The sequence below is a fragment of the Entelurus aequoreus genome, linkage group LG02, assembly GCF_033978785.1.
Source record: "Entelurus aequoreus isolate RoL-2023_Sb linkage group LG02, RoL_Eaeq_v1.1, whole genome shotgun sequence".
Lineage (NCBI taxonomy): Eukaryota > Metazoa > Chordata > Actinopteri > Syngnathiformes > Syngnathidae > Entelurus > Entelurus aequoreus.
The window spans coordinates 60,113,094-60,177,515 of record NC_084732.1 but is presented as its reverse complement, the minus strand read 5'-3'; the positions used below and the strand labels follow the sequence as shown (position 1 = coordinate 60,177,515).

Sequence of the window (64,422 nt, the reverse complement as noted above, 5' to 3'; positions counted from 1 at the left end):
TAAAGATTTTAAGTGTGCCTTACAGTCCGAAAAATACGGTAGCAACACTGTTAGCAGGCTCCAGCTGGATTCACCAAAAAGCACTTTCTGTGAGAGGCGGTGTACACCCTGCACAGGTCATCAGTCAATCACAGGTACACAATACTGTATATACAAACAACCATTCACATATGAGAACATTCTGCTTATTATTGGACTGTGGGTGCAAACCTGGATTATACCCACGCAAGCATGTGCTGACCACATAAAACCTAAAGAATGAGACAACGATCTGGAAAAGAATAATTGGGGCGGTATAGCTCGGTTGGTAGAGCAGCCGTGCCAGCAACTTGAGGGTTTGCAGGTTCGATCCCCGCTTCCGCCATCCTAGTCACTGCCATTGTGTCCTTGGGCAAGACACTTTACCCACCTGCTCCCAGTGCCACCCACACTGGTTTAAATGCAACTTAGATATTGGGTTTCACAATGTAAAGTGCTTTGAGTCACTTGAGAAAAAGCGCTATATAAATGTAATTCACAATAACATGTATGGTATTGTTGTATGTACTGTATTTGTGATGGTTGGTTTCGACATACAAAATATCTCATACAGTGAAACCATTTATGTGACGCCCTTTGGACTGGCTAACTGACGTTGACATAAGCAGTTGTCGACATAATTGCTTGCACATTCCCTTGTGACTTTGGCTAGAGACATCTGGAAAATGGGCAATAAAGGACTGTTGAGCATATGGCAGCTTGATGACATGGTTTTTGTCCATGTGGGCTTACAAAGGTACTTTAGGTGTACAAGTTAAATTGGCTCTGTGACGCAGCTCGTACCTCATAAAAGTTGTATTGCAAAGGAGCGATGGCCATGTAACATGCTTTTTTAAAAGAAAAACAATTCAATACAATGTAATAAAAACAACTACAGTAGTTTTTTTAATTAATATAATATTAATCCACAGCATTTATCTAAGAAAGCAGACTTCTACGGTGTCTCGTTCGAGCTGCTTCTCTGTCAAACACGCCATATCTTCACTATATTTTCATGGATAAATGTCTGCTTTTATATTATACATATCTTTATATATTAGACATTATTTTAACGTTCTTGGCTTACATTATGGACTCACTCTGCTTCTATGCAGTCTAGCAGTGCTAATCTTGAAACCGCTTCACAAGTCAACTACACACACGGTCATGTTTTTTGATGATTTATTTATTTCATTTAATGTATATCATCAACTTCTTCTTCTCAGCATTGTTCATTACTTTCTTCGTTACCCTGGTCGGAAAGACAGAGTTACTCTGCAGTGGGGAGGCTACCCAATTTGTTATTGTATGTCTTGAGTATGATCACAGTAAATCTTTCCTACATGTCTTGCTTCTAATAGATGAATGGTATTCTGTGTTTTAGTTTTAAAAAAAATTGTCCGCGGCCAATATACAGTGCATCCAGAAAGTATTCACAACGCTTCACTTTTCCACGTTTTATTATTTTACAGTCTTATTCCAAAATGGAATTACTTCATTTTTGTCGTTAAAATTCTACAGACAATACCCCATAATGACAATATGAAAAGTTATATTTTTATTTAGCAAATGTATTCAAAATAAAAAATATCACATGTACATAAGTATTTATAGCTTTTGCTCAATACTTTGTTGATGAACAACCTTTGGCAGCAATTACAGTCTCATGTCTTTTTGAATACAATGCCACAAACTTGGCACACATATCTTTGGGCAGTTTTGCACATTGCTCTTTGCAGCACCTCTCAAACTCCATCATGTTGAATGAGAAGTGTTGGTTTTCATCAAGGATGTCTCTGTACATTGCTGCATTCATCTTTCCCTCTATCGTGACCAGTCTCCCAGTTCCTGCCACTGTGAAACATCTCCACAGCATGATGCTGCCACCACCATGCTTCAGTGTAGGGATGGTATTGGCCTGGTGATGAACAGTGCCTGGTTTCCCCCAAACATGACGCCTGGCATTCACACCAAATAGTTCAATCTTTGTCTCTTTAGACCAGAGAATGTTGGTTCTCATGGTCTGAGGGTCTTCAGGTGCATGTTGGCAAACTTTTTACTGAGAAATGGCTTCCGTCTGGCTACCATACCATACGGGCCGGATTAGTGGTTTGCTGCAGAGATGGTTGTTCTTCTAAAAGGTTCTCCACAGAGGAATGCTGACAAAGTGACCATCGGGTTCTTGGTCACATCCCTGACTAGACTAAGCTGAATGCAGCAATGTACAATCCAATCCAATCCAATCCACTTTATTTATATAACACATTTAAACAACAAAATGTTTCCAAAGTGCTGCACAACAAAAATAAATACATATAAAACCAATGTAAAAACAATATAAAATAAATATGATTAAAAACAATTACAGAGACATCCTTGATGAAAATCAACACTTCCCATCAAACCTGATGGAGCTTGAGAGGTGCTGCAAAGAGGAATGGGCGAAACTGCCCAAAGATAGGTGTGCCAAGCTTGTGGCATCGTATTCAAAAAGATTTGAAGGTGTGACTGCTGACAAAGTTGCATCAACAGAGTACTGAGCAAAAGCTTTGAATACTTATGCACATGTTTTTCTTTATCTTTTAAAATTTTTAATACATTTGCAAAATAAAATAAAAAAACGTTTCATATTGTTATTGTGGGGTATTGTCTGTAGAATTTTGAGGACAGAAATGAATTTATTCCATTTTGGAATAAGGCGGTAACATAACAATATGTGGAAAAAGTGAAGCTCTGTGAACACTTTCTGGATGCACTGTATGTATGTATTATTTTCATACAGTGATTAGAAACAAATGTAACATACATTTAAAGTCCCAGGAACCTACAGTAATGACAGCAAAAATATGTTTTAACCCCTACAGTATTGTAAAGTTAATATTTTTTTCCTGCCAAAATAATGTTTGCAGTGCTTTTTATTGGTTCATGGTTTTTGCATTATTCCTGTTTGTGTGGCCTATTTGAAAAGGAATACACAATATACTGTAATTGGGACACAGAAAGTGTCCCAATTACATACTACATACTAATTATACACAGATCCAACCCAGCAGTGATCCTCTGGGAAAACGAGATACGGACCCTCCTTGTTCTTCCATCTCTGCATGTGCAATCAATGCAACATGTTGCCTTTTAGTGCCTGTTAACTGTCGCACATAAGCAGCAATAGCTTCATGATATTTAGCCTGCAGCCACAGAAAACAGCAGCAGTCCTCTCCTAATAGTATATCCTTTTTAATCCTTACAAGCCAGCCAGATTCATTTGGCTGTGTCGTGTTGTGTTATGCAACGATATCAACTTGCCTGAACCTGGGAAACGTGTGCACTGTGGAACTGGCACAAGGGCTTTGACCAAAAATAAATAAAAAGTGTTGCAAAGACTTCTTTCAGAGTTAATGGTTTGGGATCACACGAGCAAACTCTGAAAGGTAATAATGCATAAACAATGTGTTTAAAGTGGATTCATGCCACTTTAAAGCAGTGCAGTAATGCCAGGCGAGTACAACGTGACCTAGATCAGAATTTCATATTTGGCTGATTTTACATCTTTGGGTTAACATCTTTCGTCTATTAGGTCAGAGGCATGCATTATTAATGGAGATTCATAAGTCACCTCTTAGGCTAAGCGCTCCTGTAGATTAATTTCATGAGACGTAAAGCAGAATAGATACTTCATAAGTAGACATACACCCTGCAGTGTAAACATGGCCATATTTGGCATTCGAGTGGCAACCAATCCACCAAGTGCGTGTAATGTTTATGTGTTTCTGCCCATGTCTGAATTTGGCTTGATTGTAAAAGCTAATTTACATAAGTCCGCCCCACAGTTTCCCCACTCACAACTGAAAGCTTCCTAGGCGAAGACATTGTCTTGTCATTGTCTTCACCTGCGATCAACTACACAAAACCACTCTAATTTCAAAGCCCAACGCTAAACACCCTTCAGTGTTGTTAAAGTTAAAAAGTTAAAGTACCAATGATTGTCACACACACACTAGGTGTTGTGAGATTATCCTCTGCATTTGACCCATCACCCTCACCCCCTGGGAGGTGAGGGGAGCAGTGAGCAGCAGCAGTGTCTGCGCCCGGGAATCATTTTTGGTGATTTAACCCCCAATTCCAACCCTTGATGCTGAGTGCCAAGCAGGGAGGTAATGGGTCCCATTTTTATAGTCTTTGGTATGACTCGGCCAAGGTTTGCACTCACAACCTCAGGGCGGACACTCTAACCACTAGGCCACTGTTTTTCAATCACTGTGCCGCGACACACTAAAGTACCGTGAGATACAGTGTGGTGTGCCGTGGGAGATGATGACATTTCACCTAATTGTGTTAAAAAAAAATTTTGCAAACCAATAATTATAATCCGCAAATAATGTGCCGTTGTTAAGTGTCTGTGCTGTCTAGAGCGCGGCAGAGTAACAATGTAATACTCTTCCATATCAGTAGGTGGCAGCAGGTAGCTAATTGCTTTGTAGATGTCCGGAACATGGTTTGTCGTGATCACAATATGCGGGAGGCATTTTTTTTTTTTATCCATCCATCTTCTTCCGCTTATCCGAGGTCGAGCCGCGGGGGCAGCAGCATAAGCAGGGAAGCCCAGACTTCCCTCTGCCCAGCCACTTCATCCAGCTCTTCCCGGGGGATCCCGAGGCGTTCCCAGGCCAGCCGGGAGACATAGTCTTCCCAATGTGTCCTGGGTCTTCCCCGTGGCCTCCTACCGGTCGGACGTGCCCTAAACACTTCCCTAGGGAGGCGTTCGGGTGCCATCCTGACTAGATGCCCGAACCACCTCATCTGGCTCCTCTCGATGTGGAGGAGCAGCGGCTTTACTTTGAGCTCCCCCCGGATGACAGAGCTTCTCACCCTAATCTCTAAGGGAGAGCCCCGCCACCCGGCGGAGGAAACTAATTTCGGCCGCTTGTACCCATGATCTTGTCCTTTCGGTCATAACCCAAAGCTCATGACCATAGGTGAGGATGTGAACGTAGATCGACCGGTAAATTGAGAGCTTTGCGGGAGGCAGTGTGTAGGTAAAAAGGTATCTAACGCCTAAACCTAAAATAAACAAAAGGCGAGTGCCGCTAAGAAAAGGCATTGAAGCTTAGGGATGGCTAAGCAAAACGAAACTAAAACTGAACTGGCTGCAAAGTAAACAAAAACAAAATGCTGGACAACAGCAAAATCTTACAGCGTGTGGAGCAGCAGACGGCGTCCACAAAGTACATCCGTACAGGACATGACAATCAACAACAAAATAGGAGCGAAAGACAAGAACTAAAACACGACACACAGGATAACACCAAAAACTAAAAATAAGTCACGGTGTGATGTGACAGGTGGTGACAGTACACCTACTTTGAAACCAGAGCTATAGTGATGCATGCTTGGTTATGGTTTGAATTTATATCCAACAATTGCGAGAACGACTTTTTACCGTCAATACAGAGTTTACTTTTTTTATGTTTTCTGCTGGATTTTTTCAATGAAAAAAATGTGCCTTGGCTCAAAAAAGGGTTGAAAAACACTGCACTAGGCCACTGAGCAGGTACATGTAAATATGAATAATATATCTTATTAATAATATAATATGTTGGATGCAACGTTCCCTCTAAGGTGTGCGCCTGTGCAATTGCACACTGCTCAAGCGTCCTCTGCGCACGGCAAATCTATGCCACGCACAAAATCAAATAAAAAAATAACCGCATAACAATTTTCGACACACGGACACGACGGAGAAAACAGTTTTCGTCATCATTGTTCAAATATTGTAACGTCTGTCGAGACGCTTTGAGGACATGAATTCAATCCATCACTTTACTGAGCAAAACTCTTTATTGTCGGCCATAAACACATCACCAAAACATTAGTAAAAAAAAATATATCTAGCAAAACTGGTCATTTTCTGCAGTACAAACCAGACCAAAAGCAACTTTGTTACAAACCTCGTTTCCATATGAGTTGGGAAATTGTGTTAGATGTAAATATAAACGAAATACAATGATTTGAAAATCATTTTAAACCCATATTCAGTTGAATATGCTACAAAGACAACATATTTGATGTTCAAACTGATAAACTTTTTTTTTTTGTGCAAATAATCATTAACTTTAGAATTTGATGCCAGCAACACGTGACAAAGAAGTTGGGAAAGGTGGCAATAAAAACTGATAAAGTTGAGGAATGCTCATCAAACACTTATTTGGAACATCCCACAGGTGTGCAGGCAAATTGGGAACAGGTGGGTGCCATGATTGGGTATAAAAGTAGATTCCATGAAATGCTCAGTCATTCACAAACAAGGATGGGGCGAGGGTCACCACTTTGTCAACAAATGCGTGAGCAAATTGTTGAACAGTTTAAGAAAAACCTTTCTCAACCAGCTATTGCGAGGAATTTAGGGATTTCACCATCTACGGTCCGTAATATCATCAAAAAGTTCAGAGAATCTGGAGAAATCACTGCACGTAAGCAGCTAAACCCGTGACCTTCGATCCCTCAGGCTGTACTGCATCAACAAGCGACATCAGTGTGTAAAGGATATCACCACATGGGCTCAGGAACACTTCAGAAACCCACTGTCAGTAACTACAGTTGGTCGCTACATCTGTAAGTGCAAGTTAAAACTCTCCTATGCAAGGCAAAAACCGTTTATCAACAACCCCCAGAAACGCCGTCGGCTTCGCTGGGCCTGAGCTCATCTAAGATGGACTGATACAAAGTGGAAAAGTGTTCTGTGGTCTGACGAGTCCACATTTCAAATTGTTTTTGGAAACTGTGGACGTCGTGTCCTCCGGACCAAATAGGAAAAGAACCATCCGGATTGTTATAGGCGCAAAGTTGAAAAGCCAGCATCTGTGATGGTATGGGGGTGTATTAGTGCCCAAGACATGGGTAACTTACACATCTTTGAAGGCGCCATTAATGCTGAAAGGTACATACAGGTTTTGGAGCAACATATGTTGCCATCCAAGCAACGTTACCATGGACGCCCCTGCTTATTTCAGCAAGACAATGCCAAGCCACGTGTTACATCAACGTGGCTTCATAGTAAAAGAGTGCGGGTACTAGACTGGCCTGCCTGTAGTCCAGACCTGTCTCCCATTGAAAATGTGTGGCGCATTATGAAGCCTAAAATACCACAACGGAGACCCCCGGACTGTTGAACAACTTAAGCTGTACATCAAGCAAGAATGGGAAAGAATTCCACCTGAGAAGCTTCAAAAATGTGTCTCCTCAGTTCCCAAACATTTACTGAGTGTTGTTAAAAGGAAAGGCCATGTAACACAGTGGTGAACATGCCCTTTCCCAACAACTTTGGCATGTGTTGCAGCCATGAAATTCTAAGTTAATTATTATTTGCAAAAAAAAAAAAAAGTTTATGAGTTTGAACATCAAATATCTTGTCTTTGTAGTGCATTCAATTGAATATGGGTTGAAAAGGATTTGCAAGTCATTGTATTCCGTTTATATTTACATCTAACACAATTTCCCAACTCATATCTTCAGAAACACAAAAACTTCCAAAATATATTACAGCTGTGTTGCTGCTCGGGACGGTTTTGGCCAAAAGACTCATTCTCAAAGACGAGATATAATGACTCTTGAAAAAATAAGATTTATAAACTGTGCAAGTATGAATAAATGGAACTAACCTGGAAACCTTTACTGACATATATTGAATCATAACTTAGACATTTAAGGAAAAAAGAAAAAAACAAGAAAAAACAAAACTGGCATCTTTTTTTGTAGTTGTATTCCTTTTTTATTATCTTTATTATTTTCTGTATTGATCATACACTATTATTGTTTTTTTTGTTTTTTTGTTACTTCTCATATGGTTTTGCCACGGTTTAATTGCTTAATTTTTTTATTTTTTTTTGGTGACTTTTTATTTGTATTGTTTGCATCTGATCAATTTCTGTGACTTTCCTTTTCTTTTTTAAGTGTGAACGGTGGAGAGGTCATCGGGAGGTGATCGTGGTATCACTTCCTGAGGATCCTTGATGCCGAGGAATGTTCATCCATCTTGCTATGGTCTGGATAGCCTGCTGATCCTGAGCCAGAGCGGGATGGATGGATATACTGTATATATACAATATCTGGGTATTTTTTCTAATAATGTTTATACTGTAAACCTTGAGTTGTTAAAGTTTAAGTGCACCTCTCTCCTCAAGTGTGCATGTGAGTGTGTATGAGTGGATATGTGACTGAATGAAGGCTTTGCATGAGCAAAGTATGACTGTTAAATGTGAAAAAAAAAAAAAAAATTTTAAAATATATATCCATCCATTTTCTACCGCTTATTCCCTTCGGGGTCGCGGGGGGCGCTGGAGCCTATCTCAGCTACAATTGGGCGGAAGGCGGTGTACACCCTGGACATGTATATATATATATATATATATATATATATATATATATATATATATATATATATATATATATATATATATATATATATATATATATATATAATATATATATATATATATATAATATATATATACATATATATATATATATATATAACATATATATACATATATATATATATATATATATATATATATATATATATATATATATATACATATATATATATATATATATATACATATATATATATATATATATATATATATATATATATATATATATAATATATATATATATGTATATATATATATATATATATATATATATATATATATATATATATATATCTTGTCTTTGTAGTGAATTCAATTGCATATGGGTTGAAAAGGATTTGCAAATCATTGTATTCCGTTTATATTTACATCTAACACAATTTCCCAACTCATATGGAAACGGGGTTTGTATATCAACAGCAGCCGCTCGCTCTTTCTCACTTGCGCCAACACATGCACATATGGCACTTAGCCAGTGATGCGTTTACAGCCACACAAAAAGTCGGACAACTCCAACACCACACATAAAGTGTCATTCCAGGTTGTTACACTATGATTTACCAATCAAATGTGTGCTTATTCTAGTGTTATTTATTAGGAATCTTAATTTATAAATATTAATCATGAAATGCTGTTAGTATATTAAATAAATACTATTAAATATATATTTTTTACAAACAGGAAGTTGCAGGAATGTACACATGATCCCCTGCTTACATCTCATTGTGCTACATGTGAATGTTTTAATGGGAACTAAATGCAATGTCAGAAAGGGGTACAAATTATTTCCAAAGCAGGACCTTCACCCAGACAAACAATACAAGTACACAGTCATGAAAAACAATATTTGTTGTTATTGTCATTGTAAGTGGGCCTAAACACTTATATTAGAAAATCATCTCATGGAAATGACTGCTGTCATTTGATTATAATAATAAGAGAATGTAGTCAGTCTATCTGTGTTGGCCCTGCGATGAGGTGGGGACTTGTCCAGGGTGTACCCCGCCTTCCGCCCGAATGCAGCAGAGATAGGCTCCAGCACCCCCCGCGACCCCGAAAGGGACAAGCGGTAGAAAATGGATGGATGGATGGAGATTGAACTTGTTATTTAGTCAGGTTTGGGACAGGTGTGCTGCTGGTGTAGCCACAGTGTGCACGTCTGATGTTGCTCAAATGGGCTCCACTGAATGCTCAGGGAGTTTTTGCGTTTGCTCACACACATGAAGAATTAGAGGGAACATTGGTTGGATGCATAAGTGCAAAATGGCTGCATTGTATTATAATGATCTAATTGTTAACAGTGCCCCTGCTGCCTGAGGTCTGTAACATCATGAGTACAGGGCTCATCCCCTTTCTTCTTTTTTTTTTTTAGAGATTCTGGGGGTTGTTGTTTTTGGGTGAAATGTTTATTTCATCTTGCAACATGCCCAAGCTGCTCACACTCCCTCGCTCACGCTACCCTTTGCTTGCCCTTAAAGGGCCCACACATCTGACACACTTTAGACCAGGGGTGTCCAAAACTCTTCCACTGAGGGCCGCACACTGAAAATCAAAGCATGCGGAGCCCATTTTGGCACGTACACCCGACTCACTATACCTTGCAGTTTTAAAATAAAAAACATAAAACAAATATATTATTGTATTCATGTTAGCATTTAAGATAGCTAGAGATTAGCACTGTAGCACTGTACTTGACTGCAAACAATTAGCGCGGAACTTGCCAGCTAGCAATTAGCTCTGTACTTGACAGCTAATGATTTGCGGACTAGTTGCAAGCACGCAATTTACGCTCCAGTTGCCAGCTAGCAATTTGCGGATGAGTTGCCAGCTACAGCTAGTGATTAAAACTCTAGTTGCCAGCTAGCGATTATCGTTGTACTTGCCATCAAGCAATTAGCGCTGTACTTGCCATTAAGCGATTTGTGGACAAGTTGCCAGCTAGCGATTAGTACTCTAGTTGTCAGCTAGCAATTTGCGAAGGAGTTGCCAGCTAGCCATTAACACCTTAGTTGCCAGCATGCAATTTGCGGAGGAGTTGCCAGCTAGCGGTTGGTGTTCTAGTTGCCAGCTAGCAATTAGTGTGCTAGTTATCAGCTAGTGATTAACGTGCCAGTAGCCACTTAGTGATTTGAAGACCAGTTGCCGCTAGCGATGCCGTACTAGTTTCCAGCTACCAATTAGCGTTCTAATTGCCAGCTGGCGATTAGCGCTCTACTTGCCAGCTAGCGGTTAGGGCACTAGTTGCTAGCTAGCGATTAGCAATCTAGTTGCTAGCTATTGATTAGCATTCTAGTTTTCAGCTAGCGATTAGTGAGCCAGTTGCCAGTTAGTGATTAGCATATCTGCTATTATTGAAATATTTTTGCATTGCACAATAACAAGGTAGCCTACCTTTATAACCAGTTTAATATAAAACTTTTTTTTACTAGATATATAATTGCTCTATCAGTTTGTGGGTCCATGGCCTGGACAAGGACCCATGATATAAATCGATTGAAGGGTGTGAGGGGTCACTTTAATATTCTTTAACCTTCTCAGAACTGATCAAATGCTGTGATGTATATCCATGACAGGAGGCATGGAAATAATCAAAGATAGACAGATAGGTTCCACTCTTCCCTCACTCGTGAACAAGACTCCAAGGTACTTGAACTCCTCCACTTGGGGCAAGATCTCCTCCCCAACCCGGAGATGGCACTCCACCCTTTTCCGAGTGAGGGAAGAGTGGATCGTGAGATCGACAGGCGGATCGGTGCGGCGTCTTCAGTAAGACGGACGCTGTATCGATCCGTTGTGGTGAAGAAGGAGCTGAGCCGTAAGGCAAAGCTCTCAATTTACCGGTCGATCTACGTTCCCATCCTCACCTATGGTCATGAGCTTTGGGTCATGACCGAAAGGACAAGATCACGGGTACAAGCGGCCGAAATTAGTTTCCTCCGCCGGGTGGCGGGGCTCTCCCTTAGAGATAGGGTGAGAAGCTCTGTCATCCGGGGGGAGCTCAAAGTAAAGCCGCTGCTCCTCCACATCGAGAGGAGCCAGATGAGGTGGTTCGGGCATCTGGTCAGGATGCCACCCGAACGCCTCCCTAGGGAGGTGTTTAGGGCACGTCCGACCGGTAGGACGCCACAGGGAAGACCCAGGACACGTTGGGAAGACTATGTCTCCCGGCTGGCCTGGGAACGCCTCGGGATCCCCTGGGAAGAGCTGGACGAAGTGGCTGGGGAGAGGGAAGTCTGGGCTTCCCTGCTTAGGCTGCTTCCCCCGCGACCCGACCTCGGATAAGCGGAAGAAGATGGATGGATGGATGGATGGACAGATAGGTTGTCATTTTGGTTTTAGGTGCCATTTTGTGTGGATTATGGCTATTATCACCATCAATTTTATTTATTTTCTGTGCAGACCTCTCCTTGAACATCATTTGGCATCTGTGTGATGTTTGCATGTTCTCCAGGTAGATGTAGTCCCAAAACATGCACATTAGGATCACTGAAGACTCAAAATAGTCCATAGGAGTGATTGTGAGCATGAATAATTGTTTGTCTGTATGTGCTCTGTGATTGAAATGAATGAATGAATGAATGCATGCTTCTTGTGTTTGTTTCCTTTAGCATGATCATCATTTTTGGCCTGTTGCTACTTTTTTATTGGCCATCAACATGTTCTAAAAAAATAATTAATTCATTATTAATGAGGTATAGTAAATATAACTAACAATTATTTGCTTTGTTTCTCAACTATATGTTGGGCCACAAGCGCCACCTTGAGGGCTGCCAAAAAATATTAATTTCTCAGCTGTGGTCTGTGTGGGCTGTGTCACGCCAAATTTCTTCGCCCCTACAACCCCCCCCCCCCCCCCCCCCCCCCCCCCCCCATTTACTTCCATGGTCATGTTTCCTCTTACGTCATTGACAGCGATCGATAGCACTTCGGCTTTGACTGCCCGTCACTGGAAGGATACTTCGTCTTTGACAGCTGCTGGAATCTGAAGAAATCGATTATTGTTTTTTTTTTGTACAGGCGCAAAACAGTTAAGGACCCCCGGCAACTTTGTGATTTTATTGGACGCAGCCCCGGAAGTAAATGGGGGGGGGGGGGGGGGGGGTTTGTAGGGGGAAGAAATTTGGCGTGACAGCTGCAGCGTTATTCAGTTGTATTACACGTTTCCACCACTTGTGGCAGTAAGACAATTTTAAACAAACAGAAGAAGTCTGGAGCTACTTAGAAGTTTCATAAGTGCAAAAATTATGACTAAAGGTGTGAAGCTGTATTTTCATTTGCATTTGAATTTTATTGAAGGTTTATTTAAGAAACATACCGTACATATTATTAATATACATTCTTTTTTAGAATGCATTTAATTTTTAAATACATTTTGTTGAGGTATTTATGAGTTCCTTCTTTTGCAGAATATTTAATTAGTATTTATTTTTCTAATCAGCCTGACCTAAGCGTAAAGTTTGTGTGTTAAATAAATAATAATATTTGTGATTTACACATGCTTTCATGTCATTTGACAAGGTTGTAAACTCTAAGTAGGTTAGATATAATTATTGATTACCATTAAAGTCAAGAATAAGATTACTAATTCCTTATGATTATTTGAATGGGCTCTGGGCCCATCTGTAGTGAAAGTGTTGGGCGCCGAGGTCAAAAAGGTTAAGAACCCCTGACCTACAGTATAACAAACAACGTTTTTCAAATACACTGAATTGGTTTAAGCATGTTTTATGTACAAAACATACCAAAGTGGCCCCCCTAATTCTTTCATTTTTCAGTATGCGACCCTCAGTGGAAAAAATGTTTAAACAATGCAATGAATGTTGTATTTATACTTTTTATGCCTATGAATTGTCAGTATACACTCCACAGCTTTGCACTCAGCAAACATAGAAAATGATGGTGTAATGAAAACAAGTCATACTTGTTCCCTTCTGAATCTCTTTGTGTCTCTGTGTATGTCAGGAACCTACCATGGCCAGTGGCTGGGTGGGATGCGTCATGGGTACGGTGTGCGACAGAGCGTGCCATACGGCATGGCAGCCGTCATCCTCTTCCCTCTGCGAACATCCATAAACTCTCTCCGTTCCGAGCACAACCACGGCCCCCCTGCTGTGTTCGAGGATGGCACTGCCTCCACGCCCACGGATGGAGTGGTGGCTGGGTTGGCTGGCAGCCCGGTGGGCCGAGGTGGCTTTGCCCTGACCGCCCCAAGTGAAGCTGAACGCCAGAGAAAGAGGAAAGGCCGCTTTCGGCAGTCTATCCTAAGTGGACTGAAACTGCGACGCTCTGAATCCAAAAGCTCACTGGCCAGTCAGCTCAGCAAGCAAAGTTCCTTCTGCAGTGAGGCTGGCATGAGTACAGTCAGCTCAGCCGCCTCCGATATCCACTCCAATGCTAGTGAGAACGAACAGAGTGCCCCCGTGGATGCAACTGTGACAGAAATGTACGCAGGCGAGTGGCGTAGCGACCACAGGGCCGGCTGGGGGGTGAGTCGCCGTTCGGATGGCCTTCAGTACACAGGCGAATGGGCGGCGAACAAAAGGCACGGGTACGGATGCACCACCTTCCCAGACGGCACCAAGGAGGAGGGGAAGTACAAGCAGAACATGTTGGTGAGCGGCAAGCGCAAGAACCTGATCCCACTGAGGGCCAGTAAAATTCGGGAGAAGGTAGACAGAGCTGTGGAGGCTGCTGAAAAGGCTGCAGAAATTGCCAAGCAGAAAGCTGAGATTGCCATGTCAAGGTATTAATTTCAATATTTAACCATGGGTGCAGGGTTGGGCATGCATGGAGTCCTGTTAGGGAGTGTACAAGGTGTACTTAGTAACAGATAGTAACGGAAAGTTTTCTTCCACATTTTGTTATGTTACAGCCTAGTGTTGTCCCCAACATTTTGGTACCGGTACCGGTACCAAAATGTATTTCCATACTTTTCGGTACTTTTCGATACATTTCTAAATGAAGGGGACCACAAAAAATTGCATTATTGGCTTTATTTTAACAAAAACTAATTGTACGGTACATTAAACATGTTTCTTATTGCAATTTTGTCCTTAAATAAAAGAGTGAACATACAAGACAACTTGTCTTTTAGTAGTAAGTAAGCAAACAAAGGCTCCTAATTTAGCTGCTGACGTATGCAGTATCATATTGTGTCATTTTCCATTCTATAATTTTGTCAAAATTATTAAGGACAAGTGGTAGAAAATGAATCATTAATCTACTTGTTCATTTACTATTAATATCTGGTTATTTTCTCTTTTAATATGTTTTATCTACACTTCTGTTAAAATGTAATAATCACTTATTCTTCTGTTGTTTGGATACTTTACATTAGTTTTGGATGATACCACAAATTTAGGCATGCATCCAATACCAAGTAGCTACAGGATCGTACATTGGTCATATTCAAAGTCCTCATGTGTCCAGGGACATATTTCCTGAGTTTATAAACATAATAGAAATTTTTTTTAAACTAAAAAAGATTTTGTGATGCTAAAAAATATCGATGTAATCATAGTAGTATCGACTAGATACGCTCCTGTACTTGGTATCATTACAGTGGATGTCATGGCCTTGGCGTTTGTTTACATTTTGACGCCGGTGAACTACGGTGTGTAGTGAAGCATGTTTAGCTATTCCTCGTCCTGCAGGGATGATACTTGTAAGAAACGTACTTTATTTGTAACCATGGAGACCAGGATTAGTGATTTAGAAGTAGCTAAAACACTGCCGACTGCGGGTGGTCTTTAGCCGCTAGCTAGCTAGCCATGTCTTAAAGCACCTCTTCCTGATGTCGTTTCAGTGTTATAACTTCACCTTTATCGTCAGTTTTTAAGCCAAAATTCGTCCGTTCTCCCTTTTCTGTCTACACACTGTGTCTGTCTGTAAGTACTCAGTGATTGTGCGCTGGCGAACATGCTCCTCTGCTCGTAAACTCAGCAATGTCATGACATGACGACGACGGAGGGGCGTGGAGGTGGGGGACCGGGACTTTTTAGAGGTGGTATAGTACCGAATATAATTCATTAGTATCGCGGTACTATACTAATACCGGTATACCGTACAACCCTATTACAGCCTTATTTCAAAATGGAATATATTCATTTGTGTCCTCAAAATTCTACAGACAATACTCTGTCATTCCAATGTGAAGAGGTTTATTTATTTAAAAAAAAGGATGAGACAGAGATTGAACTCTTTGGCGTGAATGCCAGGTGTCATGTTTTCAGGAAACCAGGCACCGTTCATCATTAAGCCAAAACCATCCAGTGAGGCATGGTGATGGGATGGGATGTTTTTCCAGCGGCAGGAACCGGGAGACTAGTCAGGATAGAGGGAAAGATGAATGCAGAAATGTACAGAGACATTTTGGATGAAAACCAATGTTTCCCATCCAACCTGATGGAGCTGATGAGGTGCTGCAAAGAGGAATGGGTAAAAAGGAATGGGCAAACCTCTCCAAAGCTAGGTGTGCCAAATGTGTGGCATCGTATTCAAAACGACTTAAGGCTGTAATTGCTGCTAAAGGTGCATCAAGAAAAGTTTTAACAAAGGCTGTGAATTACTTACACATCTTTTTTTATTTTTTAATACATTTGCAAAACAAAAAACTGTATTTAAATTGTACTTATGGAGTATTATCTGTAGAATTTTGAGGACAAAAATGTATTTATTCCATTTTGATATAAGGCCGTGACATAACAAAATGTGGAAAAAGTGAAGCGCTGTGAATACTTTCCGGATACACTGTAGACCACCACACTAAAATAAAATCAATCACTATCGGAGGTGTAAACTTTCATTAAAGAGGCTTTTCAAAAATGTCATTCATTGCAGTCCCTCCATTTTTAGAGGCTTTAAAAATCTGGATGGAAAAATACATTGCTGTCAATGACAGGCTGAAGTGTGGAGGCCATCAACATCACCAAGTTCTGAGTATCATCATTAGAGATTCTTTACAGGCCCTTATGGCAGCCAGTTAAGGCATTTTTGTGGATTAAGAGTGATTCCTAACCACTGTGCTGCAGGACATTATTGTTACTATTGTTCGGTCCAACATGCATGGTCAAGGATAGCAAATAGATCCACACTGATGTCCGTGTCTCCTCTACTTAACAGCCATAAAAAAGTTACAAACCTCCCAAATATATTACACTATTTACATCCATGTATACAGTGTATTACTTTAATTTACTTTCACGTAAAAAAAAAAACACTCATTTTTAAAGGTGTTGTGACTTTTATATTATTTTGTAGTGGTAGCGACTTCCTTCCGGGCAACTTCCTTTGTTTTCACTTAATCGAAGTGCGCATTCAAGTGATGTTGAGGCCACATTGGGGCCACATTGGGGCTTGTGTGCGTTTACACTGTAGTGTGACAAACATCACATTTTACTTGCAGTGTAAACAGTCAGATGGAAAAAATCTGATTTTAAAAATATTCGATTTGGGCCACTTTGAAAACGTAGTCTAGAAGAAAAACTTACTTTTCAGTTAAACAGAATTTTTTTTATTTTTTATATCTAAATATTTTTGAAGTACTCTTTTTGTTTGTTATTGCTCTGATTCAACTGCTAATATATAACATGTACTAAAAAACACTGCAGCCACCTTGTGTTCAAATAATTTTAGGGTTCGTGGATGTTTGCTCCTGAAATGATCATTAGGGTTCGCATGTACCCTGTATAAAGGACTCCCACATGGAGTCCTTTGTACAGGTACAAAGGAACCTATTGTTATTGTAATGTTTATTATTATTATTATTAAACCTGTTTTTTTGTGTGTTGGTACACTTTTTTCACTACCTCAAATTCAAACTGCACTTTAATGTAATTTTCATTAAATATTAGGGCTGGGAATCTTTGGGTGTCCCACGATTCTATTCAGAATCGATTCTTGGGATCACAATTCGATTCAAAATCGATTTTTTTTTTTTCAATTCAACACGATTCTCGATTCAAAAACGATTTTTTTTTTTTTTTTTTTAATGAAAACAATACACAACAATACCATAATAATGCAATACAATTTCAAAACCAAACCCAATTTTGGAGTTCTGAACTTGTGATTTCTTGCAGTGTTAAGTGGTAATATTTCACATTTGTCCCAATTGACTTTATACCCTGATAAACAGCCATATTCAGTGATGACATTATTGATATAGTGTAGAGAGAAGTTAACATGTGACAGGTAGAGAATTATGTCGTCACAATACATCGATAGCTTATTATAATGAGAGCCAATTTTTATAACATGAATATTATTTTCACTTCTTATTTTTGCAGCTAAGGGTTCAATAACCAAATTAAATAATAATCCAGATGCAGGACATCCCTGTTTTACTCCTCTTTTTAACGAAAAAGGTTCTGAAATATGATTATTGGTTTTGACTGATGCCATGGGCCTTGTATAAAGCATCTTAATCCATTGTATAAAATTATCTCCAAATCCAAATTTACGTAATGTGCAAAACATAAATGAGCAGTTTATGCGGTCGAATGCCTTCTCCGCATCAACAGTACATACTGCTGTGGGATAAGGGAGACTTCTAGCATAGTAAATAACATTAAACAATTTCCTTGTATTGTCTGAAGATTGTCGACCTTCCATGAAGCCAGTTTGGTCAGTATGAATTAATTTTCCTATTACATTTGATAATCGTGTGGCTAAGATTTTTGCCAAGATTCAAAAGGATTCTCTATTCATTCAATACATAAGATTTCAGCAGGATCTACCCCAGTCTGCTGACATGCAAGCAGAGTAGTAGATTTTTGTAAAAAGTGTTTATAATTGTAAAGGACAATGTTTTATCAACTGATTGCAATAATGTAAATTAGTTTTAACTATTAAATGAACCAAAAATATGACTTATTTTATCTTTGTGAAAATATTGGACACAGTGTGTTGTCAAGCTTATGAGATGCGATGCAAGTGTAAGCCACTGTGACACTATTGTTCTTTTTAAAAAATTTTTTATAAATGTCTAATGATAATGTCAATGAGGGATTTTTAATCACTGCTATGTTGAAATTGTAATTAATATTGATACTGTTGTTGATAATATTCATTTTTGTTTCACTACTTTTGGTTTGTTCTGTGTCGTGTTTGTGTCTCCTCTCAATTGCTCTGTTTATTGCAGTTCTGAGTGTTGCTGGGTCGGGTTTGGTTTTGGAATTGGATTGCATTGTTATGGTATTGCTGTGTATTGTTTTGTTGGATTGATTAATTAAAAAAAAAAAACATTTTATAAACAAAACAAAAAATAAAATAAATTGATATTTTACAAATGAGAATCGATTCTGAATCGCACGTGAGAATCGCGATTCGAATTCAAATCGATGTTTTCCCACACCCCTATTAAATATATATGTATATATTAAATATAAGATAAATATAAGATATTTGAGTTTAAAAAAATGATGCAAACATTTGAAAGTGTTGTTTAAAAAAGTTTTATAATATTCATTAAGCTATTGTTACTTTGTTTACTGCAGAATGCAGTTTTTGCTGACAAGCAAAATAAAAAAATAACTTTGAGAAGAAAAAAAGTTAACACCCAAAAAACGTACCGATACAGAACCAAAAACCATGGCCCAAAAACCGACGTACCATTTGTTATTCATACCATTTGTTATTCATACCGTTGCACCCTTGACGTTCATACAACATAATAAGTCGGTAAATATAGTTTTTTAGTCTCTCCAGGATTTTGCAAGGGTTTTTTTGGTGATAGCTACAGCTGCTTTGATGCTTTTTGATAGCATTGCATCAGCTTGTCATTCGATCAACGTCAATCAAAGTTTATTTATGTAGCCCTTAATCACAAGTGTCTCAAAGGGCTGCACAAGCCACAAGGACATCCTCTGTTCGGATCTCACATCAGGGCAAGAAAAAACTCAACCCAATGGGAACAACGAAAAACCTTAAAAGGGACCGCAGATGACCGGTGTAATGGATGCCGAGTGCATACAGTTAAAAATGTGAGAGTCCGGTCCGTAGTGGGGCCAGCAGGGGATCGTCTTGCATGTAGACACGTCACGGCGCAGAGACGTCACCAACTGATGCAAAGAGGAGTGGTCCATCCTGGGTCCTGACTTTGAACAGCTAGCGTGTCATCCATGGAGGCTGATCCGTGGTCACCTGATAACCTCTCCACGCATGAGAGGGAGGCAGAGCAGGAAAAAGAAGAGAAGCGGCAGATCAACTTGTCCAAAAAGGGGTCTATTTAAATGCAGGAGTATACAAATGAGTTTTAAAGGCCTACTGAAATGATTTTTTTTAATTTAAACGGGGATAGCAGATCTATTCTATGTGTCATACTTGATCATTTCGCGATATTGCCATATTTTTGCTGAAAGGATTTAGTATAGAACAACGATGATAAAGATTGCAACTTTTGGTATCTGATAAAAAAAAGGCTTGCCCCTACCGGAAGTAGCGTGACGTAGTCAGTTGAACATATACGCAAAGTTCCCTATTGTTTACAATGATGGCCGCATGAAGTGAGAGAGATTCGGACCGAGAAAGCGACAATTTCCCCATTAATTTGAGCGAGGATGAAAGATTTGTGGATGAGTAAAGTGCAAGTGAAGGACTAGTGGGGAGTTGAAGCTATTCAGATAGGGAAGATGCTGTGAGAGCCGGGGGTGACCTGATATTCAGCTGGGAATGACTACAACAGTAAATAAACACAAGACATATATATACTCTATTAGCCACAACACAACCAGGCTTATATTTAATATGCCACAAATTAATCCTGCATAAAAACACCTGCGTGTTTGTTACGCTAGCTCCTAGCTCCTCTGCTAGCTCCTAGCTCCATAGAACACGCCAATACAATTCAAACACCTGATCAACACACACAATCACTCAGCCCAAAAGACCGTTCACCTAACCCAAGGTTCATAAAGCTTATATATTTTTAAAAAGTTACGTACGTGACGCGCACATACGGTCAAGCTATCAAATGTTTAGCAGCCAAGGCTGCATACTCACGGTACCTGATATTCAGCTGGGAATGACTACAACAGTAAATAAACACAAGACATATATATACTCTATTAGCCACAACACAACCAGGCTTATATTTAATATGTCACAAATTAATCCTGCATAAAAACACCTGCGTGTTTGTTACGCTAGCTCCTAGCTCCTCTGCTAGCTCCTAGCTCCATAGAACACGCCAATACAATTCAAACACCTGATCAACACACACAATCACTCAGCCCAAAAGACCGTTCACCTAACCCAAGGTTCATAAAGCTTATATATTTTTAAAAAGTTACGTACATACGCAAAAAAAGTTGCGCACATACGGTCAAGCGATCAAATGTTTAGAAGCCAAAGCTGCATACTCACAGTAGCACGTCTGCGTCTTTGTCATCCAAATCAAAGTAATCCTGGTAAGAGTCTGTGTTGTCCCAGTTCTCTACAGGCGTCTGTGTAACGAAGTCAAAAGTCCTCCTGGTTAGAGTCTCTGTTATCCGAGTTCTTCCATCTTGACTGCATCTTTCGGGAATGTAAACAAAGAAGCGCCGGCTGTGTACTGTTGTTGCTGACTACGTTCGAAAAATACGTCCATTTCGCACCGACAACTTTCTTCTTTGCTTGCTCAGCTTCCTTCTCCATAATGCAATGAACATGATTGCAACAGATTCACGAACACAGATGTCCAGAATACTGTGGAATTATGAAATGAAAACAGAGCTTTTTCGTATTGGCTTCAATGTGGAAGGCATACCCGTGTTCGCCGGTCTACGTCACGCGCATACGTCATCCTCAGAGGCGTTTCGAACCGGAAGTTTAGCGGCAAATTTAAAATGTCACTTTATAAGTTAACCCGGCCGTATTGGCATGTGTTATAATGTTAAGATTTCATCATTGATATATAAACTATCAGACTGCGTGGTCGGTAGTAGTGGGTTTCAGTAGGCCTTTAAGATGTGACTTAAATGCTTCTACTGAGGTAGCATCTCCAATGGCATTCCAGAGTACTTGAGCCTGAAAGGAAAACGCTCTAAAGCCTGCAGACTTTTTTGGGGCTTTGGGAATCACTAATAAGCCTGAGTTCTTTGAACACCATTTGTTCTTATTTATTATATTGTTCTTTGTTGGTTTTGAGATGATTCTTGTCAGTCTACTTTCCAAAGACAAATATAAAAAGACAGTCAGCGACATAATACAAAGAGAGTGCAGAATGCCTTTACATTTTCTTGTTCCTAACTGTTGTGATCAGAATGAGCCACGCTCGGGGAAAGGCGGAAGCGGCTGAGGGAGTTGCACAGAAGGCCGTGGAAGAATGCCGACTGGCCAGGATAGTAGCCAAAGAGCTCTCACCCTCCTTCTTCATCTATGGCAATGGTGAGTGACTGACTTAGGGCGAGGGGCGGAGTACAACCTGGAAACAATCAAACTTATTGGGAAATGTAGAGAATTTTGTATTATTATATTGTGTTACTTTCTTTAATATAAATAGATTTTCCAATTTTAGCCAGATGTTTGCATTAACTCACCATGAGTATGAATGCCATATTCATTTTGGATGATTAATTTGAAATGTTCTTTTTTCCAGGGTGGAATGATTCTATAACATAGATGTTCAAAGTGTGTTTTATAAACAAGAGTTGGGTGCACACATTTTACTTTTTCTAATATACACTGGGTTAAAGTTATAAATACAGCCTCATGTATATACTGTACAGTGGAACCTCGATTAAGGAACCTAATTGGTTCTTGAACAGGGTTTGCGGATATACATTTCTCAATAAGAAACAATTTAAATAAAAGGGACAAGCGGTAGAAAATGGATGGACGGATGGTTCCAGCCTTGACAAAAGTCCCTATTTTAATAAAAGTATATACTCTTTGAACACAATATAAAGTGCTATGCAGTTTTCTATACAGAAGGAAGGGGGAAGAGATAGTGTCGAAAACGCTGTGGATACTGTGCTAAGTGCTACTTTGTGTGCTTTTTAAGTGTTGTTTGGCCTTTTTACAGAATGTTTCTAGTTTTGCTAGCTAAATATGAATCGAAAGAAAGCAATGGACAAGGGATGTGTGGTGAAACATTCAGGAAGTATCCACAGCATTGTTGACAGTGTCATGTCTGTTGATCATGTTTTTGTTTGGTCATGTGCTGTTGGTTTTTTGGACTCTTTTTAGTTCCTGGTTGCACTTCCTTGTTTGTTACATTCACAACCATTAGTGTCACCTGTTTCACGTCTTGGACTCACGCACCTGTCGCTAATTATGTTCTCCTGTCTCTGATTAGTGTTCGGCCACTCACCTGCTACCCGAGCACTAATCAGAGGCATTATTTAAGCCTGACTTTGCCTGTCAGTCGGCCCAGCGTCATTATTTGCTTCATGCAACCTGCTACGGAAGTTTTGTTTCATGCCAAAGTTTTGTGAGTATTACTTGTCTCAAGCCCATGCTTAGTGTTAGCTTCTTTGTTTCTTGCGCTAAGTTTTGTGCTTTAGCTCCAAGTGCGATCAGCGTGTTGTGCCTTTGCTTTGTGTTCCTTTTTTGTTTGTACCTCTTTGAGTTTTGGGTGATTAAATCATGTTTTTACCTGCACGCCTTGTCCGGAGTAGTCCATTCTGCATCCTGGGAGAACAACCCGTAGTGAGCTGTAAACTGTGAGTGTTTGTTTGTTTTTGTTTTTTTTAATAGAAAGTTAATCCATCACCACTTTGTTGTTTGATATTCAGTACTGTATTGTATTTTATTTTATTTTGTGTTCAAAGTGTACAAACTTTTACTGAAATTCTAATTGTCGAGGCTGGCACCCATTATTCATGTTTACATTGTTTATAATGGGAAAATTGCTTCAATATACAAACTTTTCTATTTACAAACCCTGTTCAAGAACCAATATCGTTTATAAATGGAGGGTCCATTTGTTTAAAAATTCCTGAAATTTCATCTCAAACAGAAACTTTTTGATGGCTACAACAATCTTGGTAAAAAGGCTTGATAAGAATCCTGGCTGAATATTCGACTTTTCTTCTTGGCAGAATCGGAAGACTTCATTTAAATTGGTATGGTCTCTTGCAAGGCTTTTAGCATAGTCCAATAATGTTATTTGGGGTTGAGCTCAGTCTTTGAGAAGGTCCTTCCTTAAGAACCTACCTTAAGCCATTCCTAAAACAGTTTTTATGTGTTTTGGGGATTAATGTCCTGTTTTGGGTGTTCTCAATCGTTCCTGAGGCTTAGCCATTTAGTGTATCTAAGGATGTTCTCATTATTCCAGGTCATTGTTTTCTCAGGGCAGTCAGCCGATCGCAACTGGACTGTTTGGTTTGACTTAGAAGACTTTTGCCTCTCATCCAAGTAGGCTTCATCAGTTCAATCTAAATATGTCACCATGAACTGATGAGAGGATGAGAGGCTACACATCTTCTAAGACAAACCAAACAGTCCAGTCGTGATGGATTGAATGCTCTGGCCATCTAGTTGTTGATCTAAGGTCAATTTGAAGAAGTTGGAGCTTTTCCTCCTATTTCATTATTCCATCCACATTGCACAGTGCACCAGTATCAATGGCAGCAAAACAACCTCAAAGCTTGATGCTACTTGGCGTTTTCTCCAAATTCTCTACCGTTTGTTAGTGTTACCATATCTGAGTTATTGTGTAGCAATATGGCGAAATACCTACAAATCTCCGCTTCATTCATTAACCTTGTAACAAAAGAGGCCTGTTAGAATAATACATAATGTTGGCTAACGAGAACATCCAAACCCTTTATTTATTGAAACAAAAATGTTCAAATTCAATGATTTGGTGCATTTTCAAACAGCTAAAATTATGCACAAAATAAACTATGACCTGCTACCTAAGTATTTACAACAATGCTTGTAGACAAGAGGAGAAATATAACCTTAGGGGAAAAAATAAGTTAAAACATTTGTATGCATATACAACACTTAAAACATTTAGCATATCAGTATGTGAAATTAAATTATGGAATGGATTAAGCAAATACATCAAAATATGTACTGATATAATCAAGTTTAAGAAACTGTTTAAACTCAGTGTTTACAAAGTACAAAGAAGAAAAATCCTGATTGACATCTTGAACCGTATTGAAAAATGAGATAATCTTAAATCATCTTGAATCATAACTCATAATCAAATATTTATTCTTGAGAACATTATTGACTATTCATTTATTTATTCATGGAAATGGGTAGGATGAAATAAGCTGTGCTTCTTTCTGTTCCTCTTTGGACATAATGAAAAAACTGGAATTATGTGATGTACCATACGGTAACTGTATGCATATTCGAAACAAACTAATTCCATAACCATAACCATAACCTTAGGTTTGAAAGCCTCACCTTGATGTCTCAAAACATCCTTCTTCTCATTGTAGCCAAATAGCTTAATCTTTGTCTTGCCTGACCAAAACAACCTTTATCCAGAAGACATTTGACACATTTAAGTTGAGCTTGAAGGTGTCGATTTGGAAAGTAGGGGCTTCTTATTTGGTTGTAACCCTTTCAGCCCATGGCGATGTAAAACTGCCTTCACGGTGGACAGTGTCACTGACATTCTAACAGTTTACAGTTTTTGGCAGGCTTGGGCATTGATGGCTCCTGTGTTGTTCTTGAATATTTTAACTAATCTGGTTTAATCTGTGGGTGACAATTTGGATCTTCGTCCAGACCATGGCAAAGTCATGACACATTCAAATAACCAACTTACGTACTATTCTATAAGATCTGATAATGTTGGAATAAGCGATTTGGAAATGGCTCCAAAAGACTTTATTAACTTATGAGTGTTTTGGACTTTGCCATCGTTGTGAGTATTGATTGGTCTATCCAATGAATAGTGTAAAACAAATACTTGTTATGCCCGCAAGGAGAAACCATCAGCCGGTCAATCATGACCACTAAAAACAAGGAAATGGAGTTTGGTTTGGTCAAATTAAAATACATTTTAGACTTTCAGCTCTAGATTTAGGTGACTATATGTATACAGTGTAGTGGAGCTTGTGTAACCAATTCTTGTTTTAAAAATCATTAAATAAATACCTTGTAGATCCACTCTAAAAAAAAAAAAAAAGAATGGTCCAAATAAATAATTAAAGCACTAATTGAATATAAAATCCATGCCTATGATGAGTGTATATAAACTTAACACTTGAAACTTGGAGAGTATATAAACTAAGTTTAGAAACAGCTCTTACTGTGACCCAAAGATGTTCCAAACTACTGCATACTATATCCACGGTAATGCACACTCTTCTTGAAGACTGAACATAACTGACTGCCTTTACTTATTGTATTTTTTGTTGTTTGTCTTCTGTTACACAGCAAGCTATTAACACAACCCCATATTCACACACACACACACACACACACACACACACACACACACACACACACACAGACGCACACACACACACACACACACACACACAGACGCACACATGCACACAGACGCACACACACACACACACACACACACACACACACACTAGCAATGTAATGAGCTCACTGTGGAATTTTGCCAGATCACTTCATTGGTATTATTGTCCAACTGTTTTCCAAGGACTCGAATGTCAGAGGCCTCAGCACCAAGACGCCAAGGACAAAGACCACGAGGTCATCTCTACAGGAACAGACAGTCCGGAGCTGTGTACTCCCGACACCACGCCGCCTGTAATAACACCCGAGCTTAGCCCCGTGCTGAATGTCTCTATATGTCCACCCCGCAGCCCACCCAAGCATGTCCATCGTTCTAGAAATGCTTGCTTTATGAGACAAAGTGCTGTGGATGATCAGGGTGGAGCAGAAATCCAGGTGCTTGTTGAAACGCGGGGGATGGACCTATTGAAGGGCGAGGCCATCAACTGGGCAGATGACATGTACCCTGATCGAGGATGCAGCAGCCGCTCCACCACACCCTCTCTACTAGAAGAACAGGAGGGACATATGAATGGCCACGATCCAGCTCCTTTGTCCAACCACAAGCTACGGGAGAAATCCATGTCCAATCACAAGGTCCGGGAGCACACTTCCTCCCACAGAGCGTGGGAGCACTCTTTGTCCAACCAAAAGTCATCCAAACATGCATCTTCCAATCACAAGTCAAGGGAGTACACGTCATCCAATCACAAAACATGGGATCATTCTTCTACCAACCATAAGGCTTGTGAACATGTCTCTTCCAACTACAGGCCTCAGGTGCACATTTTGTCCAATCACAAGGCCTTGGAACATAACATGTCCAATCACAAGACATCTGAGCATGCTTCCAACAATCACAACTCCCAAGATTACATATCTTCCAATCACAACCCCAAGGACCACGTTGCCTCTAGTTACAACCCCCGAGAGCATGCCTTCTCCAACCATCTAACGCAGCACAATTCCTCCAACCACAAGCTGAGTGAGCATGCTGTAATTGACCAAAGGCAAGATGACCTCAACGAGGGTTGGACTGCAGAAAGCACCCTCAGGTGGAGCCCCGCCCACTCACGCCTCGCAGAGCAAGATGAAGAGAGGATGAATGAATATGCCGTTGATTTGAGGCTTCAGTGTCCAGATACGCAGAAAAAAACGGCGCCCAAAAACAACCGGCTGCGATCCCGCGGTTTGAGACCAGTCAGAGAAGGATCTATGGACTCCGTCCAGATGCTGGACAATCTGAGTGTGGGGGCGGAGCTTGAGGAATGGCCACTGCATCGGGACCTCACGCTATCCCCGCCGCTTCAGTCTCAGCCCATTGTTCTGGAGCAGGAAGGAGAGCTTCTTACCCTCAAATCAAACTCAGTAAGTCTGCTTTTAAATCTCTTTATGCGACAGTAGAAGGATACAGATGATAGATTGGATAATACACACAGGAGGCAAAACAAACCACACTTTTTAATGTGAACATTTATTACCTGGCAAAGATGTAATTAGAAGATAAAGAAGCCAAATATTGTACAGTATCCGCTTAACACAAATTTATCAGTGTAAAAAACACCATTCTTGAGAAAAATATTGCCTGAATACTTTTAGGGCCAGATCATCTACGATCTCAAATAACAGGTGCTAAATAGCACGTGCAAACTAAAACATTGGACATACTATTAGTGGGCATGTTGCAAGGGATCTACTATGACTCTATGCGCGAATGAGTACAAGTGCAAAAGTGGTACAGACCGCCCTTTTGGGAGATGCCAGGCGCAAGAAAATGCATTGTTGCAAAACGTTTTAGATCAAAAATGGCATTGCTTAATAGACGATACTGTTTCTTCTGATATTTTTATTTATGACAATCCAAATGTGTGGCTTCTCTCCACACTGTCTGCCATTGCACTGAACACATCCTTCGCGCCACTACAACCTCAGCCATTTTGTGGCAGTTTGCATGTACCTTCCAAACGTGCTAAATATAGACAGCCGAGGCCACACACTTTAAGTTTTAAATAAATCACATTCTGGGCACTACATAATTACATTTGCATCACCTTTTCCTATATTGTGGGCATTTTAATAATCAGCATATTTTCTGCATATACATGAAGTCAAAAAAGCTAAGTAAATTGCGTAAGATATTTTCCGTATTTAAGATATGTAATCCTTGGCGCACAAATTTAGCAGATTCATTTTGCGTTCACTATTAAGTTTGCACGCATTTCAATACACGCAAACTTTTAGTAGATCAGGCCCTTTAGTATACAAAACATTCCTGCAATATTTTGGTGATTCAGCATTTATGTCACTATTTACTATGTTAAATGTTGATCCGAAATAGGAGGGAAACATTAACGTTAAGTTAGCAGAAGGTTTAGGAGGGAATTTTTATGGCCGTGTCAATTGCTCGTTCGTTTTCTCGCCAGAGGTTTGGAACGTACCTGCCTGTAAATAGTGGGATCTACTCTACTGTTCTCTTTTTCAAATTCTTTTTATCAATCTTTCTATTGCCATTCTTTGTTCAAAAACGTATTCTCTGAGTTTGTCAACGACAACAAAAAATATCAGTACAGTTGATAATAATGATAAATGATTAGATTTATATAGCGCTTTTCTAGATGTTTTACAGTGAAAATTGAGATGCCATGATTCATTCACGACAATCACATAATAATGATAGTAAGCTACATCTACAGCCCCTCCGACCACTACCAAACCTTCATTCACATTCATACACCAGTGTGAGTGGCACTAAGAGCAAGGTGAGTGAAGTGTTTTGCCCAAAGACACAACAGCAGTGACTAGGATGGCGAAAGCTGGATTAATTCCAAGAACCCTTCAGTTTCTGGACAGATGCTCCACCATCTGAGCCACGCCGCATCCCCGCCATTAATAGGGGTTACGTTCCAAGACCTCTCATCGATACCAAAAAACACAAGTAACTTAGATGATATGTTTTTTGTGTAGAAAAAAGTGTCTATTTGGGGGAAAAACTGAGATAATGAAAAACATTTTGAATGCAGAATTGTGAATGTGTGGAATCCCCTGTGTTGCAATATTAATGATGTAACAATATGAACACAAATATTAGTGACGAAAAGTATAAAAAAATAACTGCCGAATATTGACGTCATTAGACCAGTATCAATACGGTAGATATACAATGGTACCCTTAGTATCCCCTTATTTGGTTCCAACCACCTAATCCTGAACTTTATGCAAGCATTCCTCGTAGAACGTGTGCAATATTGACTAATTGCTTCTTCCTGTTCTCTCAGGGCTCCAGCTCCATTCTGGTGGTTATGGTCATCTTACTCAATATTGGAGTAGCAATTCTTTTCATTCATTTCTTTATTTAAGCTTATACAGGTATGATCAACAAAGACTTATTGATTACTGCAGTATATTATATTCTGACTTACCAAGATGGATGTTCTGCTTTTTTCGACTGGAGCCCACAGCCTGAATGATGGTTACAGCAGTGAAGAGGCTCATCGAGTTTCTGCGTGACCGATGCTCCTTTCACGTTTTTTTTTTTTTGCTTACAACCATGAAAAAGGTGATTGAATAACACAGAAAGTGACGGCTTTAAACTACTGAGGCGTGTTTGGACTAATGTGCATGGGTGTCCATTGCATACTGTTACATTGACTGGCACAGGCAGTTTTGGCCAGTTTTTTTGTCAAAAATGCAAAACTCATGCTTCCTAATTATCATGAAAAACATTCTAACCAAGAGCACGAAAATCGGCCTCCTTCCTGTATTGCACATACAAACCAACCTTTTGTCTTTTCACCATTTCATATCTTGTTCACCTCATTCACCAGTTTCCTGCTGTCTGTTCTCACTATGCGATACATCCAGAACTATGCTCCAAGAGTAGATTCCTTTAAAGGGCTCGGCCATTATGTTTTTTTATTTATACAAACCTATTTGCAACTTTTGCATGAGGCTGCGTGGAGCATTAAATAAAATGCATTGTCAATCCCTTTAACATCACCATTCTGTCTGCATTCGTTTGGATTCCAGTCCGAGTGATAACTTTGTGTACTTGTGTAACCCTGCGCGGACCAGGACTCAAACCTATGACCACACGCCGACCTCTGTCTGAGAGTCAAGCATGCGAGCCAATAGGCTGAAAATGTCACGTGTTCAACTCGGGTTGCTAACTCCCTGAAAAATGAACGAGGGACAACTTGTTGGCAGCGCCAGCCAACCAGATCGTCTTCACTCCTACCAGTGGGATTTATTTTTGCATTTTTTTAAATGTTTCAAACCGTTCTTTTGGTTTGGAGTAATATGAATACAAAGGGAAACACATTAAATTTTTCAGTGCAAAATAACAACATTAATAGAGTAAATCAAAGAGCTGTCTTTTGGCGTTTTCCTGTTAAAGTCGCTACAGCGAGACAATCGCATGATTAAATAAATTTTTATTCTCGAAACTTTTGCTGACACATTTGTACTTGCGCTCTTTTCGTCTGAAGGCAGACGCTTGTCCTGTAAACTGCCAGAGATGAACACAAGTTAACAAATTCTGTTACAGTGGTACTTCGGCTTACTGATTTAATTGGTTCTGTGATGGAGTTTGTAACACAAAATGCTCTAATTTCAAATCAATGTTAATCATTGAAATTAAATGAAATTCTGTTCTGGGCCCTACTAGAACCCCACAAACATGAAGCATACATTTGATTAAGAAAAACAAACTTCTAGATAGCGAATACTGTATAAAAAACAATACAATAAACAAAAAACATTCTACAGCAGTATTGGAGCATTGGAGAGAGGACCTCTACGGTATCACCTGCAAGCTCAAACCCATCGTCATCAGCTTTTCCATATTTTTATGGATAAATATACGCCGTTTAGACATTACTTTAACACCCTTGGCTGGCGTCATTGACTCATTGTACTTCAGTATGGTGCAGAGACTCAGTGCTATGCCAAGCTGACTAAACTCACACGGCACACCTCAATCATGATTGTTCAATGCATATCATCCGCTTTTTCTTCTCAGCAGGGTCCTTCAATGCTTGCTAACTATTAGCAATTACATTTTGGTAGGATTTTACGGGGTTCACTGTGACATTCGTTACGTCAACTAGCAGTGGGGAGGCTCCAAACCAAAATTTTGCTCGAAAACCTAAAGCATAACAATTAGCCAAGAGACAGCTTGTATAGCAAAACCTTGTGAGCTGGGGCACTCGTAAGCCAAAGTCCAACTCCATTTTATTCTCTCATTGGCGACAGAGCAGGGAATACGTTTTCCTCAAAATTTCATATTAAGTGCCCTCCATCCATCCATCCATCCATTTCTACCGCTTATTCCCTTCGGGGTCGCGGGGGGCGCTGGAGCCCATCTCAGCTACAATCGGGCGGAAGGCGGGGTACACCCTGGACAAGTCGCCACCTCATCGCAGGGCCTGTATTAAGTGCCCTGTCATTCATTAATTCCATTGATATTTTAGACTCCTTTTGATTCTCACGGTAATATGCAACAAAATGTGTCCCTTTTACATGTACTATTTTTTTCTAAATATGTGACAGTTCCGTTTTTCTAGGCACGATTGACAACCCTACTTACGACCCACCGACTAGCCCGGTTCTCACGGCTAACATAGCCGGCATCTGTAACACTTGTTTGACATCCAACATTACATCAACCACATTTTTGGATCTGGCAAACCTAGCATCCTGTTTGATTCATGAACATTTTGTAAGTCAACATGTTTCAAGATTTATACTCAAGGAAATTCCTGAATTCAAAAGACAATTTTATGTCAGCACTCCTTGCACATGGACACACATTCGCATGGCGACTCAACATATGACACATGTATCTGCTGACATGCTGAGGGGAATTCAGAATGTCACTTTGTATAGCCTCTAGACTGTTATGTTATATGACCACTAATTATACTATAATACATGTATGTGTCATTATTATTATTCCAGTTTGACACTTTTTTGAGTGAGTCAGAGAGAATTCAGAGTATTTGTTACTAATTCACTAAATTTACCAAAATTGGCAGGCTAAGACCTCCACTCCTCTTCACACACTCCCTCCTCAACAAGGAATGGCATGCACTGTTTTGACTCTCTGTCCAAGTCGTCCAAAAAGGGAGAGTGGGGTTAATTACCACCGCGTCAATACCAGATAAGCCAGAGGAGATTTGTCCGCATGGTTGTTCCGCTCAATCTGGTGTCGGTTTGTTCTCTTTTGTCTGTTTTGTTCAGTAACACAAGTCTACGCGAGACATGGAGAGCAGTGATAAAATAAACGCTCGCTTGTAACTCTCAGAGATTAAATGAATTTATGAATAATATGAAAAGAAACTCTCTACTATTGTATGTTTTATACTTCGCACCCAGTGGCATCATCATGTTGTGACATCATTGCATGCCCGAGCATGCTCTTTCTTACGCTTTGGTTTATGAGGTTGTTTTCAAGTTACTGTGGAGAAAATAATAAAATTGTTTGAAATATTAAGCATGTGTGATTATTGCTTATTTAAACTTAACAATCATGCTGCAAAGTTTCTGCATTTGACCAGAACCATACCATTGTTGTGTGTAAGTTAGGTTTTTTGGCCTGTTTTACCGATACAGACACTGATATGAATGACTTCGATTTGTAATTTGTTGATCAAGATTATATTCACAATAAAACAAAGGTAAAAGATTTTATGCAAAAATAATAATAAATAAGAAATAACAGTACTGTATACATACAATGCCGTGTAAATAAATCAACAAAGTCATTAAAGTATTTATTTATTTATTTATTATAGTTGTCCCTCATTTATGGGGTTTAATTGGCACCGGACATGACCGCAAATAACTCATTTCCACAAAGTAGAATTATTATCAATCAATCGTATATTTTAGTGAGAGCATAAAATATCTGTTTACGAGCTCCTAAATACATTTTTTAAACATTATTGGAGCCTTTTAAACATGAAATAGGTTGTATTTACCTGACAACACGTCTAGCTCATTAAATATGCGGGACTCAAGGTGGTGGTCAAGTGAGTGTCTGTTGTCACGGCGTTCTAGGCGGCACTTTGCCTTTCTCGAAGAAAAATCCCCAATGCATGCATTGTTTTAGGCTGTTGGAACCGTTCAAATCGCGAAAAGGATACAAGTTTCTTCAGAGTTCCTCAAGACGTAATCAAGAAGGGCAAAAGAGCATAGGACGACGAGAAACGCACACATTTGTAGTGATCACTTTGTTAAAGGTTTATTTGATATACCGTTAACGTTTAGCATTTCCCATTTAAGTATTATCTTGATATTATTTCTGCTTTATCTTGTTGCAGAGTTCCAAAAACGCATTTTTGCAACGAATGTTCTGTAAACCACCAACTCGGCTAGTCTAAATATAAGAAAGCAAATATGAGCAAAACCTAAAATATTTAAGCTTTTACCAAAGGCAGCAATCATAAATGAAGCTTACAGCACATACTGTACATATTGTTGAGATATTTGGTATATTTTGAAAAAGAAAAAAAAAGGGAAAACCACACGTACTTGGAACAACGCATGCATCAACAACAACAAGGGAGCATTGCCGAAACTTGCAGTTATAGTGAGCTGTAATGATTTATCCATCTTCTTTTACAACCAGCCTGGTCTTCAGTGGTCTCTATGATTATTTTTTATAAATGGTTGACATAATGACAAACTGAAAAACAGAGAATCAAGGCTATCAAGTGCTACTCGCAGTTTTGTGTACAAGGACGCGTCTTTACAAGACACAAAGTTAAATAATGAAATGCAACCATACCCGAGTAAAAACGATCCACAACTTTTCTCAAAGAGTTTTGATAGCAATTTCCTTGACCCAGCCATGCACAAATAAGTTGTAGACCTCCATGCTTTTCCAAGTTTTCATCTGTTTTGTTGTGTAGAATGACATCTGGAGCACCAGTTAGTTCGACATGTCTGGGAACGCGACGGATAATCCTTGAGATCACTCAACAAATCCTTTTTTGATAAAGTATACATATACATTATATTAATATATATTTTATTATATTGTAGAGTTAGATTTTTTGTTCGTATCTGCTCTTAATGGTAAGATCTAGGCCCCTTACGTATCCAAATAGTTCACACTCTCTTTGCTACACAGTAGCCATGCTGGTTTAGTGGCTACTAAAAATCCCCGAAAAAGTCACGTGAAGAAATACAACCTAATACACCCAAATATTTTCTATTTTACATGTCTATTTTTATTAAAGTCACAGGCGTACACTGGAGCCTATTCCAGTTGACTTCAGGCAAGAGGCTGGGTACTCCCTATGTGGTCACCAGCACATCGCAAACAAACAATTAATATACTCACATTCATACCAATAGACAGTTTTTAGATTATGTTTTCTTTCTACTGACATGCACATTTTTGGAAAGTGGGAGGAAGCCGGAGAACCCGGAGAAAACCCATGCAGAGAACATGCAAATAATACAGAGATGTTCAAACGGAGATTAGTACTCAGAGATCCCTGATCTTCTGAATACATAAAAACCGCTACGCCACCGTGCGGCCTACCTCTACACTCGTTTCACCCAATATTAGCCTTGAGTTTGTTCTACTGTAGATTATAATATTCAACGGTTGCTCTGAGGATCCTCTTCGCGCCATTGCACTAAAACACAACCACGGGAAATACTTTGTCACATCCTGGGTAATACCTCTAAGGTAGACCTGGGCTTTCATGTGCTTAAAGCACGGTTCTGCAAAAACTTGATCAACAGTTGCAACTACAATCAATAGCTGTGATTGTAGCATTCCGTGTTGTTAGCAAAGCGTGTCCTGCATTGTCATTTTACATAGCTCACACCAAACGTGTGTTAATGAAGCCGAAGATGAAGTGCATCTTGATTGACTCAATACAGTTAATCACCTCTTTACTTGGACAGCTGTTGATAGCTGATAGCAGTCTCAGTTAGCCTGAAATGTGGCGCTGAATGTTTGCGGTTGTTTTTGACATCGCTGATGTAAAAGTCTCACCAATGTGGAGACGTGTTATTGATTAGGCAGATGTTAAAGATGAAGTCCATCAAAAACTTGCTATACCAAAAGTTGGTCAACTTGAGATTGTCAGAGTGACAATCAACAGAGCTGCCTAAATCTTTACCCATCACCACAATATAATAATAACAAATAACACAAATTTAAATAATAAAAACAAGAATAATAATACAATAAAACTTAATTCAACACTTGATTTAGGCCAAAAACGTGTCGAATATGCTTTAAAAAAATGTTTTTTCACAGTTTAAAAAAAAAGTCGCAGGGTAGGGAAGCCACTAGGCTACCTAAAACTCCAATAGTTGACATAGCGAGGGACACAGTAGATACAATTTTTTAAGGAAAAGAAAGTCAATGATGCAAAATAACTTAGCAAAAGCAAAATGAATACTGGCTCTCAGTCAAGTTAAGTTTTTGTTTGCCAGCAATATAAAACACAAATATGACAAAATTAATAATGTAGCAATATAAACGGCAAAATATACAGCTATTTGTTGAAATAAACTAAATTCTCATTTATTTCTGCCTATAATGCCCTTTAAAAAATATCCAACAACGCTCCTTTTACATGTCGTGACCAGCATACAGTATTAACCAAGCTATAGCAACATTGTTATTGTGCCGTCAAGACACAGCGCCTTGCTCCTTACTCACCATACGACATGATAGGGCACCAATCTGTACTGACTGAAAAACAACAACAACCATGTGACCTACAGTTGTACGACTAGATGATCAAATATTCTGTGAAGTATTAGCCCATGTTTCATGTTTGAATATCCCACTTTCCTGTTCTGTCCAAAATCCTAAAGAAAGTAGTAGCCAATCAGTCACATGATGTTCTACAAAAGTCAAGACTTGCAGTCATGGGTTTAAAATACGTCATAGTAGGGGAGAACAGGGTTAGTTATCAAATGTATGGGTTGTCACGCTTATTATACTGTATCACGCCACCAGAGGTCATTGTCTCGCAAATTGAGGTATGGAACTTTACGGGATCAGAGTTTAGCTACATAGTCTTGTCTGAAGTAAGACAGTTAAACTTAGGGTAGGAGGACTTTTTGTGTTTTTCATGTCAAACTGTAAATATAAAATGCATACATTTTATAAATAATCATTTTATATTTATATTTATATATATATATATATATATATATATATATATATATATATATATATATATATATATATATATATATATATATATATATATATATATATATATATATATATATATATATATATATATATATTTGGAGCAAAACAGGCCCAGAGCATAATACTACCACCACCACGCTTGATGGTAGGGATGGTGTTCCTGGGATTAAAGGCCTCACCTTTTCTCATCCAGACATATTGCTGGGTATTGTGACCAAAACGGCTCAATTTTTGTTTCATCTGACCACAGAACTTTCCTCCACAAGGTCTTATCTATGTCCATGTGATGTCATATGAAACAAAAATTTTGCTGTTTGGCCACAATACCAAGCAATATGTTTGAAAGAGAAAAGGTGAGGCCTTTAATCCCAGGAACACCATTCCTACTGTCAAGCATGGTCGTGGTAGTATTATGCTCTGGGGCTGTTTTGCTGCCAATGGAACTGGTGCTTTACAGAGAGTAAATGGGACAATGAAAAAGGAGGATTACCTCCAAATTCTTCAGGACAACCTAAAATCATCAGCCCGGAGGTTGGGTCTTGGGCGCAGTTGGGTGTTCCAACAGGACAATGACCCCAAACACACGTCAAAAGTGGTAGAGGAATGGCTAAATCAGGCTAGAATTAAGGTTTTATAATGGCCTTCCCAAAGTACTGACTTAAACATGTGGACAATGCTGAAGAAACAAGTCCATGTCAGAAAACCAACAAATTTAGCTGAACTGCACCAATTTTGTCAAGAGGAGTGGTCAAAAATTCAACCAGAAGCTTGCCAGAAGCTTGTGGATGGCTACCGAAAGCGCCTTATTGCAGTGAAACTCGCCAAGGGACAATATTACCATTGCTGTATGTATACTTTCTGTGACAACCAGGACGCATCCCGATGCGGGGTTTGTTCTCCCAGTAATGCAGACGGGCTTCGGACACAGCGTGCAGGTAGGAAAAGATTTATTTAAGAAACAAATCATACGGTAACAAACAAAAACGTGCTCATAGCACAAAAAGCGAAAACCAAAGGGGCTAGCGTGGGAGCTAGCAAGAAAAATAGCCTAGCGTGTAAACTAGCAGGAATCAAAAATAGTCGTCGTCTGTTGCATAATGCAAATTAGGAAGCCAGACCGAGTGAGGCCAGGGCATAGACTAAATAGCCCTCTGATTAGTGCTCGGACCACAGGTGAGCGCCTCAAACACTAACCAGAGGCAGGTGTGTGCAATCTGCCGTCATGGCAACTGAAACAAACAAAATCAAGAGGTGCTGAAAACACAAGTGACTAAACAGCGTAAACAGACTATGATCCGGGCAGCGGATCATAACAGTACCCCCCCTTAAAGGACAGATTCCAGATGTCCCTTGAAAAAACTAAAACCCAAAAACTTAAGAGACCATTCAAGAGTCAAGGGGGGGCGGAGGGAGGACTTGGTGGTGGGTCGCCAGGCCACGTGTCCCCGAATCCACCGGGGACGAGTCAGGTGGTGGCGGCGAATGGAACGCTGCTGCCGCAGGCGAGACGGGCGACCACGGAAAGGTGTGGCCGCCGAGAAGGTGGGCGTGAGTGGCGCCAGAACTTCAGCAGCCGTAGAGTTCTAAGCCTACATCATAGGCGTCGCTGCTTCTTGCGCCACTGGCATCCATTGACTGACCTCTGAGAGAGCCGCATGCGGGCCCCTGATTGCTGCTTGCGCAGCCGGACAGCTCGAGGTCACAGAGACGATGATGCCGTAGAGGAGGAAGGTGGCGGCGCCGGGGGAAGGTCCGCCGGAGACGAGGCAGGAGACTCCGTCGCCGTAGAAGCGGGAGCAGGAGACGTCGTCGCCGTGGAAGCAGGAGCAGGAGACGTCGTCGTCGTGGAAGCAGGAGCAGGAGACGTCGTCACCGTGGAAGCAGGAAGAGACGTTGTCACCGTGGAAGCAGGAGGAGACGTCGTCGTCGCCGTGGAAGCAGGAGACGTCGTCGTCGTCGCCGTGGAAGCAGGAGACGTCGTCGTCGCCGTGGTGCAGGTTCTGGTGCTAGCCTTGAAGCAGGAACTGGTGCTAGCCTTGGAGCAGGAACAGGAGCTGGTCGTGAAGCCGGTGCTGGTGTGGAAACCAGTCTTGGAGCCGGTGCTGGTGTGGAAACCAGCCGAGGTGCCGGTGCTGGTCGTGACTTTGGCGGAGGTGGCCTGGCTGGGGTTTGCGGCTTAGCATGCCGAAGGACTGGTGGTGGTGGCCGGGCCGGGGGTTGCGGCTTAGCATGCCGAAGGACTGGTGGTGGTGGCCGGGCCGGGTGTTGCGGCTTAGCATGCCGAAGGACTGGTGGTGGTGGCCGGGCGTGGGGTTGCGGTTTAGCATGCCGAAGGACTGGTGGTGGTGGCCGGGCCGGGGGTTGCGGCTTAGCATGCCGAAGGACTGGCGGTGGTGGCCAGGCCGGGTTGCGGCTTGCCTGGGCGCAGCTGTGCCACCCCACTAGCACAGCTCCCAGCATATCAGACGTGCTCCTTGCGGTTTGGAACGGTCTTCAGGGGTGGGTGGAGGGAGGTCAAGAGGGGGGTATACTCCTCCCCTTTAAATTGTCCAAAATGTCTATTCACACCCCCCACTTGAGACTGGGTGGGAGCACAGGGGAAAAAAGTATGTGCTGTGGGCGGAGCAATAGTCACTGGGGGCGGAACCAAAGTCACTGGAGGTGGACCTTGAGTCCTGGAGGACAATGACAAACATGGTGAGCGGGTCTGTAAAAAAATGTCTTGGTAATGTTTTATTTTGGAATTAAGAAACTTAGAAGGCGGCTGACAAAAAGAAGGAGAAGATAGAAAAAAAAATATCTTGGTCTATGACATCATCAAAAGTGGGCGGAGTTACGTCATCAGGGGGCGCCAATGGAATGACGTCATTGTTGCCGCTGTCCAGGTGACTGACAGCCCAGTCGGAGAAATGTTTGGCGAAGTAGTCGATTGGGTTACCAAACATCTGAGGAGGGGAAGCTTGGGCTGCATGTAGCTTGCGGTGTCCCGGAGGCAAAAATTGTGGAATTGGCGCATCTCTGTCGCGAGCCGAAGCCTTCTTCGATGACTTCCGCCTTCGCTGACGCATCTGAGCCATATAGAGTCGATCGAGACCAAAACACCTCCAGGTACCCACATCATATCTTCCTCTGGAGAACAGCGGATCGTCTCTGCCTCCATAGCTCGGAGCACCATCCACGCACCTTCATCCACTTCCTCCACGCCCGTTGCGAGAGAACTGTTATCTGCTGGCTTCCTTCTGTGACGACCAGGACGCATCGTGATGCGGGGTTTGTTCTCCCAGGAATGCAGACAGGGTTCAGACACAGCGTGCAGGTAGGAAATTATTTATTTAAGAAACAAATCATACGGGAACAAACAAAAATGTGCTCATAGCACGGAAAGCGAAAACCAAAGGGGCTAGCGTGGGAGCTAGCGAGCAAAATAGCCTAGCGTGGAAACTAGCAGGAATCAAAAATAGTCAATGTCTGTTGCATAAAGCAAATTAGGAAGACAGACCGAGTGAGGCCAGGGCATTGACTAAATAGCTCTCTGATTAGTGCCCGGACCACAGGTGAGCGCCTCGAACACTAATCAGAGGCAGGTGTGTGCAATCTGCCGTCATGGCAACTGAAACAAACAAAATCAAGAAGTGCTGAAAACACAAGTGACTAAACAACGTAAACAGACTATGATCTGGGCAGCGGAGCATAACACTTTCGACCCAGCAGATTTGGTCACATTTTCAGTAGTACTTCTACTCTCAGGAGACAATGAACCAAACCCTGGACCTGCAACCACACGGTTAATGTTGTCCCGCCTGGCGAAGCCTAGCAATGCTGCTGCTAACGACGCCATTGAAGTTAACTTAGCTACGGGACCTCGACAGAGCTATGCTAAAAACATTAGCTCTCCACCTACACCTATTTGCTCATCTCAACCTGAGCTCACCTGTGCTCCAGCGGTCGGCGGCTTGACAGAGGACTTCACGCCGTTCATCGACACGGTCGGCGGCCCGGCGGCGAGGGAGGACGACCCAGACACCGATGAAGACAGCGGTCTGGCGGCGAACAGCGTGGGGACGGACATCGAGCTGACTGTCGACAACAACACCCCGGTCTGCAGTAGAGACGGCGTAGCGGGGGTCCTCGCGGCCTCTCCCCGGTCCCTGACGGTCGAGGACGCGGCGACTGGACCCACGGCCTACACAGGATTTAGGGGCTCCTACCCTGGTCTTTGTTGTCAACCGGACCAAAGCCCGCGAAAACGAAATCAACAACCCCCTGGCCGCCCCCTCTCCAACTCCGCCCCTCACCAAAGCCCGCAAAAAAAAATCCCACCGCCACCCCGCCCCCCCGACCTGGCCTCCCCTCTCCAACTCCGCCTCTCCCCCATCACCTGGATGAAGATCAATATGCCTCTCTCCCGCTCCTCTCCCTGCTGCTCTCCCAAGCCTTTCCATCCAAACAGTGAACTGGACTGCCCTTCAACTTCAACTTCAATTACAACCAACATGGCCATCCCTCCTTTTTCTGGACATTACCACTATACAGCAGACTCTGATGCTCTTTTTGGTTCCAGTGGACTACACATCATCCACCTTGATGTGAACAGCCTCTCTGGAACCAAACTCGACCAAATCAGAGAAATGTTCCTCAACAAGAAGGTAAAAATACTGTGTTTCTCTGAAACCAAATTAGATCAAAGTGTTTCTGACTCAGAGATAGAGATAGAAAACTTTTCGGTTATCAGAAAGGACAGGAATAAACATGGTGGGGGTGTTTGTACGTATATTCACCAGGATGTTAAATGCATAACTCGCACTGATCTCAACCACAATGCCCTTGAATCTGTGTGGGCGGAAATCAAATTTAAAAACGCGAAGCCGGTACTGACAGGGACTGTATATAGACCCCCTAATCAGAGTGATTTCTCTGGGGCTCTCGGGGAGTGCTTGGCTGAGGTAGACAACGTGGAGAAAATTATAACTGGGGATCTGAACACAGATATTCAACGCACCTGTCTTCAGATACTACAGCAAGCTTTGTAATCTACACGGTCTTTCCCAGCTAATAACACTACCTACAAGGGTGTGTGATTCCACCTATTCAACCATAGATCTCATTCTCACTTCAGACCGGCCTAAAATAAAAAATAGTGGGGTCATGATCTGTGGTCTTAGCGACCACTATCTAACCTTCTGCACCCGCAAATTAGCTAAACCTAAAGCCAACGGCCACATAACAGCCCAATCCAGATCCCTTACAAAATACTCCAGGGATAATTTCAACCTCAAATTAGGTGATTGGGACTGGTCCCCTGTGCTCACGAGCAACCTGGTCGATGATGCTTGGGATCGCTTCAAAACAGCGTTCCTAACGATACTAAATGACATGGCTCCCGTAAAAACAGTCAGGATCAAAGCCCGCTCTGAACCATGGATGAATCCGGACCTATTAGCTGCCATAAAAGACAGAGACAGAAAATACTCTGAATACCAAAAGTGCAAAACCGAAGTAGATAAACAACACAATAATAACCTCAAATCACTCTTTTCAACACTCAAAAAGCAATGCAATAAATTAAGAAATAAGACAACCAACCTGATTAAATCCTTAGAAAAAAATTACATTACCGACAAAATAGAGGAAAACACTAATAAGCCACGTGAGCTCTGGAAAATCCTCAACAACCAGCTTCCTGGTTGCAGCCAGAAACAGACAACTTCAACCCTAAACTAACACCCTCCCTTCCACATCATACCTCTTAGGATTGTAAATAATCAAATGTAAATAATCAAATGTAGACACTTTTTCTTATACTTCCTGATCTCTCTCTCTGTGTCCACTACTTGCTGTATATATCCTACCAAGTCAGTCCTACACTGTTCCAATGTCCATTTCTCTGATGATGCAATTGTTGATGACTGAAGTGTTGATACCAACCAAACCTACCCCCCACGCCCCCTCCATATCCCACACCCCGGATTGTAAATAATGCAAATTATTCAATGTATATACTCTGATGATTACCTTGAGTGATGACTGTATTATGATGATTGTATATATCTGTATCATGAATCAATTTAAGTGAACCCCGACTTAAACAAGTTGATAAACTTATTCGGGTGTTACAATTTAGTGGTCAATTGTACGGAATATGTACTTCACTGTGCAATCTACTAATAGAAGTTTCAATCAATCAATCAAAGAAGAGGAGGCAGGCAAATTTTGCGATCGTCATTTCCGGTGAGTGCGCAATAACAGTCATGGATTTATGACAGCACAACAGAAACAGATACTCACTCTGAGGAACTAAGTGCGCAATGTACATAGTATACATGTTGAAGTGTACTAATGCACTGCAAAAACTGAAATCTAAGTAAGATTGAATATCTCAAATAAGGGTGATATTTGCTTATTTTCTGTCTGATAAGATAACTCTTCTCACTAAGATTAAAGATTAACAGATTTTATGTTAGAGTGTTTTACTTGTTTTAAGTGTTTTGGTCCTAAATTATCTCAGTAAGATATTACAGCTTGTTGCTGAGATTGTATGACCTATATTGAGTAAAACATGCTTGAAACTAGAATATCAACTGTTGCAGAGCTGTGTCATTAACACTCACAAGTATAAAACTACTTTTTTAAAGTAAGAATTTCTTACTTAAAGCATGAAAAAAAAAATCATGATGCCGAGCGCATATCATTATGTCAAGATAATGGCACTAGCATTTACTTAATTTAAGAATATTTTTCAACATATTGAGCAAAAAGGTCTAAAAAAAATTTCTACCAAGAAAAGTGCACTTGTTATTAGTGAGAATATACTTATTTTAAGGTATTTTTGGGTTCATTGAGGTTAGCTAATTTGACTTGTTTTGGAAAGTCTTGACAAGCCAAAATTTCTTGTTCTATTGGCAGATAATTTTGCTTAGTTCAAATAAAATACCCCTAATTTTTATTTTTTTTTTTTTCTTGTTTTTGAACACTGACTTTTTGCAGTGTGGAAGTATATGATTTGAGACACAGGCTCAGCTAATGCCTACAAGCATCAACCATGCCACATGTCACTTGACTAGTGGCACCCCTAGTGGTAGAAATGTATAGCTGCAATACCTACAGCCTAGATCATGGGTGTCAAACTCTGGCCCGCCGTGTAATTTCACTTGAGGCGATATGAAATTAACACTAAAGCTGGCTCAGTCGATCGCTGGAACGCAGGTGAGCACGGGTGTTGATGAGCAGATGAGGGCTGGCGTAGGTGGAGCGCTAATGTTTTTATCATAGCTTTGACGAGGTCCCGTAGCTAAGTTAGCTTCAATGGCGTCGTTAGCAACAGCATTGTTAAGCTTCGCCAGGCTGGAAAGCATTAACCGTGTAGTTACATGTCCATGGTTTAATAGTATTGTTGATTTTCTGTCTATCCTTCCAGTCAGGGGTTTATTTCTTTTGTTTGTATCTGCATTTAAGCCCGACGCTATCACGTTAGCTCCGTGAGGTCCCGTAGCTAAGTTAGCTTCAATGGCGTCGTTAGCAACAGCATTGGTACATTCGCCAGAATGAAAAGCATTAACCGTGTAGTTACATGTCCATGGTTTAATAGTATTGTTGATTTTCTGTCTATCCTTCCAGTCAGGGGTTTATTTATTTTGTTTCTATCTGCATTTAAGCCCGATGCTATCACGTTAGCTCCGTGAGGTCCCGTAGCTAAGTTAGCTTCAATGGCGTCGTTAGCAACAGCATTGTTAAGCTTTGCCAGGCTGGAAAGCATTAACCGTGTAGTTACATGTCCATGGTTTAATAGTATTGTTGATTTTCTGTCTGTCCTTCCAGTCAGCATTTAAGCCCGATGCTATCACGTTAGCTCCGTAGCTAAAGAGCTTCGCCAATGTATTGTCGTGGCGATAAAAGTCACTGTGAATGTCCATTTCGCGTTCTCGACTCTCATTTTCAAGAAGATATAGTATCCGACGTGGTTTAAAATACAAATCCGTGATCCACAATAGAAAAAGGAGAAAGTGTGGAATCCAATGAATCCTTGTACCTAAGTTACGGTTTAGAGCGAAAAAAGATACGTCCTGCACTGCACTCTAGTCCTTCACTCTCACGTACCTCATCCACAAATCTTTCATCCTCGCTCAAATTAATGGGGTAATCGTCGCTTTCTCGGTCCGAATCGCTCTCGCTGCATTGTAAACAATGGGGAAATGTGAGGAGCCCTTCAACCTGTGACGTCAAGCTACTTCCGGTACAGGCAAGGCTTTTTTATCAGCAACCAAAACTTTATTGTCGATGTTCTCTACTAAATAATTTCAGCAAAAATATGGCAATATCGCGAAATGATCAAGTATGACACATAGAATGGATCTGCTATCCCTGTTTAAATAAAAAAAAATCATTTCAGTAGGCCTTTAATAGGAGAAAAAGCGCATGTCTTAAGATAGGAGATAGGCAACATTTCCTGTTTGGAAACTACATACTAAGGCTGCTTATTAGTGATAGTATACAAAAATGTGGATTGTTACGTTTATTCCTTGATTGTCAAAGATGTCGGTAATGTAACCTGTGACTGGGACATCTCCTCCCCCCGAACCCCCCATAAAAAAAGGTTTTGATAATCTCTACATTTTTTGTTGTATTTATGACTGCATGGGGACACATTTTCTGGGTGGACATATGCTACACTTAATATGTATCCTCTTCTAACTTCATGTGTGATTAATGAAATGAGTCCAAATTTGTCACGGCGCGGACTCGTACCCGCATTCCTCCTGCAACTGTTTGTCAGAGTTTCTCCTCTGGCTGCTCCTCTGGACACGCCCCTGGGCGCGGCCAACCCACGCAGCAACAAGGGTGCAAACAATTGTGCATCAGCACACCTGGACTTGACGAGAGGGAGCAGCATAAAAGCCAGCGGACCCAGGAGATCTTCGCCAGAACGTAGCCAATCTCCCCTGATGTCTTCCCTGTTACCCGAGTTCGTGTCTTGCCTCGCGACTCCCTCCCGGATCTTTGCTTACCTCCCTCGATCCTTGACCACTGCCTGGACATTGACATCGTTGCCCCTCTCCTGCCCTCGACTGCTTGCCTCCCCGCTGACTGCCTCTTTTCCTTCCCCCTTGGATTTGGTGAAGGATTCACTCAATACGCACCGACAACACCCACTGGTAAATATCACATTGTTAATTCCACACATCGTCCGCATTCATTCACTAGTGGTAGGATACACACCCCACACATTCATCAAAGGTTTAAATAAACCTTCTAAACCGCAGTTCTGCCTTGGTGTTGCCTCCTTCCCTTTGACATTTCATAACAGTACGTTCTGGCCAAAAACTATGGCGGAACCAGGCGACACCAGCGAGGCCCAGTCCCGATTCCCCAGGACTTCCGGCGTGTCTATCCTCAGTGACGTTGTTAATGAGCACCAAGACCGTTTTTTTTCGCTTGAGGACAGTTTGGAGAAAGCTTTCTCCAGACTACACTCTAGGCTGGACTGTGTCTAGAGTGACATCCGCTGCAGCAACCCAGCAGCCTACGTCCCCAGCCCGGAGACCTGAACAGTTCAGTCCTAAACGGGAACCCAAGATTGCCTGTCCTAGACCCTTCGAGGGGGATTTTGAGCTGTGCAGGGGATTTCTTGTACAGTGCGATCTTATCTTCCAACACCAGCCCTCACGCTATTCCTTTGATGGGGCTAAGATCGCCTTCATATTTGCCTTGCTCACTGGACCTGCACTCAAGTGGGCTACGGCTGCTGTGGAAAAGACCTTGGGTCTAAGCTCGGACTACACCGCCTTCCGTGCTGAGTTCCGGGCCGTCTTCGACCACCCCAAGGATGGGGGGGACGCCGCGGGACGCCTTTACTCGATCCTGCAGGGACCTCGTTCGGTGGCGGCCTACACCCTGGAGTTCCGGACCCTGGCGGCTGACAGTGGCTGGGGCGACCGGGCGCTTCAGAGCGCTTACCGTCGGGGCCTCTCCGAGGAAATCAAAGACAGACTACTGAGGGACAGACCCACTTCTTGCAGAGACCTCATCAACCTTGCTCTCTTGTTCGACCAGAGACTTTCTGAACGTGCTGCGGAGCGAGCTCTAGGAGTCGCGAGGAACATCCCCAGACCTCAACACCTACCTACCGTTGAGGCCCCAGCCGCTCCACTTCAGTCTCCACCCACCATGCGGACTGCTCCTGAGCCCATGCAGTTGGGAAGGACCCGGCTTACCGTTGAGGAAAAGGAGAGGAGGTACAAACAGCGCCTCTGTCTTTACTGTGGTCTTGCCGGACATATTCTTTGCTATTGTCCGGCGAAAACCAAAATACCAGGCTCACCAGCTGAGGGGATCCTGGTGAGCCATACGTTTTTCCCCGAAGAGAAAGAGAACCCCAACGTCTTAATACCCGCTACCCTAGCGTGGAGCTCAGGATCAATTCAAGTTGAGGCATATTTGGACTCAGGAGCCGACGAGAGTCTCATGGACTACGAATTTGCCCGACATAATGGCATTCCCCTAGTCCACCTGGACAAGACCCTTCCGGCTCAAGCCCTGGACGGACGACCTTTGGGACCCATCAGGTTTCGTACCGAACCCATTTCCATGACCATTTCGGGAAACCACAGCGAGACCATCAGCCTTTGGGTTCTGGAAGCACCCGTCGCCCCGCTGGTCCTGGGTAGGTCTTGGCTACGTCAGCATGACCCCCACGTCTCTTGGTCTTCTGGCAGGATTCTGGCATGGAGCACACCCTGCCACGCTAACTGTCTCAAGGCAGCTTCCCCTCCGGTCCACCGCCCCAGTATCAGCTCCCCTCAGACAGACCTGTCCCTTGTACCAGACTGCTACCATGACCTTGCTGAGGTCTTCAACAAGGAGCAAGCACAGTGTCTACCCCCACATAGACCATACGACTGTGCCATTGAGCTACTCCCAGAGGCTAAGTTACCTGCTAGTCGTCTTTATAACCTGTCACTCCCAGAGAAGGAGGCCATGAAGACATACATCACGGAGGGCTTGGCTTCAGGGATCATCACTCCATCTAAATCTCCACTAGCGGCTGGATTCTTCTTTGTCACCAAAAAGGACGGTTCACTCAGGCCCTGCATCGACTACCGTCATCTGAACAACATTACGGTAAAGAACAAGTACCCCCTGCCGCTTCTCAACTCATCTTTTGAACCATTGGCCCCAGCTACCATCTTCACCAAGTTGGACCTCCGCAACGCCTATCATCTGGTGCGGAATAAGGAGGGAGACGAATGGAAGACTGCATTCAACACCTACCTCGGGCACTTCGAGTACCGTGTTATGCCCTTTGGACATACTAACGCGCCTGCCGTTTTTCAGGCCCTTGTAAATTACATTCTGCGAGACATGCTTGATCAATTTGTTGTGGTCTACCTGGATGACATTCTTATTTTTTCCCATAGTTTGGCAGAACACCAAGAATATGTACGACTCGTGCTCCAGAGACTGCTGGAGAACCGTCTGTTTGTCAAAGCCGAGAAGTGCAGCTTTCACACCTCATCTATGGAATTCCTCGGTTTTGTGGTCGAGAAGGGGCACATCAGAGCCGACCCGAAGAAGGTGAATGCTGTGGTTGATTGGCCTCAGCCATCCTCCAGAACGGAGTTGCGAAAGTTTCTCGGCTTCGCTGGATCCTACCGACGCTTCATCCAGGACTTCAGCCGGATCGCCGCACCACTCCATGCCCTCACCTCTCCAAAAAGTATTTTTGTCTGGTCTCATGAGGCCAATAACTCATTTGAAGATCTGAAAAGGAGCTTCATCTCCACCCCTGTCCTCGTCCACCCTGACTTAGACGCTGCTTTTCTCGTGGAGGTGGACGCTTCCGACTCTGGGATTGGAGCTATACTTTCCCAACGCTCTAGAAGTGATAATTTGATTCACCCAGTGGCCTTCTTTTCCAGGCGTCTGTCCCTGGCAGAGCGGAACTACGATGCCGGAAATAGGGAGCTGTTGGCGGTCCACGAGGCCCTCGCCGAATGGAGACATTGGCTGGAGGGGGCTCATCACCAGTTACAGATCCTGACCGACCACAGCAATCTCCTCCACATCCGCTCTGCCAGGAGGCTAAACAATCGACAGGCAAGATGGCAACAATTCTTCTCTCGCTTCGATTATTTGCTGTCTTTCAGACCTGGGTCGAAGAACGCCAAGGCGGACGCTCTTTCCAGAGTCTTTATGGAGGAACCTTCCGAGCGTTCGGTGGATGTTCCCATTCTTCCTCCTTCTCGTATCTTGGGGATGGTTTCCTGGAAGGTAGAGGAACTCGTGAAGTCTGCGCTGCGCTCCAATTCAGAACCTGGGGTTGGACCACCCAACAAGCTCTTTGTCCACCAGGAACTGCGATCCAGAGTCATGGATTGGGGACACACTAGTCTTTTCTCGTGCCATCCGGGTTTCCAACGAACCCTGTCACTTCTTCGAAGACACTTCTGGAGGCCTTCCATGGCCGAAGATACACGGGAGTTCATCCCTGCTTGTTCTACCTGTGCCCGCAGCAAGGCCTCACACAGACCTCCGGCTGGTCTCCTTTACCCGCTTCCCATCCCTGCCCGCCCTTGGTCACACATCGCCTTAGACTTAATCACGGGATTTCCAGCCTCTAAAGGTAACACCACGATCTTAACAGTTGTGGACCGTTTCTCCAAGGCTGCCCATTTCATTCCGCTTGGCAAACTACCTTTGGCTTCGGAGACGGCTCACCTCCTCACCCTTCATGTCATCAAGTTGCATGGTATCCCGATAGACATCGTCTCTGACCGGGGTCCCCAGTTTTCTTCACAAGTCTGGAGAGCCTTCTGTAAGGGGATTGGGGCCTCGGTCAGTCTTACTTCGGGATACCACCCCCAGAGCAACGGGCAGGCAGAAAGGGCGAACCAGAGCGTGGAAACCATGCTCCGTTGCATCGCCAGCAAGAAGCCCACAACCTGGTGCAAGTTTCTCCCTTGGGTGGAGTATTCTTACAATTCCTTGAAGAGCTCCGCTACCGGTATGTCACCCTTTGAATGCTCTTTGGGCTATCAACCCCCTTTGTTTCCCCAACAGGAACAAGAGATAGCGGTTCCTTCGACTAAGGCCCATATCAGAAAGTGTCAGAGGGTGTGGAGAGCCGCTCGAGCTGCTCTAGAGAGAGCTTCTGTGAAAATGTGCCGCAACGCCAACCGTCATCGCATCCCCGCTCCATCCTATCGGCCAGGACAGCAAGTTTTGTTACTGGCTAAGGACCTTAACCTTCAGGTACCATCTAAGAAATTAGCACCATGTTATGTGGGTCCTTTTTCCATCACCTCTATCATTAACCCTGTATCTGTCAAGCTGGCTCTCCCACCCTCGGTCAAGAGACACTCAGTGGTACATGTTTCTCAGATAAAGCCGGTAGCGGAGAGCGCTCTGTCCCCTCCTGTCCCTGCCCTCCCCTCCCTCTAGGTTCTTGCCGAATGGGGATCAGATTTGGACGGTTAGAGAGATCCTCAGGGTCCGTCGACAAGGTAGGGGGCTCGTATATCTGGTCGACTGGGAAGGATATGGACCAGAGGACAGATCTTGGGTGCCAGCCTCCTACCTTGCCGATCCCTCGCTTCTAGAGGATTTCTACCGTGCCAATCCTGATGCTCCCCGGCGCTCGTCGGGTGCCTCGCCTAAGGGGGGGATACTGTCACGGCGCGGACTCGTACCCGCATTCCTCCTGCAACTGTTTGTCAGAGTTTCTCCTCTGGCTGCTCCTCTGGACACGCCCCTGGGCACGGCCCACCCACGCAGCAACAAGGGTGCAAACAATTGTGCATCAGCACACCTGGACTTGACGAGAGGGAGCAGCATAAAAGCCAGCGGACCCAGGAGATCCTCGCCAGAACGTAGCCAATCTCCCCTGATGTCTTCCCTGTTACCCGAGTTCGTGTCTTGCCTCACGACTCCCTCCCGGATCTTTACTTACCTCCCTCGATCCTTGACCACTGCCTGGACATTGACATTGTTGCCCCTCTCCGGCCCTCGACTGCTTGCCTCCCCGCTGACTGCCTCTTTGCCTTCCCCCTTGGATTTGGTGAAGGATTCACTCAATACGCACCGAAAACACCCACTGGTAAATATCACATTGTTAATTCCACACATCGTCCGCATTCATTCACTAGTGGTAGCATACACACCCCACACATTCATCAAAGGTTTAAATAAACCTTCTAAACCGCAGTTCTGCCTTGGTGTCGCCTCCTTCCCTTTGACACTTCATAACAAAATTCACAAGTTTTGTTGTAAATGATGCTGCATAAGTACAGAAAAAAACACATGATGCTAGTACATTAGTTGAGGAAAATTTTTAAATTATATCAATAAAATCCTGTTAGTTGATTTTGATATTATCATTAATTTCATCTTCTGATAGATTAAAAATGAACGCCAATGAGAGCATTTTAAAACTCTGCCAGACTGATGAACATTATCACATTCTTTATTCAGAAAGTACTATTAACGGCAACATCTAAGTGTAAAAAAAAACAAAACATAATGGTTTGTACATTTTCAGAATGTGTTTTGTCTATTTTTAAACAAAGAAAACAACCTGAAGTTGTCTTTATTTTTAAGTAATCATGCCATGATTCTATCAGTCTGGCCCACTCGGCAATAGATTTTCCTCATTGTGGCCCCTGAGCTTGTTTGACACCGCTGCCCTAAACCCTAACCCCGAGGGCGTGAGTTCATTGTTGAGCGGATTTGGGGCTTCTGGTTCACCCTCGCTCATAAAACAAACGGATAATGTAAGTGTAGCACAAGTGCAGGTGTGACGTAACTCCACTTCACAACACACTTCATATGTAACAGAAATTATCTGTGATGCACTTTAGCCATTTTGTCGCTATATTTAGAGACAAGAGACAAGAACACACGTCTTTCTTTTTTCTGTGCAGTCTAATTTGTAAAAAAAAAAAAAATGCTTACAAGATGCGGCTAACAATGCAGGTACAAATACAGCCCAATACAATCTATTACGCCCATACATAAAGCCATCTAAAAAACTTTCAGAAATCCCCAACAATGTATTATATACAGACATGTGGTCATGTATGTAATGTAGTAACAGGCACACTTATGATAACTAGGGCTGTCAAAAATAACGAGTCACAAATCACAAAGAAATATTGCATAATTAAGTATGAATGCAATTTATTTTGACTGCACATGCTCCTATACCTGAAAGGCAGAGCTGGTTGTTACATGGTCAGTGATCAGGTCAATGCATACGTCAGTGCAAAGATGAGTGAGGAGATGCCGACTGGTGTGCTCACGGGCAAATTTCACTTCATAATACACTCACACAAGTAATTTATTTGATTTTACAAAAATAATCATGGGCAGCACGGTGGAACAGCGGTTAGTGCATGTGCCTCACAATACAAAGGTCCTGCGTTCAATCCTGGGCTCAGGATCTTTCTGTGTGGAGTTTGTATGTTCTCCCCGTGACTGCGTGGGTTCCCTCGGGTACTCTGGCTTCCTCCCACCTCCAAAGACATGCACCTGGGGATAGGTTGATTGGCAACACTAAATTGGCCCTAGTGTGTGAATGTTGTCAGTCTATCTGTGTTGGCCCTGCGATGAGGTGGCGACTTGTCCAGGGTGTACCCCTCCTTCCGCCCGAATGTAGCTGAGATAAGCTGATTTTACAGAGCGCATAGCAACGGACGCTACTTCCATCAACAAAAAACAATGACCACTAATCATGGCAGACTTCAAGAAAGCCAAGAACAACTATTTTGGGACAAATAATGATACAAAACCTTTTTTTTTTAGCCTGGATATGTGGAGGATGAGCAACAAGTTTTAGAAGCATAGGTGCTAAGCAGATACAGCCCCAGTCAAAGTAGCAATCTTGCTGTAGAAGAAATACAAAATATGAACACAAAACTGTGATTTCCAATGTCTGCTCTCAGTGGGATGTTTGTATCTTGAGACTTGTGCTCTCTGTTTAAATAATTAACTTTGATAGGGGATGGCGTGGCTAGGGTAGTAGAGAGGCCGTGCCAGCAACTTGAGGGTTCGAGGTTCGATCGCAGCTTCCGCCATCTTAGTCACGTCCGTCGTGTCCTTGGGCAAGGCACTTCACCCTTGCTCCTGATGGGTCGTGTTTAGGACCTTGCATGGCAGCTCCCGCCATCAGTGTGTGAATGGGTGAAAATAGAAATAGTGTCAAAGCGCTTTGAGTACCTTAATAGTAGAAAAAGCGCTATACAGGTATAACCCATTTACCATTTATAGTAATCCTGATTAAAAAAAAAATGCTGAGAGGAAACAAGTGTCTTGTCATGTCTTCGGGTTTAAGTTCAATTACAAAGCTGTCTACTATACAGGTGAGAGGCATGATTTATAATCTAGGGATAACTTTTACCAACTCAGAGGCGTTTCAGCACCACAAGCAGCAGCAGCGCCGTATGCACAAGGTACAGTATGTACATGTGGCATGGTTGGTGGTTTTAAAGGGTTTTTTAGAGGGCTCTAAAGGTGTAGTAGATTACTTCCATTACCTGCATTGTTAGCCGCCTTGTACTAACTTTTATGAAAAATATTAAGACTGCAGAGAAAAGGGAAATACATGTGTTTTTTTGTCTTACATAAGAATTGTGAATGATGATCAAAATTCCAAAGTACAGAAAAGTAAATGAGTAAATGCTTGCAGAGGATATGAACAATGCACTTCCTGTGGACCATGTGATTTGTGGTATAGTTGATTTTTCCTAGATTGGATACTGTGTTATGGCAGTGTGTCATGGTCGACACTGCCGGAAAACAGTGGAGATGATCATGGACTTCAGGAAAGTCACAGCCCCACCATCCCCCCTCACCCTGATTGACTCTCCCACCCCCCGTCTCCATTGTGGACTCCTTCCGTTTCTTGGGCACCACCATCACCCAGGATCTCAAGTGGGAGCCGACCATCAGCTCCCTCATCAAGAAGGCCCGGCAGAGGATGTACTTCCTGCGGCAGCTGAGGAAACTTAAGGTGCCGACCGAGATGCTGGTGCAGTTTTACTCAGCCATCATCGAGTCCATCCTCACCTCCTCCATCACCGTGTGGTTCCCCGGCGCCACAGTCCAGGATAAGCATCGACTGGATAAGCAATAACACTGCATACAAAGTTTTTTTTTGCTTTGTGCTATGTATAAACCAGGGGTCTCAGACACGCGGCCCGCGAGACGTTATTTTGCAGCCCGCACCTTAATATGAAAACTGCTGATTTTCTCCTCTCTGAGCTGCCACCTTAACATGGTAGAGGAGTTTGCGTGTCCCAATGATCCTAGGAGCTATGTTGTCCGGGGGATTCTATGCCCACTGGTAGGGTCTCCCAAGGCAAACTGGTCCTAGGTGAGGGATCAGACAAAGAGCACGATGTCTCCATGGGGCCCGGCCGGGCACAGCCCGAAGAGGCAACGTGGGTCCCCCTTCCAATGGGCTCACCACCCATAGCAGGGGCCATAGAGGGCGGGTGCAGTGTGAGCTGGGCAGCAGCAGAAGGCAGGGCACTTGGCAGTCTGATCCTCGGCTACATAAGCTAGCTCTTGGGACGTGGAACGTCACCTCGCTGGGGGGGAAGGAGCCTGAGCTAGTGCGTGAGGTGGAGAAGTTCCGGCTAGATATAGTCTGACTCACTTCAATGCACAGCAAGGGCTCTAGAACCAGTTCTCTTGAGAGGGGCTGGACTCTCTTCCACTCTGGCGTTGCCGGCAGTGAGAGGCGACGAGCTGGGTTGGCAATTCTTGTTGCCCCCCGGGTCAAAGCCTGCACGTTGGAGTTCAACCCAGTGGATGAGAGGGTAGCTTCCCTCCGCCTTCGGGTGGGGGGACGGGTCCTGACTGTTGTTTGCGCTTACGTGCCAAACGGCAGCTCACAGTACCCACCCTTTTTGGATTCACTCGAGGGAGTACTGGAGAGTGCTCCCCCGGGTGATTCCCTCGTTCTACTGGGGGACTTCAACGCTCATGTTGGCAACGACAGTGAAACCTGGAGAGGCGTGATTGGGAAGAATGGCCGCCCCGATCTGAGTGGTGTTTTGTTATTGGACTTTTGTGCTCGTCACAGATTGTCAAGAACAAACACCATGTTCAAACATAAGGGTGTCCATATGTGCACTTGGCACCAGGACACCCTAGGCCGCAGTTACATGATCGACTTTGTAGTTGTGTCATCGGATTTGCGGTCTCATATTTTGGACACTCGGGTGAAGAGAGGGGCGGAGCTTTCTACCGATCACCACCTGGTGGTGAGTTGGCTGCGATGGTGGGGGAAGATGCCGGACAGACCTGGCAGGCCCAAACGCATTGTGAGGGTCTGCTGGGAACGTCTAGCAGAGTCTCCTGTCAGACAGAGTTTCAGGTGAGAACTTTGAACATGTCACGAGGGAGGCGCTGGACATTGAGTCCGAGTGGACGATGTTCCGTACCTCTATTGTTGAGGCGGCCGATTGGAGCTGTGGCCGCAAGGTGGTTGGTGCCTGTCGTGGCGGTAATCCTAGAACCCGCTGGTGTAGCGGTGAGGGATGCCGTCAAGCTGAAGAAAGAGTCCTATCGGGCTCTTTTGGCTCATTGGACTCCAGAGGCAGCAGACAGGTACCGACAGGTCAAGCGGTGTGCGGCTCAGCGGTCGCGGAGGCAAAAACTCGGACATGGGAGGAGTTCGGGGAAGCCATGGAAAACGACTTCCGGACGGCTTCGAAGCAGTGCATTGTCAACATGTATGGTGGGGATGGTGTTCTGCTGACCTTGACTGCGGATGTTGTGGATCGGTAGAGGAAATACTTCGAAGACCTCCTCTATCCTACCAGCACGTGAGGAAGCAGTGCCTGTGGAATCTGTGGTGGGCTCTCCTATTTCTGGGGATGAGGTTGCAGAGGTACTTAAAAAGCTCCTCTGTGGCAAGGCCCCGGGGGTGGATGAGACCCGCCCGGAGTTTCTTAAGGCTCTGGATGCTGTGGGGCTGTCTTGGTTGACAAGACTCTGCAACATCGCGTGGACATCGGGGGCGGTACCTCTGGATTGGCAAACCGGGGTGGTGGTTCCTCTCATTAAGAAGGGGAAACGGAGGGTGTGTTCCTACTATCGTGGGATCACACTCCTCAGCCTTCCCGGTAAGGTCTATTCAGGTGTACTGGAGAGGAGGCTACGCCGGATAGTCGAACCTCGGATTCAGGAGGAACAGTGTGGTTTTCGTCCTGGTCGTGGAACTGTGGACCAGCTCTATACTCTCGGCAGTGTCCTTGAGGGTGCATGGGAGTTTGCCCAACCAGTCTACATGTGCTTTGTGGACTTGGAGAAGGCATTCAACCGTGTCCTGTGGGGAGTGCTCAGAGAGTATGGGGTAACGGACTGTGGCGGTCCGGTCCCTGTATAATCAGTGTCAGAGCTTGGTCCGCATTGCCGGCAGTAAGTCGGACCCGTTTCCAGTGAGGGTTGGACTCCGCCAAGGCTACCCTTTGTCACCGATTCTGTTCATAACTTTTATGGACAGAATTTCTAGGCGCAGTCAGGGCGTTGAGGGTATCTGGTTTGGTGGCTGCAGGATTAGGTCTCTACTATTTGCAGATGATGTGGTCCTGATGGCTTCATCTGGCCAAGATCTTCAGCTCTCACTGGATCGGTTCGCAGCCCAGTGTGAAGCGACTGGGATGGGAATCAGCACCTCCAAGTCCGAGTCCATGGTTCTCGCCCGGAAAAGGGTGGCGTGCCATCTCCGGGTTGGGGAGGAGATCTTTCCCCAAGTGGGGGAGTTCAAGTACCTCGGAGTCTTGTTCACGAGTGAGGGAAGAGTGGATCGTGAGATCGACAGGCGGATCGGTGCGGCGTCTTTCGTAATGCGGACGCTATATCGATCCGTTGTGGTGAAGAAGGAGCTGAGCCGGAAGGCAAAGCTCTCAATTTACCGGTCGATCTACGTTCCCATTCTCACCTATGGTCATGAGCTTTTGGTCATGACCGAAAGGACAAGATCACGGGTACAAGCGGCCGAAATGAGTTTCCTCCGCCAGGTGGCGGGGCTCTCCCTTAGAGATAGGGTGAGAAGCTCTGTCATCTGGGAGGAGCTCAAAGTAAAGCCGCTGCTCCGCCACATCGAGGGGAGCCAGATGAGGTGGTTCGGGCATCTGGTCAGGATGCCACTCGAACGCCTCCCTAGGGAGGTGTTTCGGGCACGTCCAACCGGTAGGAGGCCACGGGGAAGACCCAGGACACGTTGGGAAGACTATCTCTCCCGGCTGGGCTGGGAACGCCTCGGAATCCCCCGGGAGGAGCTGGACGAAGTGGCTGGGGAGAGGGAAGTCTGGGCTTCCCTGTTTAGGCTGCTGCCCCCGTGACCCGACCTCGGATAAGCGGAAGAAGATGGATGGATGGATGGATATTCTCTCGAACGTCGGCTGATTTTCATCCAATCAACACTAATAAGGGCGTGCCGTGATGGAGCTGCCTTTAGCACACTCTGCAGCCTGTACTAACAGCGTGCCAGCCCAGTTACATGTTGTATGAGGCTTTTTCAGACGCACACAAGTGACTGCAAGGCATACTTGGTCAACAACCATATAGGTTACACTGAGGGTGGCGATATAAACAACTTTAACACTAATACTAATATGGGCCACAATGTGAACCCACACCAAACAAGAATGACAAACACATTTCGGGAGAACATCCGCACCGTAACACAACATAAACACAACAGAACAAATACCCAGAATCCTATGCATCCCTAACTCTTCCGGGCTACATTATATACCCCCGCTACCACCAAACCCCGCCCCCCACCTCTGTGCGTCGGTTGAGGTGGGGGGGTTTGGTGGTAGCGGGGGTGTATAATGTAGCCCGGAAGAGTTAGGGATACATGGGATTCTGGGTATTTGTTCTGTTGTGTTTATGTTGTGTTACGGTGCGGATGTTCTCCCGAAATCTGTTTGTCATTCTTGTTTGGTGTGGGTTCACAGTGTGGCGCATATTAGTATTAGTGTTAAAGTTGTTTATATTGTCACCTTCAGTGTGACCTGTATGGACGTTGAGCAAGTATGCCTTGCAGTCACTTACGTGTATAAGCAGAGGCCGTATACAACATGTGACTGGGCCGACACGTAGATACTGTGGAGAAAAAGCTGACGCGATGACAGGTTGTAGAGGACGCTAAAGGCAGTGCCATCACGGCACTCCCTCCATATTGTTGTCCGGGTGAAAATCGGTGAATAGTTGCCCCGGGAGATTTTCGGGAGAGGCACTGAAATTCGGAAGTCTCCCGGATAAATCGAGAGGGTTGGCAAGTATGCAGCTGAGCCGCATCAGAGTAATCAAAGAGCCGCATGCGGCTCCGGAGCCACGGGTTGCCGACCCCTGATCCAGACCTACACCTCCCGCCACCTGAACAGTTTTTTCTCCTCGGCCATCAGGCACATGAACAATAACAAGATCTGATAGCTCAGTTACAGCTCTTTTTATTACCTATTCTGTGTTATATGTGTTTTATGTTGAACAATTGCACCAAGAAAAATTCCTAGTTTGTGAACCCGTTCTCAAACAATGGCAATAAAAACTATTCTGATTCTGATTCTAATTCATTGTGACGTCTACTTTTAAAAAGCAGGGAGAGGCAATACATATTATTTCCTGTCTCTAAAGTAATGTTAATTAATATTTTAAAATCGTAGACAAATGACCCTGATTAGGTAGAATGGCCCATAATGTGTTATCATGATATAATATTATAATTCATTAGACGTTAAATGTACTAAGCAAAAGTTCATAACTGGTAGGGGTGTAAAGATTGAGCAATATATTGATAGATTGATTCATATTTCTAAATGTAAAGTATATTGATCTGTGCTCGGCAAGTTGGCCTTCCGGAAGATAGGTATCGATCCATTATCGGCTTTAAAAGGCAATATATCGATTTTATAGATACTAGAAAAAAGAAAACATTGGCTTTTAAGAACGGCAGACTTTATATGAAGTTTAGCACTTTTAATGAAAAGGACGTTCACGGTTAAGTCTGTCTGCCCTTCTGTGGCGCCATTAAAACAAAAATGGCGGATACCTACAGTGGTCGAGAAAGGGCATGGCAAATGCAAACACCATAAGAAAATATCATAAATTACAAAACAAAAAACTTTCAGCAACAGCAAGATATGTAAAAGCCACATCATATAAAAATGACACAACACAATAATGTAAAGCCACAGCTTAATTTTAAGCCACAAATGATGCAACTGCAAAACAGAGGTGACAGCAGAGCAAGTCCGCTGACGGTCCAGCTTGAGACGGAAGGTTAAAAACAGGGTAATACATACTCACAGTATATTAGTATTATTAAAAGGACAAAATAAACATCCATGACTAACAAAGTGGTCACACTTTACATTTCCAACTTTGTTCATTACACCTTTGGCCATTTGGTCTGTGTGCCGCCGAAACTTGTACACTGTCACCTCTGTTACGTCTTTGTGATATTCCGTGTTTCATAAAATGAAAGAAGTAGTAGGTCAAACCAATGCTCATTTAATTTGACAATATTTGGTTGCACTTAATGTCTCAGTTAAACATAGTGTTGTGGTGGATATTCACACACAGGACACTTATTAATTATTACGGTTATAATTCACTGCGTTCTAGCCCATGTTTACTTGCATAGGTGAATAGGTGCTTTTACTTTGAAGTGTTGAGACACACCTCTGTGGTGCTGACGTAATTACCTGTGCGACAGGTTGGTGGTTGTGGTTGTTCTCTCTGAAAATAAACGGAGTGTTACTTGGCTCTCCAAAGAGGAATAAATCTCCGTCGTTTCTCTGCCTACACTCCTACATTGGTGACCCCTTTTTACTCTTGGACGTTTCCAGAGTTTACTGAACATGTCTGCTACACTAAAGTTGCCCGACTTTTGGGAAGGGAACGCAATTGCGTGGTTCGCACAGGCGGAGGCTCAATTCGCCATCAAAGACATTACGGCGGACGAAACAAAGTTTTATCATGTGGTGGCGTCCCTTACAAGCTCGACTGCGGGGAGAGTGGTGAGTCTGCTAGAACGTCCTCCTGCACGCAACAAATACGCCGCTCTGAAGGCGCATCTACTGGAGACTTTTGGACTTTCTGAATCCGAACGTGCGCGCCAACTCCTCTCACTTCCCGGTCTCGGCGACAGTAAGCCTTCTGAGCTGATGGATCACATGCTGGCTCTGCTGGGAGACCATCAGCCGTGTTTTCTTTTCAAAGAACTATTCCTGCAGCAGCTTCCAGAACAGGTTCGTTTGGCACTTGCAAATTCCTCTAGTACTGATTTTCGCCAGTTGGCCAGGGAGGCGGACAAATTTTTCTCAGCTGGGAAGAAATGTTTTGCAGCCACGCCCCCTTCCACGTCTACTGCCACCAGTGATGACCATATGCACCAGCCATACTCCATCTCTGCCACCACTACTGTGCCCCGACGTGCAAAGCAGTCAGGAGGATTGTGTTTCTACCACGCCAAGTTTGGCAACAAAGCCAAGAAATGCCTCCCTCCCTGTACATTCAGTGCGTCGGGAAACGCACCGGCCGCCACCTATTAGCAGCCGTGGGTGACGGCCGTACCAGTGGCTTGCTGTTTATTACTGACTCCCTCTCCGGTCGTCGCTTTCTTTGTGACACAGGTGCCCATATGAGTGCGCTGCCAGCATCAGCCACAGACATTCGCGCAGGGCCGTGTGGCCCCCCCCTTCTGGCCGCAAATGGCAGCACAATCCACACCTTTGGCACACGCACTGTGACAGTGAGTTTTGCTGGTCAGCGTTTTACCTGGGATTTTGTGTCAGCAAAGGTGTCCACTCCCCTGTTGGGTGCTGATTTCTTTTTTGCCAACAAGCTTCTAGTGGATGTGAGGAACCGCCGCCTCGTCCATGTTGAAACATTCGGCTCATTTCCCTGTGAACACAGTGACACTGCCCCGACGAAGCTGTCCAGTGCGATCTCGCCCGCTGATGACTTTTCTCACCTCCTCAAGGAGTTCTCAGACATCACCGCACCTACCTTCTCCTCCGCCTCCGCCAAACATGGTGTGTTGCACTACATCTCCACCAATGGCCCGCCTGTGCACGCCAAAGCCCGGCGCCTTGACCCACACAAGCTCAGTATCGCAAGAGCTGAGTTCGACGCCATGGAACGCCTTGGCATCGTCCGCCGGTCAAACAGTCCCTGGGCCTCCCCCCTTCACCTGGTGCCAAAGCCCAATGGTGGTTGGCGCCCAATGGTGGTTGGCGCCCAATGGTGGTTGGCGCCCGTGCGGCGACTACCGACGCCTTAATGCTGTCACTACGCCGGACCGGTACCCTATTCCACACATCCATGACTTTTCTGCCCACCTGGCGGGTGCGTCTATTTTTTCTAAAGTGGACCTCGTCCGGGGCTATCACCAGGTACCAGTTCAGCCTCAGGACATTCCCAAAACAGCGGTGATTACCCCATTCGGGCTTTTTGAGTTTCTACGGATGCCATTCGGACTAAAAAATGCTGCCCAGACCTTTCAGCGATTGATGGACACGGTGCTGCGTGACTTGTCATTCGTTTTTGTCTACCTGGACGATATCCTAGTGGCCAGCACGTCTGAGGCAGAGCACCTATCACACCTGCGTCTTCTCTTCAGTCGTCTCCAGCAGCACGGCTTGATCATCAACCCAGCGAAATGCCAGTTTGGACTGTCTTCCATGGATTTCCTGGGCCACCACATCACTACAGCAGGGGCGATTCCTCTGCCGTCAAAGGTGGAGGCAGTGTTGGGGCTTCCGCAGCCTCACACTGTCAAGGCTCTACAAGAGTTCTGCGGCATGGTCAATTTTTACCACCGTTTTGTGCCTCGGGCTGCCGACCTTATGCGCCCCCTATACAGCGCTCTCAAGGGTAAAAAAAACTTCTAAGCATGCCCTTTCTTGGTCCACGGACATGTTGGCAGCTTTCTCTGCTACAAAGGATGCACTCGCGGACGCAACTATGCTGGCTCACCCGGTGCCTGACGCCCCTGTTGCTCTGACCACGGACGCCTCAGACTATGCTGTTGGTGCTGTTCTCCAGCAGTTGGTCAATAGTGTTTGGCAACCTCTCGCTTTTTTCAGCCGCCAACTTAGGTCCAGTGAGCAGAAATATAGCACTTTTGACCGTGAACTCCTCGCCCTGTATTTAGCCATCCGTCATTTCCGTTTCCTGCTGGAAGCCCGTCCGTTCACTGCCTTTGTGGATCACAAGCCTTTGACCTTCGCCATGGCCAAGGTGTCGGAACCATGGTCTGCCAGGCAACAGCGCCACCTAGCTTTTATTTCTGAATTTACCACGGACATTAAACATGTGTCAGGAAAAGACAATCCCGTGGCTGACTGCCTCTCCCGTGTGGTCATTGGTGCTGTCCACCTTGGAATAGACTATGCCCGAATGGCTGTGGACCAAGTTTCGGACCCCGACATTCAGGCGTACAGAACAGCGGTCACTGGCCTCCAGTTGGCGGACGTCCCGTTCGGCGATGCCGGCACAACGCTGCTCTGCGACGTATCTCTGGACCTGCCCCGTCCTGTGGTGCCGCAGGTCTGGAGACGGCAAGTTTTCGACGCCATACATGGCCTCTCGCACCCAGGCAGCAAGCCGTCACAGCGTCTCGTGGCAGCAAAGTTTGTCTGGCATGGCCTCAAGAAGGACATTCGCGACTGGGTCAGGACCTGTGTGGCATGCCAACGCGCTAAGATCCATCGCCATGTTAAGGCCCCGTTGGAGCAGTTTGCAGTTCCCGAAAGGCGTTTTGACCACGTCAACGTTGACCTGGTGGGACCCCTTCCTCCCTCCAGGGGATTTACTCACCTTCTGACTATGGTGGACCGGACCACCCGTTGGCCGGAGGTTGTCCCACTGTCGGCAACGACATCAGCTGATGTGGCCCGGGCCTTCATTGGCACCTGGGTCGCCCGGTATGGTGCCCCATCTGACCTTTCGTCTGATCGTGGCCCCCAGTTTACTTCCGAGCTCTGGAATACTGTTGCCTGTCAGTTGGGTGTCTCACTCCACCGCACTACAGCATACCACCCTCAAGCAAACGGCATGTGTGAACGTTTTCACAGGGACATGAAGGCCGCCCTTAAGGCTTCTCTCACAGACGACGGCTGGGTCGACAAGCTCCCGTGGGTGATGCTGGGGATTAGAACTGCGCCTAAGGAGGACCTCCTGTCTTCCTCAGCGGAGTTAGTTTATGGCCAGACCCTCAGAGTCCCAGGTGAATTTATACCCCGCACTACAGTCCCCTGGTCTGCTTCTGACCAGCGGCGTAGCCTCATGGACACTGCCCGTACCTTCCTACCAGTCCCGACCTCGCACCACTGCTTTCCCCAGGTGCACATTCCCCCTGACCTGCGAGCAGCGGGGTATGTGTTCATCCGCCACGATGCCCATAGGGGGCCCTTGCAACCACCATACGACGGTCCTTATCGGGTTGTGGAGGCTGGGGATAAGACATTTGTCATTGACATTGGGGGCAGACTGGATCGCGTCTCAGTGGACCGGCTGAAGCCAGCCCACCTGGATTTGGGCCGTTCAGTTGAGGTGGCTCAGGCACCACGTCGCGGTCGACCCCCACACTGCCAACCGACGTCTGCTCGCCGTCAGCAGCCGGCTGTCACCCTCCCGCTTCACCCCCCTCCGCCTGCCCAGGAGCTTCGGAATCGCTTTGGGCGGGTCATTCGGGTCCCTGGTCGTTTCACTGGGCCAGTTCTTGTGAATTCTGGGGGGACGTGTGTGGTGGATATTCACACACAGGACACTTATTAATTATTACGGTTATAATTCACTGCGTTCTAGCCCATGTTTACTTGCATAGGTGCATAGGTGCTTTTACTTTGAAGTGTTGAGACACACCTCTGTGGTGCTGACGTAATTACCTGTGCGACAGGTTGGTGGTTGTGGTTGTTCTCTCTGAAAATAAACGGAGTGTTACTTGGCTCTCCAAAGAGGAATAAATCTCCGTCGTTTCTCTGCCTACACTCCTACAGTGTTAAATTAACCTGAAAAGATGTTGGTTGCATTTTTATTTTATTTTAATATTGTATGGTGTGCCGAATGTAAAAGTTCAGTCACACTTATCGTCCCGGGGGTGCATTTCATTTCGTCTCGTGCATTTTTTAAAATAATAATAACAATTAATAATTTCTAAGTCTTTGTTAGCCGTTTGTGAAGTTTTGTGCTCGTGCGCTACGTTCGCTCGCATCCTGTGCATCTCCTGGGGGCTAAGCCCCCCCTGTCCTTAAAAGCTAGTGACGCCCCTGCTATGAACCAACCCACGTTACGCATAAACCACGTTATGCATAAATCATATAGCCCCAGGTCCGTGGATCGATTGGTACCGGGCCGCACAAGAAATTAAACTTTTTTTTATTTTTTATATATATTTCTTGTTCCTACATTATATATCAATATACAGTCTGCAGGGATACAGTCCGTAAGCACACATGATTGTATTTTTTTATGACAAAAAAATAAAAAATTCAAGCGTTGACAGTTACAAAAATGTTGGGGACCACTGAAATAGCCTACACCAAGTCAATACACAAAGTAGAAAATTATATTGTGCCAAGCAAATACCACCCCATATGTGTTTGATGCACATACAGTACCAAAAACAACGCAACTAGCCGTGCTAATGTTGGAACATATTTCCTCAGCGTATCAGCATATTGAGAACGAAATAGGCACTGACACTACCCATATCCACATAGGTTTTATTTGTCAAATATACTGTACGTTGCCCTGTCAGTTGGATGACACATCGACATACAGGCTAACGGGCATATATTTTCCCCGTTAGCCTGCATATCGATGTGTCATTGACCGGGCTAGCATGCTAAGCATTACACTACATACTCATTACCATGAGCTTATGTAACGAAATTTTGTTCTTATCTGTACTGTAAAGTTCAAATTTGAATGACAATAAAAAGGAAGTCTAAGTCTAAGTCTAAGTCTAAGTCTAACTGGTGTGATGGTGCTTCGCTCCTAAGCATTCGTTGCAGGAACATACTGGCTTTTTAGACAAGACCATAGACTGTATTGGACAATATAGTTTACATACAAAATGTCCATTTTCATTTATTACAAGTAATAAGAAAACGTAAATGCCTTACTTACCTATCAAGGAGGAAATTAGCAAGTTTGGCGTCAGATGAAAAAATATTTTCCGCCTTCAATCGTCTCCATCTTTCAAAAGCATCCCCGATACAAATCCTTGTTTTGTTCCTGGCTTTGTCATGAATAAGTTGAGAATCGTAACGACGCCTTTTAGATTTACTAAGGTCTGACATGTTTAGTAACCTTACCAGTGGCAGTAGCGCGACGAAGGTGGCGGTGCGTAAC

The 64,422-nt window shown here is 43.6% G+C and overlaps 1 protein-coding gene across 1 annotated transcript; it reads left to right on the top strand.

Annotated features, from left to right (window-relative positions):
* The first annotated feature begins 3,722 nt into the window (after positions 1-3,722).
* Positions 3,723-32,355, top strand: LOC133642248 (junctophilin-3-like). The gene is made up of 5 exons (XM_062036342.1): positions 3,723-3,762; positions 13,410-14,190; positions 21,688-21,812; positions 26,011-27,233; positions 29,141-32,355. The coding sequence occupies exons 1-5, from the start codon at positions 3,723-3,725 to the stop codon at positions 29,219-29,221; spliced, it is 2,250 nt and encodes a 749-aa protein (XP_061892326.1). The 3' UTR covers positions 29,222-32,355.
* Positions 32,356-64,422: the final 32,067 nt, after the last annotated feature.

Excerpts from the sequence above, each read along its gene's own strand:
- LOC133642248 (XM_062036342.1), top strand. The coding sequence starts at position 3,723 with ATGGCCATATTTGGCATTCGAGTGGCAACCAATCCACCAA. Across the intron at positions 21,813-26,010 it reads CTTCTTCATCTATGGCAATG|GACTCGAATGTCAGAGGCCT; the intron begins GTGAGTGACTGA and ends CTGTTTTCCAAG. Across the intron at positions 27,234-29,140 it reads TTACCCTCAAATCAAACTCA|GGCTCCAGCTCCATTCTGGT; the intron begins GTAAGTCTGCTT and ends CTGTTCTCTCAG.